This window comes from Dreissena polymorpha, unplaced genomic scaffold (assembly GCF_020536995.1).
Source record: "Dreissena polymorpha isolate Duluth1 unplaced genomic scaffold, UMN_Dpol_1.0 chrUn011, whole genome shotgun sequence".
Classification (NCBI taxonomy): domain Eukaryota; kingdom Metazoa; phylum Mollusca; class Bivalvia; order Myida; family Dreissenidae; genus Dreissena; species Dreissena polymorpha.
This window is the reverse complement of record NW_026273325.1, coordinates 90,193-162,281: the sequence shown is the minus strand read 5'-3', so window position 1 is coordinate 162,281 and position 72,089 is coordinate 90,193. Positions and strand designations below refer to the sequence as shown.

Here is a 72,089-nt window from a genome sequence, read left to right as displayed (position 1 = left end):
TAATAACATAAATAGAGATTTCGTTATTGATCTTAACCACATGCTATACACATCATTGTATGAACGAGCACTATGAGATCGTATAATAAAAAGCGAGGAAGAAAGTAGAAATGTGATTCCGCCTGTAAATACTAACCCCCATTGTTAGATAATGAAATAGATGTTACCTAGTGTTGGAATTTGATCGTTGCCACATTGACCCTGGGGTTAAAATTATTATAGATTTAAAGCGCATATCGAGCGTGAAAAGTGGTGTCGCCCGAAAAATGTTGCATGTACACGAATTATTGTAGGCCGTATGGATGTATTTATAAACAAATAATGGTGACCGATTTATGTTAATTCAAAAGTTAGTGAATGAGCAGCTATTTATTCAATGAGTTTTAATTAAAGTATCTATATCAGGGAACTAGTGATAATACACGTACGATTTGATTATGAAAACCATTCTGGGACATTGATCTGAAATTCGTATATGGGCGATTCAATAAAAAGTCATTTTCATAAAACTGTACATGTAATAAAACGATTCTTTCTAATGGCATACACGTCTTGTAAGACGCGTATTTAATTTAATGTTCCCCGGTTCAGTGTGTATACTTTAGGCGACTTAATATGTAAATACCGTTTAGTTTACGATTATGACTTCGTTAAAACAGGAGTTTTGTTTGTGCGGTTTGATATAAGGTATTTACGTCAAGGCCATGTAACACAGGTTTATAACTATGTTTTGTGAATGCCTATTAATTAATGTCACGGTGCAATATTACCGGTAAATTAATAATGGCAAAGTCATCAAACAGTCATTACTCACATAGAAAAGCGATTACGATTCGAAAGGAACACATTAAGATAAATTCAAGAAGCTCATATAACGGATAAATCGTGCCTAAAAACTGTATTCATACGTTAATACTTGGTTACCAAAAGTGACAGTTCATTAAATCATTAAATAACGACATTATGTATTTATTTACTAATGCCTTAATTTATTAGGAACGGAGGAACATGTGTGTTTTGTTTATTTTTTATAGAACATGTACAATACAATTTTAATCATCGACATATGTGTACATGAATTGAATAGAAACATAATCTGACGCAAGCTATTGCAAATCCGTCGTTGTAAGTAATACGTGTTGACTATGATGTCACTAACAATAGACATACATTTTGCCAATTTTGACCTGGTGCACTTTATAAGCATTTTTTATGAAAACGTATTATTCTTATTTTCCAAAAGTGTTCGTAATTTATTTCGGTTATGTATGTGATTGTCATAAACAAGTTTATTTACGAAATATCGACGACAAATATTTCACATCATTTTTACAATAAGAATAAAATCTTAAAGATAATTATAATAATATTTGTTGAATGCATAAAAAATACAAGGTTATCGTTGAATACAGGGAAGTGTTTATTGCGAGGCTTAAAACACCAGGAGCGCGAGCCTTGGCAAGCGCGTTCGGTGTTCGAGCCGAGAAACATAAACTTCTCGGTATTCAACGCTAATCATAGTATTATATTTATCCCATTTGATTTTTTTTCAGCGTTTGATTTAACATAAATAGATCTTAACAATAATTTTAATTCACTCTTCAAAGCCCTTAAAATCTAACGAATGTAACCTGCGTAGTGATATAGAATGTACTTGTTCTGGTACGCAAAATAGTCTTTAAAAATTTCACACAAAAACTGTAAAACGAGAAAAATATCACCATATGCCTCGATTCAATTTTCCACAGCATGCAAATCGTAACACATTACGACCGCTAAAATAATATTTTACTGTAATATAATTCATTTTATTTTCAAAGAAAATGATCAAAATCTAATATGGCGGCGATTGCTCCTAGCAAACTGATGCCGATGTCAACATACATGTAAATTTACACAAAGAGTCGTTCTAAACATAAATGATTTATAAATCTATACATGCCTTATTTTTTCATGGACGCTGCAGAGTTTGATGGCGTCTAGATATAGCCTTCACATCCTGTAGTTTATGACCCAACACAAGATAATCCGTCATAATTCAAACTTTGAAACACTTGACGTGACTTGTGGCAAACAGGTTATTCTTACTGAATAGACTTTCTTAGATAAAATAACAAAGACAAAGTTTATTCATCAAAGAAAATACCCTTACGTAACCTTAAATCCAAAAGCAAAACAATTCGAGGAGACTACTGAACCAAAATATACACCCATCAATATGTTCTTCACACACAATTTCACATCCAAATAAGCACGCACATTCTGAACATCAATTACACGAAGTAGCTAGATCTACATGTAAATCTAAATCCTTTGTCTCATCGGTTCCATCCGAGGTTAGTAGTTCATAGAATATGCACTTTTTCATCCAGGATAAATTTTCACGAAAAAATGCGCGTCTTCAATGTTTTATTCCCAGACATCGCATACTAGTTTCATGCACATCAAAAGATGACATCACATATTTTTGGAAAATGACGCAATAAGTACATGTCATTTTATTACGCCATCAATCAGCTGATTCATTATACGGATGGCGAAAAAGTATGTCCCTTGACTAGATCAAAAGATCGTATAATTTTAAAGCTAAGGTTTTCTCGACTCTACAGATTTGTTATGAAAAACCATTCAGTGGTAGAATAAAAAGTAGTCCGTGCACGCTACAGGTATATTCAACAAGATGGGATACATGCTAGTTTAGTCCATGAGGTGTTTTACCGTCAATGTCGGTATAAAAGTGGGATAAATATGTTTCGTTATTAAAAAATCAATAACATATGTATTTGTATCAACTACAAAGTTGTTTCCGGATAACTTTTTTGCGGGAGCGGGTATATCAGTTGTTTAAGTAATACGGGCGAATCGAAAAGGCGTGTATCCTAATTGTATTTTTTGACATTCAATATATTTTGTATCTCTATTATGCGTATTATACTAGGGTAAAGAGATGGCGTATGCCTGTATATAAAACATGTTTGTATTTCGGGGGAAAAACTATCAATATGTTCTTTTAAGACTGTCCTAACGTCATCTGTACTTATCTAATTGTTATTGACTCATCTGCTTGTTCACAATGCAGCCGTATAGGTGAACGTGTCAAATAACTGATTTCAAGCAAATGGTATACTGTTGCTATGTAAAAGAGTGTCACTTAAATAATAATAATTCACTACATATTTAAAGAGGAAATGTGCGCCAAAACGGTAAAACATTCATCACGTTTATATAATACTAACATCACTAATCAGCACATGTATTGACGTTATAAATCGTAACTGGAACAAACATCAAACTGTTACTACAATTTTATGTAATAAATACATCCTAAACCCCCTATATTCGCGATGTAAGCCTAAACTTCTTGTTCGTAATAAAAATATATCTTTATGAATGCGTATACCCAATTGTACTTATAGACAGTTTGTAATTTAATGCTACACGATATTGATATTGACAAAGGCATGCATTCATGTATTTTTTATTGGGTAGATTGTTCAAGGTCATTCATTTATCATGTCGTTCTATCGCATCACTTATTGCAATGATATTTGCAACTAGGTAAAACAGAAAATCAACTAAAATTCCAAAATTGACAATTTAACTTACGTAGCCGACAGCGTTGCGTTTATTTCACCAATGCCTAATATTAAGCTAACTTTTTCGCATAACGATGATAAAAGCGAACTGCTACACGGTGATATCGCATTCACGTTCGGAAAACTATTCAAATGTTAACGTTTTAGAGAATTAAATTATGTACACGTCCGTAATTATTAAATTTTAGATGTGTCTCGCATCCCTAGTTATATCATTTGGTGACAAATTTCGTTCGACTTAGTGTTCGATAACCCTTATATTTATGTTAAATATAAATACTATCATACTCTCAAACAACATGTACTGTTACATACAGAACTCGCAGTATTTACCAAATGCGCATCCAAACACTCAAACACGTGAGTAGTAAGCAATTAGCGCGTGTCCGTATGCCTTACAGTCTGCAAATCGTATCCTTTGCGGAATATGCTAATAGCAAAACAGGCATTATTATTGGATTGCTAAAAGATGTTCACAGGTCTAAAATGATCTCACACCTTGAGTTTTCTCCCTGAATAGTAGTTTGCGCTAGAAGGTCAAATGTTTAATTGGTTCCACGTAAGCAGAGGGCAGTCCAGTCGAATACACGTAGGCCAGCACAAATGTTGAATACAAATATATGAATATCATTTCAAAAGTGAACAAAGGAATAACAAGAACAGCTTAAGCGTCCATTTAAAAAATAAATGATATGCATGCAGTTTATCAACATTAGCATTAAGGCGCATGGGCGATGAATTCTGTATACGGCAAACGCACGGCAAAATACAGTTTAATCTAATGGACACGTATCCAAGTAATTAGCGTTGTGTTTATTGGCATGTATTAGACTTCACGCACTGGCGGCCATAGACTTTAACACTCACGGACATTTGGTTATAATATTCAAATTAACTATTATAGAAACACATAACACAATATAAGTGTTCGTTGTATGCAAATGGCATTATTAGCGCAATTGAATTAAATTGGTGAGCATGTTCAGCCATATTAACTCTTTCAAAACATAGTATAATTGAGGGGATTGGTGATCTTTTTTTTTTCGTGTTTCGTAATAAAACTCGTCATCGACACAAATCGGATTAACGGTGTGCATATGTTCATGTAATTATTCATGTTTGGAGTTGAATGCGATACTTTATAGCGAGGTTTCAGTGTTAAATACCAAAACCTTCCCTTTTGAAAATCACAGAGTGACTGTCGACAATTGTTACATTGAGAACGATAGCATTTCTTAGATAGTACATGTTTTAGTAAAGAGTATAGCATAAACGTTAATATCGTTTTAACGAAACATTACTGCTTTTTTATACGACAGTTTAATAAAAATACGAAAAAAGGATATGTACGTGATAGTCGAGTTTTGCGCTTAATTATTAATCACCAGAGATTAGATCCATATATATTTTAGGGGTTATTAATGTTACATGTATGTTTTGTATGTAATAAGATCATGTGCTTTTACCATAAAGGGCAATATACAAATACATACACATGCACTCACCAATGAAAACGTTCCTAAACGTCAAACATTAATCACCTACTTATAAAGCAATGCCATCGAACCGTTCCTCTCAGATGTCACTACCAATATGTTTACGCGATTTGTGATGTTTTTTAAGCGCTAACTACATCAATTGACATAGTTATTATGTAAGCGTTGAAGAATATGTGCCAACACTTACATCTGCGGAAGCAATCGTACTATTAAGTAACATACACCATATTTCCATTGCTGTTTAAAAATATGATTAATTAGTGACCGCAAGTTCATAATCAAGACTCACATGATAGTCTTTACAGTTTTGTTTCTTAATTGCAATAGTTACCAGAGGGGGTAATCACGTGATGATCTAAATGAAGTCAACATGGCAACATCAGTGCCGAAACAGGTGTGTTTCGCCGTTTTATACACTTTATTTTATTGATAATTAAAGTAGCTTTACTACTCAAAATTGACGATAATGTCGTACAATGTTTCGTAAAATACACTTAACCGATTAAAAAACATAGTTTATGGCGATCGCCGAAATTTCAAGGCCAGATGGGAACTGGTAAACTAGATGTTTGAAGAAACAAACGGCTCATTGTTCGACCATTTTAATTTCCCGCAACGATATATATTCATACGAAACATCAACACTAGCATGGTGTTCGTGTGTCGTATGAAAAGATATATTCGCGGGAAATTAAAGTGGAACTATAATTGTGTCACAAATAAATAAAAACAGCATTTTGTATCTACACAAATCTATGTAATTATGCCAAATCTGGCGTTGGAATTGTATCTATTGCTATGATGAACACTGATTGTTTAGGTGTTAACTTTATTTTACGAAATACTTTACGAAATGTTCGTTGATTTTTAGCGTTATTTAGATAATATTTATTGAGTTCTTTAGAATGTCATTTAAAGTTACATAACGAAAATTTCGTACAATATTTCATAAAATAAACTTAACAAATTAAAAATCAGTGTTCCTTACTGCGATTGCCGATATTTCAAGGCAGGATGTTTTCTGGTAAAATAGATGTTTGGAGATACAAAATGCTCATTGTTTGTCCATTATAATTTCCCGCAACGATATCTATTCATACGACACATTAACACTAACATGGTGTTCGTGTGTCGTATGTCATTGAAAAGATATATTCTCGGGAAATTAAAATGGAATTAATTGTCACAACTAAATAAAAGCCAGCATTCTGTATCTAAAAATCTATGTAATCATACCACATTTAGCGTTGTAATTGTGGCTATTGCTATAAGGAACACTGATTGTTTAGGTGTTTAACTTTATTTTACGAAATACTTAACGAAAGTTTCGTTGATTTTGAGCGTTATAGAGACTTTAAATGGTTGTATATATATATTGGTACAACACTGCTATCATGCAGGTCTAATCTACCATGTACACAGCTTCATGAGTTCGCTTTAGGCAATTGCATTTCCCAGAATTGAACGTTATTCTACTGTGGTAAGCACAACTCTTATTGTAGAATCGCATGGTTTAGGTGTGTGAATCAGTCACTATAATAGTTTGTTTTCATTTTCCGTCGTGTTCTGACCCATTTGCACTATGAACAAATTTGTCAAATACGCCTGGTTCTCGCAAATGGCAATTGATCGGTTTACAATTCAATATACTCAATTCAGTTAATGGTTGATTGTGTGTTCGTAAAAACATATTGTATCATGGGAAATCAAGAAAACTGTAAACAAACACTAACTGACAGACATATAAATAGGTTGTGCCGAGCCTGATATATTACAAAACAGGGCAGTACCTGTTCGTCTCTGTATCAATCGTATTTCCTAAAATGACAAGACATTCTGCAATTTCCTCGGAAATTGACATGTTTTGAAATTTTGATTTTTTTTTCAATGTTGCCATCTGTATACTTCAGCTTAATATTTGTAAAGTGGGTGTATTGTTGTGTTTCTTGCTTTTTACGTGTCAAATACATCTTCGTTTAAAAATATAATTGGTTGTATCGGATGTATTTCTACCGTAAGCGATGGCATTATAGTTGATTAATATAACGAAATCCAAACATTGATTGATATGAACGACTCCAGATAAAATATAACAGCGCTCAAACGGTTATCCCGGGTTTGTCTATATTGCAGACATGCTCACGCAATCATATGGGTTTGGGGGTGGTAGACTCTGATACTAAGGGACAATATATTATTAATCGGATTGCCGACCACGTGAAACATGTCATGAACTTGGAGGCATTTTTTTATTTGTTCCAACTTGATTTACACAATGCATGCAAACCGCCCATATGTTCTTTTCAGTTCGATTTAGAAAATGTCGGCATAGGTATCGTTCAAACTGTGTCAAGTTTACCCATAGTTTATTGATTGCTACAGTAACTAAACTTCCTTTTTAGCGCAAATTAATATGCCCAAGCATCTCAACGCAATATTTTACTTTAACGCATGGACGCTAAGCAAGATTAATGTTTTTATCTTATAAATTGTAAACTTTATTTAATAAAAACAACAACATTGTATACGTTATAATGAATAATGGACGCCATTGTTAACATGTCGACCTATATGTAATTGTAAATATGTTTCAGACAATGTGTTCAGTTAATCGTAAGTTGCTTTTTGAACGTATTTATTTTTGATAACATGATGCACTTATAATCTTCATTATCCTGATTTGTTATCAACCATAGTGAGGATTGTGCAACACTTAATTACAATCGTTAAAAATTACGCTCAAAATTTTAAATAATATTAATACATTTATTAAATGTATGTCCACTTACTATTGGCGTGTTTTACATTAACGAGAGCGTAGTTGTCTCATATAACTGAAGTAATATAAAAACACCATCCAACCAGGCGAACTGTAGGCGTTCTTAATGCCATCGCTGATTATAACAATCTAATAATGCTGACATTGACTGACATTTTGCTTGGAAAATATGGTGAAAGCGTTGACCTACATGTCTAAAACGATGGCGTAAATATGAACAACATACGAACATTTAGGGGTCTTTATTTAAAAATCCCATTTAATTGACTAAGATTAAAACAAAAACGTTTGGACTAATAATTAATACGAATATTATTAAGAAATAGTGTGTTCTTCTTGATCGAACTTTCGCTGTGAGAGCCTATTTAAAGCTTTCGCTGTCAGATGAGCTTTACAATTTAGAAACATAATGTTAACATTATTTCAGTCTTATAATTGTAAGACTTGTTTTAATCAAATGTTGAAACTGGGACAATTGAACTTTACCGGTACATAAGAAATCATAAAAAATCGTATACTATTTGCGTTGCTAAGCGTGCGTCTCGCGATTTTAGGCGTGTGAAGAATTTTCACACGAGACGTTTGTCTTTGCGTCCAAGAAAACTTGAGAGAGCAAAAAGGTTGTCAATGGTGTGTCGTAGAAATAAAAGAATATAAATTTGGAAAGAGAAAGTACCACAGAGGAAAGAGTGTTGATGGAGTGTGGATATTTTGTGCAATAGAACGAGAGACACACATCGGCATTTTTAAGCGAGATTATACGATTTTTATATGTGTTGAATTGTAATATATTGATACAGATATGTTATTATAACACACAATATGCAAGAAAAATGATACATTTAAGACGAATTTCATAAAATGCAGCAAATACAAATTAGCGCCCGGAGTCGATTGTGACGAAGATAATTCGTACATATTTTCCTACGATAACCTATGCATTCGTCTTTTTAGTAAGTGTTCGTGTGTCGTTTGAATCGATATCACTGCAGGAATTTTAAATGAACCGTTAAACTAAATTTAGATTCACATCGTACATGCATGATATACATGCTGGCGAATTTGGCTGTACAGCCCTTTTCGATTTCAGAATTAAATATCTGGCTTATTTAGCATTTTTTGACACATGTTTTTCTTAACTTTTATTTTAGTTTATATTGAAATATATGTATAATAAGTTGTTTTACATATTTTATATTAATTAATTAATATTTGACAAGATCGTATATACCCGCTTTAAAACAATGGAAGACAGGTCGGCTCAAACATTTATTCCTTTAATAAAAATACATAAAAGCAGGCACGCAAATTAAAAGTGACTGTTGGCAAGCATACAGCTCCTTAGAAAAGGAGGTTCATGTTTTTTTTAACTGTTAACCAATCAAAAGAATTAAAGACCCTGGAAACCGGCGCCTGTACCAAGTCCGCTGTCAACAAAACTTGTCAAATTCAGGGAACGCAAAAGCAGCTGTACGACGGATATCCAGTGGAATATGTGATCATGAAAAAGTGCCTGCAAGTTCCTTACAAGTTTCACGCGTTTTCACAATTAATAAGCCGTGTTAACGACTGTCGAAGTCGGCAGCCGCTCGAGCCGGTGTCAAGCTTAACAAATCAAGACGCATACACCAGTCTCGATGTTGTTGTTTTTTAAATAAGTACGTTAAATCCGTTTTAAAATCCGTGTATTCGTATATTGTTCCTTAGTATTAGAGGCTACCACCCTAAATCCCCGCTTTTTCGATGGACCCGATAAACACAATGACGGTCGATTTGTCTTTTTCATATTCTAAGCAACGAAACGCGCACCTGCTAAAAGAGTTTCGGGCATGCGCATTAGTGCTTAACAACTGTTTAACGGTAGATGTCAATATCGCATTAAGCGTGCATGATTCTTTTGCCTCGGCTTATCATTTGGCTTATCCATTGTAACTAGGGCTGTCACGATTCACCGGTATACCGGTATATCGCGGTGCATGTCGTGAAAAAAATCGCACCGCGGTACGGCGTTGCCGCACCGGTTTTTTTAATATTATTATATTAGCACAGATATAAATACATTACATAATTATTTTGATATAGATATCGTTTTGAAAACTGTAGAAGCGATTCAAAATGGCTAAATAAATAATCCGTTAATATCCAGGTCAAGCAAGCGCTTCCACTGGTAGATGTTTAACTTTCACGTTTAAAATACGGCGATGTATGGGTCCGTACCTTTTTTGGAATTTGGGACAGATTTCCTTTGCAAATAAATTCATAATTATCCAAAAGATGTTTACTCTATTTTTTATTTTCTTTCTTTAGTATATCGATCGTTCAAAGCATGCCACTTCCGAATCATGTTATCTTAAGATTATGAATAAGTCGAGGAAGAGTGAGAACGCTGCGGATTTTCAATACTGGGCCTGCTGACTCCGCATTTTAAACATGCCCTTGAAGCGTTCGATTTACACAGATTGTAGTCACAGCTATTGTAGACAACATGGCGGACATTTTAGATAAAGACGCGAATAACAATAACAATAACAATGACTACTTCTATCAAGTTTATTACAGTTTCTTTTACAGTTTCTAGTCAAACTATGATACCAGTGTTTTCTGATTATCGAGTTTAATAAAGTTTGTAAAACTTGTTATTCTGCTGTTTTCTTCACAGATACATATTCTGTAAAATATCGCGGTACGTACCGCGATACAGTGTTACCGTACCACGATATACCGCGGTACGCTCATGGCGTATCGTGACAGCCCTAATTGTAACCAACTATTTCTATGTCTCTTATTAAGTCGTCTGACTTTGACAATGACAACAGTGTGGTTCAAACTGTAGCGATATAATACGCAGTACGCAGTTTGCGACGAAGTTACAACGATATGGCTTAATATGGGCATTTAAACATATTCACTTAATATCCTTCTTTCGTGATGACGTATAAGCTATATCTGGAACTACTGATATATACGGCTGTGTGTCTGTTGTTGTTTAATTCTATATGAATTGCTGTCAATATGACTCTTAATAAAGTGTGTGCATGGCATGAATTGCTTTCGAATTATGTTAAAAGTGATCTTAAAAGATAACTGCTTACGTTTACCCTTAATAAGCTAAGCGGGCAAAGCATTCGCGTGTTAATATGTGAACTTATCAGATTTGTAACATAAGTTTGGCGCATATGTGTATGTTTAAACATATTTGAATCACTTTAGTTATTAAAATATTGAAATCCTTGAGATATTACAAGGATCAAACTGTTTATCGGCCTATCGCAATCGAGAAGATCTTAATTTAACGCAATAGGAATACCGCGAATAACGATAAGACTGTGTGTTTCAACATAGTTAACTAGCAAATACGACATGGTCATTTATTGCGCGATTGAAATTACCTTTCATGCGACTTTCGCCATGTTATAAAGACTTTAAGGAATTGATTTCATTTTATTTAATGGTCCTACTTCTTATGGACAAATGCGCACTTAAATGGTTTCTAACTATTTCCTTCCGCGTTTCGTAATTCAGTATGAAAATGAGACATTTTGATCTAAATCTTATCGTACACTGAAACGTGTAGCTAATGCACTTTACTGAACAGAAATAGATAATAAAGAGACTACATAGTAACACGTGGGCACGCAGATTTTTACTAAGCTTTATCGCCACTATAGAATTGACAAAGTAATGGAATGCTTGGCAGTAGTTATTGCGAATACTTTGTTCTTTGATCACCATCATAATAATTCCATAACATAGTTTAATCACATCATTTGCGATTAAATCAATCCGAAACTTTAGGGAATTGAAATGATGTTATTCAAGAACAAGTATTTAATTGACATGCTCACCTGTTCGCGAGGAATTTACTACTGTCCACTATTATTTAGAATGCGTTAGCGAATATACACCATTAGTGTTCGCTCGAAGTAACCTTGTTTGTGTGTGTAGATTTTGATCGTTGACGTCTATTGTGTTAACCGTACAGTTCTATTCACGACACCATATGAAGGTGTTAGTTTCAGCAGGTCATTGATTCCTCTATTGGTGTTTGTCGTTTAGATAATATGTATCTAAGTCACGTTGAATTAATTTTAAAGTATAGTTTAATTTAATGCAACCGTGATATCTTTATTGAGACGTAATTTAACATTTTTTTCGAGATTACATAATTGCATTGTCCCTTTACTTTGTTAAACGTCTGTATCAGGGAATGATGTATCAATCAATTTATGCAACGTCTACTCGATCTGACGTCGACTTGGGCACCGGTGGCAAACGGCGTGTTAACCGCCGTCGGAATTCGCATACGAGCGTCCTGAGGTTATTTTTTGTCTTTGAAAGATACACATGTAGTCTCTTAGGTTAAACATTTCTCCGCTGATTTCCTTTGCATATCGGAGACCGGCAAAACCATCCTTTTTGGATTAAACAAAAAACTCTATCTTTATGATTGATATATGCCCGTATAGCACTGTTTATGATCGATATTGCTTTACTTAAATACACTCAAATACATGCGTCAACTTATAATCAAAAGGCGACGTGAATATTCAGATTACACAATATGCAGATATCCCACAAGCAACATCCTGTCAGTTTTAATAAGCGGTATGCTAGTTTAGAACACCAATTATTTTCTAAAGTATCACTTAATTGTATAAAACGATGCAAATTGGTGGAGCCTATCCTTAGTTGGATGTTGCCGTGTAGGTACATCCGTTGGTGAACCACTTGAAGAACATTATAATGTTGACCAAGTGACAACGTGTATAATGGACAATGTACATAACACTAGAGTATGAAACTATAGTACACGTATACCACCGTATCCTATTTTTTGCAATAGCAATTTGGATTCTAGTAAACAACCTTAATGGTTAGTATGGTGAAAAAATTGTCTCCGTCTCATAGAAGCGTTCTTGAAAAAAATTACCTATGTAACATAATTATATTCTGAGGTTTTAATTTTTGGAAAAATATGACTGTGTTACACATGGTAAAGAAGCAATTTGACTTATATTTTGGAGTGAAAGGATGATACACGCATGGTATATCCTCTGTCAACGATTCGAATGCATGCACATGTTTTTATTTTCATTTTAAGTCTTAGTTTTATAATATTCCTGAATCATGTGTTCAGCAAGAGATGCCTTTTATATATTAAATGTTTGTTGTATAATTAAGAAAGGTGCGTTTTCAAATCCATTAAACACATATAAATAACATATAACTGTTACAAACTCTTACAAACAACTCAAAACCAGATGTTGTACGTATAACGGATGTGTTAAATGTATGTACTTAAATGTTTAAATACCTTTAATCTTAAAAAATGTTATAATTTAAATTTGTATCAAATAGTATCATGTATACAACGTATTGATTGACGAACTGAAATGTCTAGGTAAGTATAAGTATGTTTGGCGCTTTGAAACCGTGTGTGCATGTGTCGTTTAGCCTAATGCATTGTGCTCATTAGTGTTGGATAATTGCGAATTAAAAGGTGATGTTTGTTCGGTTCGGTGCTCCACTCGTGAACATATTATTTTATTTTATCAGCCATTAATTAAAATATTTGTTTCACATAATCCAACATTTGTTTTATGTTATGCTTTTTTTTACCGTTTATTTAAATTGTAAGAAAGTTTAACTGGAGAACTTCGCTGAAATAATGACGTCATTTTTAGCGAAAACTGACGTCATTTCAAGTAATACAGTGAAAATTATCAATAATTTTCACTGTTATGTTCCACTGTTTGAAACAGTGAATGATCAGTTTTAATTCACGTTAATGTCTCTATAAACCACCGATTAGGACAAAATAAAAAAAATATTTAATTATATTGATTGGGTTAAAGATATGCCCGTGTAAAATGCGGTTTACGTATTTGATGAATATTGTTCAATGGTTATTTCATATTCTTACTTGCTTACATACCATATACATATGCATGCGTTTTTATTTAATATGGAATATTTTGTATAGATTTGTTAAATTTCAGACAGAGTAGAATATCTAAACTCTTGGTTTCAAAATGTGCACTGTATTGATATGGTCAGTGACATTTTGATCCATTTACTGGTAATGAGCTCATATATATTGTTCATCATTTATTTAATCCCTAAGGCCGTTGCTCCTCATTAAACACCGGAGAAGCAGTATAAAAGGTCCCCAAACTCACAAAATGTCTACTATTCAGCTGTACACTGGTGTGTTAACAGCAGGAAACAAAAATGATTTTTTCATAATATTGCAGTTTTTATTTAATATTTTCCAATGAAATTTGGCATACATATACTTTGGTATACAAAAAAATATGTATGTGTAATTTGGTGATTGTAAGTTATATAGTTATTGACTTATAGAAAAAAGTTTTTGTTGTCTGCTTGAAATTCAAATTTCCCTGTAAATGCTAAGCACCGCCCACTTGAAAGGTTATGAACTTCTCTCAGCCAATAGCTAGCGAATGACTCAAATCAAGTTTACATGTAAATACAGATTCTATACTATACCAAGTATGCTGTCTGCTCAAACACGTGTTTCTATTTATAAACACTCTAAATGTTAGCAGCAAATCACTGGTAGATAAACCCAGCCCACTAGTTAATGCAGGTTAACATTTTACCACCGCAAAATCAAGCAGTTGAGATCCGGCTTTTAACGTCCCAAACTTCGTTGATCAGCATTACGAATCACGTAAAAACAAGTACAACCTTATCGCTTTCGATTTAATTACCCCAGCTAACATGGTTACATTGTAATAATAACTCTAATTCTCGTTGTTCGTGATTGTAGCATTATAATTTATAGTGATATTAATTGGTTTACGATTATGTGAAGCAGCGGTCTTTGAATAACTTGGAAGGATAAACTGGTCTCGTTCGGTAACATAACATGCGTAATTCGTTTCTTAACATTAGTTTATGCGGGTTTTTATGGCATGAATTGATTTAAATGTACTTTACACCACTTCTTAAGTGTTCACTATACAGTTAAGATATCAAATAAACTATTTAAACACAAACGCAGTGATTTTTTTATTCGGTAATTACGGATTGTCAATTTAATTAATTAAATGTAATTAATTATTGGTAAAGGAAACACCATCTGCGATGAGAAACGAAAGCAGTGTTAATTGGCATGTCTGTGGCACCATATATATTCACATGTGTAGATGCTGTTATTAAGATAAGATACCATGCGTCACCTTCTACTAACATGTCAAATGACAATAAAGGCTTAATTAATGATGGTTTTATGACTCTTAAACAATCAGATGGACCTGATAAAACATTTATTTAAAAAGTAAAAACTGTTATATTATTATTGTATCGATAACAGAAACATCTAAATCTTTAAATATATTTAATAAAATCTTGTCACTTTGTTTTATTGTTCATGGACCTATACAAACATAAAGGTCCCTGCAGTGCTCTTCAGTACCAAGATGGCGGCGCGCAGGGGCGGTAATCCGGGGGTAAACGATGTCTGGGATCGTCTATACTTAAACACATATTCAAATACATGAGCGAATCAATTTTAAATTGTATAGCGACTGGATTAGACTTTCCTATTTCCAGTATGAAATATGTTTACTATATACATATAAAGAACACATAACTAATTTAATAATATTCCTGGAAGAGTCTCTTCCTTGAATCTTAAACGAATATTGTGTAATTACATTATTATAGTAAACCTTTTCATAGATAGAACGTGTGAACGTTTTCGTAAATAAACAAGGATAAACTTTAGTCGCACCGATTTAATTAAGTAATTATAGTAATTACGCGATCAACAATAGTTATTTTATTTATGGCATATTACACATTGGTAAACAATATGGCGTAATTCACAAAGATGCAATAACCTAACACATACACTATAATAAAATTTGAAAATTGTCCACAGCGCAAAAACCCGGTGTGCGTGCTTTTATGTACATGTAGTCTAGAAATAATAAAACAGTAACGGTATGTTACAAATAAAAGTAAGCGATATGTGAACATGCTTCATTCGTATCGAATTACTATGAACGCCATTATCAAAATATGCCAGTTGTCTAGGGTGTTTTCGTATACTTTATTATGCGTATTTTACTTTAATACACCAATTCGAAAATGTATTGTCTTCATCTGACATACTCACGTAGCATATATTGTTTAATCTTTCCTATGCGTTTCTAAACGGATATTGAATGGGTCATGTTACACGCAGATGTTAATAAATCGTCCGTGTCTTATCAAAACGGGTAAGTTAGTGAATAGCCAGTGAATAAAAAAAGTAAAATATGTTTTAAATGAACGCGGGTTCCTAAAATGCAACGCAGAAAATTACATCGAAAGTAAAACATGACAGTTTTACTCTGAATATACGTAAATTCAAAAATAACATCCGTTGACACATTTGTTTTCTCATCCACAACGAGTAAAACATTAAATTAATGCGCTGATGACACTGCAGTTGTTCGCTATTGCATAATATTAGACGAAATTCTTTTTTTTTCAAAATAAGATTACCATTAAAGCTGATTTATTGCAAGTTTGAAATGAACACTGGCCATTTAAATGTATAAAGAATGTGTATTAATGTCGATATGTGTGTGCATTGTTTATCATAATGGTCATGCTATACAGATAACATGTATTTTTTTGACCAGGTATATGTTCTGTGTGTTTTGTATTCAATTCGAGTCCACAAAAGTAATTTCTCGATCGGTTTCAACTCCCATCCTCTCACGTTTTAATGTACTCGTTTATTCGTGTTATCGGTACCTGATTGTTTGTTTCTTGGAGACGTGGTTTAATAAAGTTTCAATCCTATAGGTGCAGCTTAAGGATGAATAGGTTTATTAAATTACTGCATCTCCACGATAAGGACACGTTTTACTAGGTTTTTTCTGATAGCATCTGAACACTTGAGTAAACCATTGCAATGCCATGCATTTTTTGTTTCGGTTTTCTATGTAAATTGAATAGCAATGCTTTAAAGCGTATCTATGTAAGTGAAGTGATACTAAACAACGGTGATCGATACACAGATGCAGCTGAGGGAAAGATTGAACATAGTTCATAAAGAAATAAGATTGTGCACATAACAACCCGCATTATTGATACATTATACTTTATTGTATACGTACTGTTTTTGTCAGACGTTACTCTTGATGTTCTTGTAAAACGCATAGCTGTTCAGTCACATATAATTGTAGCCAACCAAGCGTCTTTGCAATATCACAGCTAAGATATCCATCAACAACCATGTACTGACCTCAACTATGCATGTGCATGTGGTTAATTAGAACTTGCATATTAGAAAGTTTGGTCGTCATGTCGATTACTATATGGCAAAAGCTATCCGGGCAATGTGCTTACCGGTCAAAGTTGAAAGGACAGGGGAATACTAACTCGTTAATTTCTAACTCATCGTTGAGGCCCCAGAAGAAATCTCGTACGATTGGCTCTTGCATTTGGTGATAGTTATTTTTTATTCGCTTGTTAGCAAAATGTTGAGTTTGTATTTCAATATTCGTTTTGTGTTTTTTATTAGTGTGCTGGCCTAAACATGTTTTATCAAAAAATATCGTTTATCCTTACTTTGCAGAGGCCCTTTATAATTCATCCCTTTATATATTCATTGTTTAGTGTTTACTTATGAATTGGGTAAACAATAGTGCACCCCGGAAAACGAAGATCTATTAGTTCGTCTTTGATGAAAAAAAAAATATTATACTGGCAATTAATTTTTAAAAAACGCGATATTACAACGAACCACTTGTTGTGCAATAAAAATATAATTAAGAAACGCACGTTTATACTTGAAAAGCAATACGATAATGTACTAGAGATGCAACTTTCGTACTTAACCGTCTATACTCAATCAGCATGGTTTTCTCAAACGAAGGAATACTATTTGGACGTGTCTAAATGTACCATATGTCTTCAATCTCAGTATAGACAATGTATATTTTATATTTATTATAGCATGACTTGTATGTGTTCTTAATGAGAGTGATTGTGAGCCACTTATAGCCGATGCATTTGTATTTGTAACCGGTTTACCTTCTGACAAGATCAGTTAACTGCTTACATTTTTTGAAACGGTTAACCTGTACATTATTAAAATAATGCTTTGTAATGGGAAAAAGCATACGCGCTTAAATTGCAAAAACATATAGCACACTATTAATATTAATTGCGTTCATTCTTAAACCGGTATGTCAATATGCTTTAATTTGTATTTAACATACATCATGCAAAGAATAATATGTTATCCGCCTTAGTGATTAATTTTAAGTACGATAGTTATTTTTAAAAGAAAACAGGCAGCCATTTTAATATTTATTATTGAACCAGTCAAATAATAATTCTTTCTGATGTATCATGTTTCCGCAGTATTCAATATGTCACACCCACGTCATGAATTGTTGTATTATAAAGCATATACATGTGTTTGTTAATACCGTGTGTGGTCCATGAAATGAATAACACTGACAAGTGATAGTAAAAATGCTCGTAGATTATATTGGCAGTGTAATTGATCAAAGCTATAGAAAACGATCGAAAAAATTATGCTTGCGAATTACTTGACCTAACATATTGCATTTTCAATGTGTCATTGTTTATACATCCCTCAAATTCGTATCATTATATTGTCCAGTACAATAACCGATTTAATGTGCTTACTTTACAAAATTATAACACGATAACAATTCTATAATAACACCTCGCGTCTTCTAGTTATTAAAATACATCGTATGTTTACTATTATATACATGTGTGTACATGTAGTATCAAACATTGACGTTTAATTTCATGTTCATCGGTTGTCTCCGTAACATGCTAAACAACTTTAGACATTGTCCTTGACGAAGTGGAACGCACTTCTGATTAACATGCATGGTTATCTGTTTTATGTTTCCGGTTTATTTTTCTAATGGTTTATGTCAATATTCAAATGTGCATCACACACTTTGTCAAACTAAAATCTTCACAATATAATATGTGTTCTGTCTACAATCATGCATCGAGCATTTTATAAACTTGTTTATTTCAAAACTGCATTTAAACGTTGGAGTTACACCAAATATGTGACTTCAATGTCAATTGTAATTAGAATCGCACACTTACGCGTACTACTAGAAAATAACAAGTGGCATTTATTTTTTCTTGAATTATCTATTACACGTATTTCTCTGTGAATTTAACATTTTAGCAGAGTGCTGTCAATTACATTGGGAAGAGCTTTCAAGCGAATATTACTTATCTTCCATTATTTCAAGACGAAGTTAATAAACAACAACACGCATTTACCTATGTCTATGGGAGCGGTTTTCTAAATACAGATGACATACTATACTCTTACACGTCGAGTGGGGACGTTTTACACCTAAGAGAAAGGAGACACACCAAAATGTAATTATTCCGGAGAGACACTGGTTACATGTTAAAGTAAAAAAAAATCACATTTTGACGCCGGTTTACACTAGCTGCATTACCAAACACTTTATCGTCGTAGTAAAGAAATTGTCAATTCATTCAATTATATCGACGGTTTACGAAGAGAACACCACCATGAGATTTCCAAAGCGATGCTTGCTTATGTTTGTTGCATGCGCGACTATATTCTAAGGTTCGTTAACGCAGTGTGAATAATCCCAGTATTTGCTATATGTTCGGTAAATTATATCACAAGGAATATATATTTCTCAAAGCACTATTTGCTCGTTCCATCTGATCGTCAATAAAATGTTTTAGTGCAGTGTATGTGTGTTATTTTCTCGCATGATATGTTTTGTTTTCAAATATGTATGTTAATTTCCTTTGTTACAGCAGTTATGATTAAATGCATGTTTTGCAATATGTAATATGCAAACAAATTTGTGAAAGAGTATTCTATGTCTAACCGGCGTTCAAGTCAATTACACTCTAGTCAAGTTATTCGTTGTTGTAATTGCAGGTTCCGTATCGTGCATATTTCAATATGTTAACATGTACATACTTTCAGCGACGCAAGTATGACAACAGCTCATTGCGTTGAAGATGTATACGGGTTTGGACATAAACGCAAACAAAGTGATTAAGTCTAAATGTAGTCGTTATTCAAATTATACCCATATTGTAAACGGATTTATAAAAAAAACTATTAATTTAATGCATGATTTCCAATGAAAATAAAACATATCGGCACTCTCGATAGGTGCAATAGGTGCAAGTAAGAAATGTTGCATTGCTATTGATATACTTTAAGGTATGGAGGAACGAGAGGTTACGTCACTGATCGCCATTGATTTGAGTGGGATCCGACAGCCAGAGTGCAACAAAATCCTTTCACGTATCTTTTTAGTTAAGTATAAACAGTGTCTTTATGTTGCCAAAACTTTGCTCATAATATCATTATAATTATTGTCTTAACCCTAGTTATATCAATTTATTACACAATATTTTATTTTTCCTCTGTTTTCATATTGTAGCCTGTATTGTTTTATTGCTTTCATTTTTATTTATATCACACATTTTAAAGATTTTTAATCCTTTAATTAATGCTGCATAATAGTTTCAATCACTCTTTTTTATCAATTGTACGTATATTGATATGTTTTGTACAACGCCATTTAATATAATTATATAAATATGCGTTTCATTACATTAGCAAGTTTCAAGTTTATCATTGTTTTTACAATTTTATCCAATATTAATAGATTGCTTATCATTTCAAGTTGTCCATTTTTAAGGATATGTATTGGGATATTAGGTTATTAAGGTACACCAAGGCGTTTGATAAATGTTGTCTACACAACACGTGAGTATTTGATTTTATGATAAAATACAAATTTCCTATTCTTAATTTTTAAATGAACTGCATCAAGCAGACACTTGTATGACATGTAAACGCAACGGCTATGTTTTGTTCTATTTGTTAGGTGGTTCATTTGACCATTATTCGGGATTAATACAATAATTATGTGTATATATATATATATATATATATATATATATATATATATATATATATATATATATATATATATATGACTTCCGGACACAATGTAAGGAAATCCAGCAGACTTACTGATTTACGATTTGGATCCACATTAAGAACATATTATTGTCAACAATGATTAAATGCGAAGAACAGCTTGTTAATTTTAATCAGAGGCTTTTTGAACATCACTCTGGTTTGTATTGTCTTAGGTAATAAAACATATCTTCCGTTTGAAATGGCTTCGATTGAATAATCTTTGAAACCTAACGATAGTCGCTAAAGTTTATGATGTAACGAATACCATTAAGATCGTTCTTTACAATTACTTACCCGTAATATGCCCGTAACTTAAACGCAGTACAGAAGTTTAAACATGGCTCGTATATCCATTGAAAATTTGTTGATTGCTTCTCGTATTGGCATTAAAAAAGTATTAAACATCGATTTTCAAACGTGAAATTGTATCAGTAAATATATTACAACGAATACAGCTGTGAAGCAAAACTCGATTGAGACTGTAACAACACGTACGCTTCATACATAAACATATACATTAAGCTGTCAAATAAAGAATCAGCCACAACTTTATTCGCATATACTTATCAATTATTACTATGCACATGTGCATATTTTAGTTTGTGTCTATGTACGTTTATACAACAGTTTCACGTGTAATCTGCTGTATGGGTGAAATCATAAATATCGCTCGTAAATGACAACTAATATCACACTAATGAAAGCAAATATACTGCACCATAACGTGTGACTACTTTATCAGATGTTCTTAAGATATGTCCCATAAGCAAATGTACTATATTCAATCTCGAGATACGTTATCAGGAAATAAAATATGGTTATATACAAACGTCTTGTATTTACCTATGTCTAACCACGAGTTAAACATATGTTGTTGTTTTCTGAATTATGGTGGTCTGTAAAATGTGTTAAATGTGGTTTTTTAGGCGATTGTTGTGACGCGATAAGTTGTGATACGGTTACCTTAAAAACACAGCAAACCGGTGGTCTCATGATGGTGTTATTAATGAAATATTCAACACAACATTTCATCACGAACTTACAACTAACATTTTACGTGATTGCAATAGTATGCTGTTGCATGCATCGTCCATCAGGATGAACTTTAATAAGTGTTGTTCCATGAAGTCCTTTAAATGGACTTTGCTTTATAGCACAATGTGATTGTTTATCACCTTTGGTGTTATTGTATCCATATTATATTTATCTGCCCAAGTGTTTAATGTATTAGTATATGTTTATGTTGAATCGTCTGACTTGTTACAGCAGTTACCCACTAGCAAAGATTGTTTTCTGGTCACACGATAATTGGTTTATCAATACATGACATTCTCAAAATTAAGTACGACAGTAAACGCATGTTTCATAATGTCAAACAACTGTTCTGTTTGATGACACAAAACGTTATGATGCTTTTATTGAAAATGCTCTGATAAATTGTTAAGTACAAGGCATGTTTGCAGTCTGTATGCACCTGTATGCACATTTGGACATATTGCTGTATAGTATTTATGGCGAACACATATTACTACCCATGCATGAATTTTACACAGCTGATCGTTTTACACGTTAATAGTAGTGTGTATTCATTTCATCAAAACATTATTATTCAACGATAAACACAAAGAAAAGTTTAACCACAATTTAATCTCTTGAAAGGTTTTGCATTAAAATGTCAAGGCTGGGACGATTTGTAACAAAACACAGATTCCCCCGAGAACGGCGGGAAATGAACGTTCAAAATGACAATCCCTGTGCCAAGCGGGAAATATGTTCACTAAAGGAGTGCACTAAAACAGTGCCGATAAACAGTTATGTGTTCACCAACACCAGAACATCTTATTGCGCAGCATCCCGTTTCTGGACCTGACCGACGGACTGTGGTCCAAACGATGTGAAGTCCCAGCCATGACGATGTATGTTTCCAAGGGGGAGCGCCGAATGCACAAACACTGAAATGTACCAAACTCTGGCAAGCATTGCGTTACAATAATTAATGAGTGGGAGGGAGGGTGAGAAATTTAAAAAAATCATAAACTAGTGACTTACTCGGATGATCGACCAGCACATGAAAGACCGATTCAGGAAAATTATGCGCGTTCACATAGTGGAGAAGTCCAAGTGATGCAATTAACAAGGTAGAAATGGGTTATACCACATTGTATTAACAATGGGGCTTCGGAGTTTCGACGTGGAAATTAGCCTGTGCGTTGAATAAGATAATTATATATTCAACGACAAACACCAACACAAGTTTAACCACGATTTAATCTCTTGAAAGGTTTGGCATTAAAATGTCAAGGCTGTGACGATTTGTAACAAAACACAGATTCCCGAGAGAACGGCGGGACATAAACGTTCAAAATGGCAACCCCTGTGCCAAGCGGGAAGTGTGTTCACTTAAACAGTGCCAAAAGGACCTCGGCCGCCACACCAGCCTTGACAAGCAATAGAACTTATTAACATCGGCCTGGGTAAACATGACTTTGCTCAACCAAAAAGCTATGCATTGCCCCGGACAAAGTGTTAACATGATATCGCATCCCAAAGCAGGCAAATTAGTGTCATCGGCATTGAAAAGGGCAGACAATTCAACAATATCATGGTTTTTTATATAGCAGCCCCCTGTCGCTAAGAATATTGACGCTATTCGGGAATTAAGACTATGCCTATATTTGTTTGCCGATTTGTTACTATTAGTGTAGCGCCAGCTTATGCGCGGGCGGATTGCGGAGAAAACCAGGGTTGTACCAGGTAAAAGCTGTTGTAGGTAGCCTACTTTGCATCGACAATAGTTAGAAATATCTAATATTGAACGTAGTCCGATTACATTACCCCCACAATGTATAATCAGAAATTCAGGGCGTTGATTAAAGAGCAATTGAAAATGAATTGATTCTTCTACGTGTTCCAGACGCATCCCGCCTTTAAAGTCCCAGGTGTTGTTATTCCCTAATGCCTGTAATCCTGGATCAGTGTCATCTGCTCTGCCTACCGCCCTATGATAAGCATCACTTATAATCGATGATCCAACTATCCAGACGTTCATTACGCGACCTAAAAACTTACCGATGAATATAACAGTTAATATCAGGTGCGAAGACGTATTTTTTTAATTCAGAGCAAATGATGTTAAAATATATATGATGTCGGACAATGAACCATAAACCACTGGAAGAACTATTTTATATATTTGTTCGCAGTAAACAACTGCTTGCTGACAAAATACCGGTCCGGCGTCAGCGGATTTCTAACACGAACTTATGTATTTTGTTTATTTATAGCTAAACAAAAAATTGATCACCAAGCATTGGTACCATAAACAACATACATTGTTGATGAGTAGGCACATTGAGTGCAACAAAAAACAACCATACACCAATATAATAAACCACCATTTTGTTCTTCCGGGACAGTAACAGTAGAGACCCGAAAACGGCGTATCTACCAATAACTTAATAGACATTTAATTATAGCCAACATTGATCACCGGGCTTTTTACCATACGATAATAGGGCGATCGTTTCATCACCATAATTTTGAAAATAAATAAGCACATTCAATGAACAAGCACCAACCATAAACCATTATATATAACCACATTTTACCGGGCTTTTCACCATAGGCCATTATTGTGATCGTTTGAACACCATAAATTTGAAAATACAGAAGCACATAAGGTGCACTATCAACCAACTTAAGAATATTAGAACCATTTTTGGAGATTAAATCCCTATAATATATGCAACTTATAAATGAAAGAGTTACCAATGCTACAATATTTACAATGCCTAGACTAGACAGCTATAGTATGCAGAAACACATTACTCGTTGGAATTATCATAAAATGACTTCGATCCTAACTTTTATTCTTGGAGTAAGTCCTTTGCGCGTGTGCCGGAAGAAGGAGTAGCACCCGGTCCCACTGAAATTCTCTGATGGCGTCAGCAATTTCGTTTTTAATGCCGTCGATATGAATTATATTTAATTCAAGAGTTAATAATACACGGTGTCGTATCAAGCACAAAACACTTTTATTTTTTGAGGATTATTTGTTGATGATCTTAACTAGTGCCTTGTTATCCGACCGCAAAATAATATTTTTATTTCTATGTTCGCCACCCCATAAATGCAGGTATAAAATTATGGGTACTAATTCCACAAATGTAACGTTTGTAAACAGCTCACTCCGCAGCCCAATTCTTTATTACCACTCGCGTCTGCGAAGAGTTCCTTGACGTCACTATGAAGCCATTCAGATTCATGAAATAAACTCGTCCATTAAACTCGCGAAGGAATCTTATCCAAACTCGAGCGTCATCCTTTAAACAGTTGGACATACGATTTGTATGGTGTGCTTTTCTTGCATGACAGTGTATCATAAAATCGTCTATTGAATGCACGCCCGGCAGGTATAGCACGGGTTATAAAGTTCTGTAGCCCCACTATCGACTGCAACACCGCTGTTGCAATTTCTAAGAGTTGAAAAGTAATTCTATTGACTGAAGAGACGTTTCAATATTATCCTTTGGGATTCGAATAAACTGATTACGCGCGTAAATTTCTATGCCGAGGTAAGTTAAAACTTGTTGGTGGCCGGCACATTTTTCGGTATGTAATGATCTGTTTAAATCGCGCATTATAGAATTGAATGTTTCCATTATTGAAAAAAACACTCGTGCTTTCTTTTCCCTATCAACAGAAAATCGTCAAAAAGATGGTCAATGTTAATGGTGCATGCTTTAGTTGCCACTAACCAATGCAAAAATGAAGATACTTTTTTCAAATATAAAACAAGGCGACGAAGCACCCATTGAAAGTGATTTATGTATTCAATAAGCCATATCCGTTTTAATACCTAAAAGATCGAAATCCGTTGGATGCATCGGACATAAATCGAACGCCGAAGCAATGTTTGCCTTGGCCATTAATGCACTCTCACCTAAAGTTCTCACTTTATCGATAGCACTGTCAAATTGTGCGTACTGGACACTGCTGAAAGCCGGCTAAATGAAGTCATTTACACTTGCGCCCGATGGAAAGGATAAATTTGCGATTAGTCTCCAGCCGCCCGATCTCATAGTAACAAAACAAACAGGATTTATACGTAAATTTTAAAATAGGAGGAAATTTAAACGGCCCAATTACTAGACCCCTGTGTTTTAAACTAGTTAACTTAGCATGTAGAACAACCCTGTGAACGCGGGCTGATATAAGGTTTGTAGAATAAATAGGTAATCGAGGTCCTTCATAATGTATTGAAAATCCATTCCTGAAGCCGTTTAGAATAAATAATGCATCAGGTTGGTTGGGATATTCAGCCAAGTTTAAGGCCAACTTTTGAATATTAATATGCGTTCGGCCGAGCTCTCATATACTTTCTAGGGTGCCCGGATCGTTGAGCTGGACTAAAGCATCTGAAATTGTGATAAGCATTGGGCCCATGAGGTCTGAAACGTAATGGTTGTTGGATGGATGTTGGTCGGTCGAACCGGACGTTGGGGGCTGTAAGACGCTTGAGAGAAGCAATACACTGATGAATGCCGAGAGCCACAGTTCAAGCATTTGTGGGCGAACGGGCAATTGGTAAAGAGCAGAACCCTTTGTTGTTGTAGGCAAAACATGGCATTGCGTCGATAGTAGCCATACCCGAAATCGAAAGTATAGACAGCATCCACAATTTAGGGTCGATTATGTTCCAACGACAAGTCGGATTTTGAGAAAGTTTTAGCCTGAATTGCCTATCGTAGTACGCGCTACTGGCGAAACGCGACGCTGCCGTGCGTATGTTATGCATATATTGGAATAGTTATAAATGCTTCTTCCCGTGCCGCGCCAAAAATATGACCATGTAAATCAAACAGGCGTCAGACCAAACTTCTAGGCGTTCAAGGTTTTTAATTTCGCCTGAATCTGTAACAATAATCTCCCAATTTCTAATTTGAACTTTTTGCTGTGATGTTTCCCTGAATTTTGGTTAAAGCAATCGCAATTCAACAAATTCCCCGTTCCAACTAGTTTGTCTCGTCTGCAAAGCTACATGGGCGTACATGTTCAACAAACCTTGCTCACAACCTCGGGCGCTCGTACCCGGTTCGGACGCATTCTCGTGTTCTATTTCCGGCACCGGCAGCTCCGGTTCCGCTAGGCCGGTGGTCGCTTCCTGGTCCGCGCCCATAACTTTTTGCGACTGTGCAACTTCAACACGATGTCTTTTGGCCCGTGGTGGCATTATAAATCCATAAGAATAGTCTTGTTAATAAAAAAGAAAAGCGAACAATGTCAAAGACTATAATTGTAAATTACATATTCGATTGAAATTCATAAACTCACGTTAACAATTTAACAGCATGTAAGACAAAAATATTCAGTAAAATACATGTTCGCTAAGTTGCCACAGAATTGTCGCTGTTATTTAAGCTTTGCTTAATAATACAAGTAAACTAAACAAACCATTAACAAGATAAACAGATCACCAGTTATACACGAGCAGCATTCAAAATGTCAGCCGCTTTCAAAATGTCACAAAACTGCACCACATCACAAATAGTTGAAGTAGACTTTAGTTGTGTATTTATAGATTCAAATTTCGATAATCATACATACACGCGGTCGATCTATCTAATATGTATTCTTGTATTTAATCTTATATCTAAAACCCAAAATATAACTATATTTCCCTGAATATATATGTACCAAATGTTAATATAATAAATTAAAGAACGAAATACATTTTTAAATTATACATAAACATCGAAATGCATTTAAAATAATACTACAGACAAATTGTTGAAGACCAAACGCGTGGTCGGCCTTTTTTGAATCTAAGAACTCAAAAATATATATAAATATGTAAACTTATTTTGATACACTAAAATGTACATGCGACAAAAACGATTTAAGAGGTGCTCATTTGAAAAGAGCTAAATACAATTTACACAACCATTTTATATACTAAAAATGTACATGCGACAAAAACAATTATAGAGTTGCTAATTTGAAAAGAGTTAAATAAAAATTTCACAACCACGTGCAAAATTTTAAAAATAAAATCATAAATGAGTGACTTCTTCGGATGATCGACCAGCACATGAAACACCGATTCTGGAAAAACATGCGCTTGCACATAGTGGACGAGTCCAAGTGATGCAATAAACTAGGTAGAAATGGGTTATACCGCATTGCATTAAAAATGGGGTTTCGAAGTTTCGACGTGGAAATTTGCCTTAACGTTGAATACTTATTTACAAGCGTGCTGGGCATATTTCATTCGAAACTAATAAGATTGCTGCAATATCAAACAACGGAACATTTCACAGAATGCAAGGCGTCCAACTCATTTAACTTATAAAAAGATAGATAAAGTGAATACTGTGTTGATTGTAAGCAATTGATATATACGAAATCAATTTCATTGTACGCACGCCAGTAATTGCATTTAACAAATATATCAGCAAGAGTGAAAAACAAAAACAATCCCACGGGATTTATATATATATATATATATATATATATATATATATATATATATATATATATATATATATATATATATATATATATATATAACAAAGTCTCTATTAGCCTTGTTGTATTTAAACAAAAACGCTGTATTTATTTTTTGCGGAAGCTTTCGACCTCACGGTCTTCATCAGCGGCCATTTTTTATTTTCAGATGTTTTATTATGAACGGAAATGACGTCGTGTATTTCCGGCGTCAACGTTGTTTACGCGCCCTTTTATTAACGTTTATTCTTGCACGTTGATGCCATGTGGTCGGTATGTCCTTAGTTTTGACTTCCACAATTGCTCCATGGTTTTGCGGTACTCGTCCGACCCGCTGAGTTTTTCGAGTCCCATTATTTGGAAATCATCCCTGGAATGTCCGTCGGTATAGAAATGTTCAGCTACCGGGTCACTGTGCTGTGTGCGAATACGCGACAGATGTAATAGATGTCGCTGGTACAGAGTTCCGCCGGGCTCTCCCACATACACGAACCTGCGTCACTTCCGTCGTTTGTAAGAGACACTATGGACTTCTTAAACAAGTCCCATAGTAGAGCATCTCTTGGTGTATCGAATTTTGAAGATCTTGGTTTATTGAACATTGAGCAAAGATACAAGCAACTTCGACTGAACCATATCCATAAGATTTTCTACAATAAATGCCCGATCTATATGAAAGACAATTTTGTCAAATGTACAGATGTCCATCAATATGGGAATATATCAAGATTAAATTTTTATGTACCTCAAGATGATGGCTTTACTAGTTCTTCATTTCACTACAATGGTATTAAGGATAGGAATTCATTACCTGCTAATATAAAGTCCATCAAATCGAAATTTACTTTTAAGAAACTTGTTAAGAAACATAAATTAAATGAAATGAAGGACGACGAGAATTCCATGTATTTTTACTTTTAGATTTGTTTTATTTTATGAAATTTCTTATTTTTATGCTAATTTGTATGAGTCTGTGTATTATCATGTCAAAGTTTGAAAGTCTCACTTTTTTAATATGTAAAAGAAATAATTTAAAGATGATGTCGTTTTTATCGTAAAAACTGAAACAAACGATATATTTATAGTCACTTATAAGACCTGTTTAACAAAATCCAGGGACCCCGTTGGAAATAAGCTTATTCATTTTTATATGTCTATGCTTTACGGGTTATCCTGTGTATACATCATGTTGTTATATTAGTTAGATCTGTGATAGGCACCATTTACACTTGAAGTAACAATGTTAGCTATATCGTAGTATTTGTATTTGTACTTATCATGTTACGATATTGTAATGCATTGATTATATTGAACTGTAAAATGCTTGACATATATACACAAATAAAACTAACTAATCTTTATCGAAGATCGTTACAGCCGTTTAATTAAACTTTCATTCGCAACATGGGACGAGTGGCCAGCTTATATTTACGAGCACGATAATAACGAATGTTATAGAAGTACTTTCAAGGTAAATATATAATGTTACTTAAATATTTTAAAAATTTACCTTCGTTTCATAGAATAATGTATCCAAACCAATATTGATTACATGTGTCACTCGTATATCAGTGTCAAAGTATACACATGCCTTTCAGTTTAAAAATCACATAATTAAAACGATGATTGTCATTCAATGTGATAAAGTGTAAACATGTAGGTAGACCAACACAATATTCACAACGTTATAAACCTATACCCCCCCCCAAAAAAAAAATTACAAAAAAAACACGTCTATTAAAAAGACATACAAACTATATATTGTATAATCGGAGGCAATGAGTAGTTGTAATTAAATATGTTATCTCCCCTTCCTCTATATTTAAGTAGACATAGTGAAGCTTCCTTTTCAAGTAACGAACGTAAATCAGAAATACGACTTTTTTATTGTCACAACGGTTGTAACAAACTTTACACCAGGGTGTTTTAGAAATAAGACAAGTATGTTTATCACTATTAACTCACTATCTTCAGTAATCCATACTAGATAAAAACGAATTGCAAACTCGATATGCATTTCAAGAAAAACTTGGTTAGATTTTCGAATTGCTGTTAACAAATACCTGTAACTTGATATCAATCGAAAGTCTTAATTTAATTATGATGAAAATAAAATTATGATGGAAATAAATCAAACAGTATGTATATTAACTTTGAATACATAAACCCTGTATTGTACTGAATATAAACTGTATAAGTAACTTGCATTGCTAATTAATAAATATCTGGCTTCGTTGGTTGCAACAATGTACGTTACGCAATACATAACAACGTCGACTATACTAGACACGCATTACTATGTGTTTACATGTAATTTGTATTGTTTTATTTGTTTTTTACTCGAATTTACATTACTCTTGAAGCTTCGTATCAAAACAAGTATTGAGTCTTTGTCATATCTGCAATGACATTAAATACAATTGAATGTTGTATTTGTTTTGGTAATGTAGAAGTTGAGAGCAACAGTAAATAATTTTACAATAGCCCTTTGAGTGAAAACTTAATCCAGGTAGGCTCATTGTCTAATTGAGCTATTAAACATAGATTAGATAAATGTAGAAATAATTGTTGACGCGAACATAATGTTTCTCATTCCTACTACATTCCAAAGATGAACAGGATACTTATTTCAAAAGTTCAATCAACTTAATTAATAGTGTTTTGTGTTAACTGCTAGGATGAGAACGTATTTAAGATCTGCTGTGCCATCATTTATACATTACTTTCAGAAATAGGTGATACGTTTATAAGATGTCTGCTTCGATATGCGGGTAGTTCGTATTGCTGGATAGATCTCTGAACAAAAAAAAACATGAAGTGCGACCTGTCTTCAAACATCATATAAACGTGAAACCAATGGTATGGATAAATATAAGAATGCACGATTATGTAAATAGATGAAGTGATTGGACCCCAAGAGAAACAACCAAGACGCTAACAATCATCGTTTGAAAGGCAGTTCATCACATCATTAACACATAACATATTGCTTGGAGATATTCATCTCACAAGATAATATTGCTTGCGGAAAGAAATCGTCGTTGAAAACGATACTTCACCGCGGTTGTGTTTGTCTTGCACAGACTTAATTCGTCTTATGCCTCGCGGTTCTAGACATGCATTTGCTTCTATTAAAAAAGGATATTGCTTTTCGGATGTTATTGTATGAATAACGGTGAAGATTATTGTAGTTCTTGAATCAATCAAATTTGTCGACGAAACTACTTCTACTCTTATTTGAGTCCAATGCAACATTGGATATCAATCCACACTGCTAGTTTTAAAACGAAAGGGTAAACGGTGTGGTTTCAATTATTTTGTTTGATATTTAATTTGTGATGGAGTCATTGCTGATTACGAAAGGTGGCGGTTCATCCACAATTTATCGGTCATACGTTCAATTTTTGTTGCTGACCGTTGTTTAGGTGTAAACTCAGGTCTGTGACTATTAATGACAATTAAGATCATACATTTAAAGTATCAGACTATGCTAATAATACATTTCTTAAAAATCATAATAATCAACAAAGTTTAAACAAATGTTTTAACATAATTATTGGTCCATCGGGAACTTATTTAAATATGTGTCGATATAAAACATCATAAAAACATTCATAAGAGAGGATATTTTCATCATCGGTGTTAGTTTATATAAAGCAGTTGAAAAAAACTATGCAATACATGACTCTTCATAAAAGGAAAAAAACGGTACTTCTCTAAATAAAGGTGATGCCACCCAATCAATTGAAGGATTAGATTCATAACATATTTAAAGCATACTTAACCTCCTCACACTCGTATGAGCGAAATAACAAAAACACATGCATAATATTCTAGATACGAATACAGTAATTGTGCATTTATATTTTGAGATGTAGGATGCTGTTAACGAGATCTATACACTTACCAAATATATGGCACAAAATGTATATACGACCTTGTAGTGCATATGTGGATATGTCGAACCTATTTGATTCACTTACACATTGGCAACTTCGGTCGACATATCACACTTATGACATTAAGGCAATGTGTCGATTTGCCTTTGATAAAACTGTAACATCGGCGGATATGTTGTTGTACTTTACCTAAATGATGCCAGTATAAAGAAGGCAATGCCGGTTCAAAACGCAGTAGCTAAGTAGCTTCTAAGAGCAAACAGCTTTTCAATGACAACGTGTTGCAGATACGCCGAATATTAATGGTACACTCCAATATATTAACAGGGTTTGCAAGTACGTGAAAACATGTTTCCTGTATTATCCAGACAGTACAGTAAGGTTAACTCATTAGACAAAGGGCATCTGATGTATTTAATATGTCATTTATGATAGCAGCACTTCATTTAAGTTATCATCAATTTGAATCTTACAAGACATAAAGATGCGCCTCTACATATATTCACATTTGATATATATACCATATGCTGCGTGGTGTTCATGGGACGTCATATATACATATAGGAAAAACTTAAAACTATTTTAATTATATCGTATATAATATACATTTTATAATTATGATAGTACATTTCATGTTATATTAAGCTTATATTTTCATTACATTCATATAAAAACCATTTTCCGTAGAAGAATATTTACTTTTATTTAATGATTTCCAGTGGTTTATAGAGAAATATCAGTAAATAAAAACTGATAATTTCACTGTTTCAAACTCGTGGTCATATTAAATATATATTTTCACTTATGGCTGCGCCCCTCTTGAAAATTCTATTTTTTATGATCACTCTTGAATTAAAATCGATTATCCACCGAATCCAAGAAATATACTCTTTAAGTAGTCCGATTTAAAAAATCAATTATATTCATAATTTCGTTTTTTTAAATAAAAGTTTATATTGATAAATACTTGTGGCTAAATATTCAAACAAACAAACAACTTAAACTGAACAAAAAAAAAATAATCATTATAATTTGTATTATTATTAGTAGTAATAAATGTATTATTATTATTAATATTCGTATTATTATTATTATTATTATTATTATTATTATTATCATTATTATCATTTGTAGTATTATTATTATTATTTTTATTATAATTATTATAAGAACAATAATATAATAATAAAAATAATAATAAAAATAATGATAATAATAATTATAATAATAATAATAATAATAATAATAATAATAATAATAATAATAATAATAATAATAATAATAGTTATAATAATAATAGTAATAATAATGATAATAATGATAATAATAATAAGAAGAAGAAGAAGAAGAAGAAGAAGAAAAAGAAGAAAAATAATAATGAAAATAATAATAATAATAATTATTATTATTATAATAATGAACATAATAATAATAATTATTATAATAATAATAATACTTAATATAATAATAACAATTATTATAATGATTATTATGATAATAATAATAATAATAATAATAATAAAAATAATAATAATTATAATAATAATAATAATAATGAAATAATATAATGATGCAAAAAAACACAACAATCATCGCCTAACAATAGCGTAAAATTTCAATTACTTAACTCAAATCGCAACAGCAACCAATTTCCTGACAACAGACGATGAATGTGGAATTGATTACATGTGGAATGATTACACTATCAAAATAACAGTTAGCAAACACATGTCCTTCAAGAAGTAATCTAGTAATGTATCTTTTTAACTTTCGACACGCGAATTGTTAAATAGGGCTTATTAACCCAATTGAAATAGGTTTTACTAGAACAGAACAAACAGCCTAGTGTAATTATTTGCCTTTATCACTTAAAATTGATTGGAAAAAAAACTTATACCTGACAGCAAAGTCACTTAACGCCAGACCGGCTTTTGAAAAAAACACACTTTTAACGGCATAGTGTATGTGTAGTTTTCATCATCTTAAATGTATAGTAAATATATAAGATATACCATGCATCTCGGTAAGAGTGTTTGCTAAATAATGAGTAAGGTCATATAACGCATTCGCACAAACCGGTAAGGAAATATTATACTGAACTATATTGATATACATAATCCTCCCCTTACTTTATACCGGAAAGGGTAGTTCTGACAATAATATTTGATTGCGCAGGCTGGTAAAGAGCTTCTCTGGCCACACATGGCAAGACCAAATATCGAATATCCCGGGTCAAGTGGTGCGTTGACGATTTCAAACACGTCGTTCGAAATCGATTTTACCCATTTGTTCTTGACAACTTGTATTCAGATTACTTAAACGGGATGTATGCTATTAATATTAATATATAAATATTACATGTCTGACAGGGTGACAGTAAATTTGTCAACTTGAGGAAATACTGTCAACCGAGGCCTGTCACCCTGTCAGACATGTAATATTTATTTTATTATACCAAACAAACTATTGAAACAGGAGCAATTCATATGAACCATGAACAATTTTAATATTCAATAATTGTATTTAATTAATTTCAGCAATGAACAACCAATAACATGTTGAGTACTTTAGATTTTCGGGGCGAGCAAAATGACGCTTTTTTCGGCACCGACATAGTAATCGATTTCGTCAATTATTTCTTTAAAAATATATTAACAAACCAGCTCTCCGAAAATATTTCCGAAAATATTTTAATTATTTTGTTTTCATCACTTGATAACGCGATGTATGACGTACTCGTGTGACGTCATTTCGGTGACGAAACATTTTGGGACAACGATATTGACGTAGTGGTTTTTAAACTGTAAAATATTTGTGTAAACGACACGCTTACCTCAATCTCACTGGAAGTGTATATCGTTGTAACTTTATTGTTATTAGCATAGGATTAAAGTTGCCATTGAGATTGAGGTAAGCGTGTCGTTTATACTTAATTGAATTTTTGTATAACTCCTGTCAAAGCTTAAAAAATGGCATTAATCTTTTCTACAGCACAGTTTCAGCTGCACTCGATAGTTTAATAATCCAAATACAACGGAAATGCAAAACTGCGTACTGCGCATGCGCGAATGGGACTGTATAATTTTTTACCATTCCGCACGTGATTGCTAAGGTAGCGGTCGACAGTATTTTTTGGACAGTAAATTTTTTCCCGCTGGTGGCACGTGATTGCTAAGGTAGCGGGCGACAGTATTTTTGTGGACAGTAAATTTTTTTCCTCTTGGTCTGTCAGTATTTCTATGTCACATTGGCCTATAGCTTGTGAATAAAAGTGAGGTATAATAATCTTAAATGTAAACGGGAAAAACATAACGTTCATATCGTCGCACACATTTTCTTCTCATGGTTATCTACAAAGCAGCTGGATTGTTTAGAATTAAATTAGGAATCTCCAAGGTCTACACGTGTAGGACGAATGAGATGCATTTCGGGATAAAAAAACACCTAACGTTAAATGATAACACATGCAATTTTTCGACAGGCATAGATATATGGGCTCATTTTTAATTTGCTAGAAAGGCCTTTAATTATTGCAGAAACATATGGCAGAGTTCATCTTTTGGTTATAAGTACGATTGAGCGACATGATGTACACTATTGTTTGCGAATATGGGGTATGACCATTGATGTTCGGTTGATTGGTCACAATGAACAATTTGTGTAATTTAACCATATTAAAGCAATTTGAACAAAATGACAGAAAACATCGCACTGGTAAATATGCAATAATGATATGTCCACCTTGTTTGAAAATAATAATTTCCACAACGCAAAATATATGCTTTTGATGATTTGGAAACACCCGAACTTTGTTAAGATAAACACAATCTCAATGAGGTATAATCAAGATCCTAGTTAAAGCCACACAACTGTTTTTGCATAGTAAATTAAAGTATAAATAAGAAACAAATATTATATATGCCAACTAGAATATATTTGGTGGTCACATGGTAGAAATCCGTCCTTTTTGCGCTATAAAACTTAAAAATAATCGCGTTTGTCGAAATGGACGTACACGTCTAAAAATCCTATTTTCGGTTTTAAAAGCGGTACCGTTTGCAAAATAATGAAATTCTTGCTAATAAAGCTTTAGATCTAATGTTATCTATGCCAATTAGTATATAGTCGGTGGTTACAAGGTAGAAATCCGTCTTTTTTTGCGTGTTAAAACTAAAACAAAATCGCGTTTGTAGAAATTGACGTAAACGTATAGAAATCCTACTTTCGGTTTTAAAAGCGGTACCGTTTGAAAAATAATAAATTACTTGCTAACTAGGCTATAGATTGAATGACACTTTTTCACACTTACAAATTGCATCTATATGTATTGATTAACATGTATTTCATTTCAAAATCAGAAGAAACGTGTGTGGCTTAAATACATTACTGATGCAGACACAATTCGGGTGTGTTTTTTTTAAATCTGCTTGCCACTGGGTGAAAAGCAGTTTTTGTTAAGTTTTTAGAGAAAACACATTATTTTCGTCATAACTAACTGTCAAGTGTGCATTACATGCAATTTATTTATTATAAGATCTCCGTATTCAGATATTGTATTGCGGAAAGATGCCGTCCTTAATCAGTTCTGTAAAATTGTTCGCGTACATACATGTACTTTTGTTCATCCGTTTGATTCTGAACGAGCATTTGCTTGGAATTCCCTTCTCGTGTTTTATTAATAAATTGTTATCAAATATATGAATTGTAAGAATTGTCCTATTTATTTGTGTTCAAACTAGGCAATACATATATCCTTATGCATTCAATACGTAGATTTTCTCAATAATGTCCGATAACATTATTACACAACCTTATAACGCACACTATGAACACTTCTATTTCACACAGAGTGTGCATTACAGTTTGTCGTGTATCTAAACCGTTGATTGCCATGAATGTGTTAGCGGTTCAGCTTCAAGTAGTCTCAATTTAGCAGCAGTTTGGTAATCAAATAACGTATGCTCTTTACGTAAATCGTCGATATCATGAAATGAATTGACCAATCCATTTCTACGTCGATTTAGCGCACTGTGACGTCTATCGGAGCACCTCTTGTGCCGACACAAGGCGTGCAGGTCGCTGTCAGAATGTGCGTGTGACTTGCCTGATGAGCTTTCATATGTCTTGTTAATCAGCGTCTCTTTAGTGGAGTATTTGTCTCCGGAGTGGTTATATTTAGATGACTCTTGCTTATCGTTGTTGTAATACGTAACAATCCGAAAATCCTTGTTGTCAGACATGTTTGGAATATCGCTCTCTCGAGAATGGGGTACATTTAAATCGTGATTGATGAACTTGGCCTTTAGCATATAAAAAGATGGAAGATTATTTGCGCCAACAAAACATCTGCAGAGAGTTCGCTTGAAGGCTCTCCTGAACTTTCTTGACATCACATTGTACAGTATTGGATTCACGGTGGAACTGAAGAAGTAAAGAATTCCTGAAACACGACAAATGTGTGGATTAAGATACTCTGCACTCAAGACTGCACACTTATTGTACTATCGTTACTTAACACAATAAGAACTTAAATGTGATAACATCACAGAACTTGTGCAAACCCTATAACAATCACATGGTAGACTTTTATTGCACCCTTATCGACCGTGCTCTGTGAAAAGAGGGTGTATTGCATGTGCGTAACATGTTGTCCCAGATTAGCATTTGCAGTCCGGATAGGCTTATCAGGGATGACACTTAGCGATGTTATGACGTTTTTCGTTTTAAGAAAGTCTATTTTAAGCAAAAATATCAAGTTTAGGCGGAAAGGTTCGTACCTGCGTAGCATCTGCAGACTGCTTATATGGGCCGACATATTACGCAAAGGCATAAATCCCCTTTTCACAGAGCATGGCTCATATAAATAAGAATAGTCATCGTCATGTCTGTGTCTATGTTAACCTCTTTTTGTTCACAATCTATTAATTGTTATGAGATACACAAACGATTGTGAAGTAAACTTAGTTGCTTCATACTTCTATATTAAAACGTTATACAATCATGTGTAACCAATTTGCTAGACGTGGTATTACATACACATCAACTAATTAATATCCATTTATTCTCAAGCAGATATGTACCTGAAAGATAAAACAGATGTCCCTGTATTTCTAACAGCCGTGCATTCCAATTAGTAACGTACAGTGTCATAAGTCTTTGAGCATGGAACGGAGCCCAGCAGATGAAAAACGCAACTACGACAGCAACTGAAATAAAACGATATGAACACATCATTCACACATTTGTCGAAGCAATCGATAAACGTCAACATGAATCCATGACATACATCACCAATACGCATACTTTATAAATATTTGTTGAAAAACCTATATGTAAATACCGCATATTTACCAAATTGTATAATTATAAAAGATGAATGTATTAACACTGAAAAATCAATTGTGTACAACCTAAAGTCAGTCTGTCGGCAATTTACTAAACTGTCATTGAAAGTATTCAAAATAGCACTTAGCGTTATGAGGATAAGTTCAGAATCTTTTTAGCATTCATTTTATTTTTGCCTTATCAATGAAATTAAACGTCATTTTCAACCAAAGGATGTCAATAATAAATTGTTGTTTATATACAAATGATGAACCGATATAAGCACATACATTTCCAAGAACAACATAATTAAGTATGTACATCATGTCTGTTTAAAGAAACTCTTCTATACATCTACCCGTATTAAACACAGCCTAATCTAAGGACTTCGGTGCTAATTGTAGCCTGTTAACAATAATTTAACTGAAGTTATAATACTTCATATCTGTATTGTACAACGTTTCAACACAAACGCAATCAATATGATAAACGACTATAACAAATAATGTAAGTCCGTCAACACAATCCTATTACCTCATTCATGAGTTTAAAATATACAATTTCTATATTGACTATCTAAAGGCACATAGGATAGTATTACATATGTAATTTTCTGTTTTATACCAACTTCACATTCTCGCGCAAATAAGGAAAACAATTTCGTTTCACCGATATTCTCACATTTTTCTAATATATTGTGCCATAAATCAAACATGCTTCAATATTGAAATAACAAAACAAATTGATACCGCATCCGTTCTTTCTGATTTATCTGCAGACAATAACGTATTGAATAACACAAAATAATAGATCACTGATTTAGAGTCAACTTAATACCTCAAAGTAGATAACATCATTTGGCATTCAATTATTCATACCGAGTAAACAAGGCGCCGAAACAATGTCTACATCTATCCGTTTGCCAAGATCAAATTTCTCTCATCGCAAACAATCGCCTTAACGTAGTTATGAATTTTTTTTATCCTATTTAATAAGTATTTTAAATAAAATCAACGATACATTTAATACTTTGTATTAATTGTTTACCTAACATTTTGAGTATTGCTCTGCGTGCTTTTGTCGCCGTCGCCTGTCCGTACTGAGTATCATACTTTGTTCGTAGTTCTGTTCTGTGCAGTTTAATTCCGATAAGAATGTACATTAAACTTAGGATAGCCATGGGTAGCACAAAATAGACAAACGTCGATAGCTGGAACACTATTATCATCCGCCCTGTCCACTTCTGGGGGATGTTGCAGACAAGCGAGTCAGGTATATGCTGGCCACTGTGGGGATCCGACAGGTAGTAAAATGTCCTTGTATGCACCGGATATGGTAAGGCACTTAGTATGGAAACTACACATATAAGGACTATGCATCGTTTAGCTCGGCTTATATGACGGCAGTGTTGCAATTTCATGGGGTGACAAATAGACAGATAGCGTTCTACAGTGAATCCCGTTATGGTCAACACAGACGAATACGATGTCATCTCCATTATAAACGATTTGAGTATACAGAATGATTGCCCAAATCGCCATGGATACGCTTCCCAAATTGAGTACACCTCTGGCGGCAAGGCTACAAAAAAAAACTAGATGGACCATGCTCTGTGAAAATGGATTTAATGCAGCTGCGTACAGTGTCGTTACATATTAGCTTGTTCAGTCCCCACAGGCTAGTCAGAGACCACACTTTCCGCAAAAACTTGATTTTTGCTCGGAAGAGACTTTCTTGAAACGAAAAATAGCATACAAGCGGAAAGTGTCGTCCCTGATTAGCTTATGCGAAATGCACGGGCTAATATGGGACGACACTATACGCACATGTATTAAACACGTTTTTCAAAGATCACGGCTCATATATATATGAGTTAATATAGGTGGCAACACTATTATAAAGAACTACACTTTAGTGACAGAGTATGTGATATACGCCACACGGGCAAAAGGTTAGGCAATATGAAAACATAATCATTGAAACAAATGCAAACGCAGGTTGGACGAGTATCATGATGGTATGGCTCTGAACTAAGAGCGGACATGCCGAATTTAAATCCTGCTCTATGCAACAAATTTATTCTTCTTTGACTCCTTTCTGCACTGGTTTGTATCTTTGATGGAAATAAGTGTAATGACAATGCACTCATAGCTCCGCAATAGTAAGTCTAAAATATCTATTAGATTGTAAATGGTGTATCCATGCAATCAATGCTATTAGTAAGTTTATGATAGTCCCATATTATTATACGACATTAATGTGTACATGAAAATAGGGAATCTAGAATATTTACAAAATGACATAATGTGTATATAGTCTAAATTATACAAACTAGCATATTAAAATATTTAATAAAGCTCAACATAATTTAATTTCAACAGTTATCTACCGAAAACATCCTCATACTTCTTCAGGCATTACACATTTTTTGGATATTTGATCGAAACAACCCATTGTGTCAATTTTAAAAATCAAGATATAAATTGCATATATAAGGCTGCTTTTATTTATCCGAAATTCAATCAACGTTATTACCACGGATGTTTCTTGCTTTCATATTGAATAAAGCTGGTCTTCGAAGCGCTTCTAAAATGTGTAGGAAATGTGTTTTTGTTTTTTTCGAAAGTGTAATAAGGCTTTCTAAATATCGACTCCTTGTTTGTATGTCTGTAATAATTATATATGTTGTATTTCTGGTTTCTGATTTAGTTTTAAAGTGTAAAGTGTGAACTCGTCATAGATCTTAACTAGTCTGTGATATGATGTTTAACACAAAAAAAAAACAACTTATGATGTCGGCTAAAGTTTGGTCTTGGATATTGCTTGTGCTATTTTGACAAAACAAGTGCGATACTTGTACATTACTGTATACTGTCAAAGGGGCCTTTTCAGAGATTTTGGCATGTTTTGAAGTGTGTCATTAAATGCTTTATATTGATAAATGTAAAAATTCGATACAAAATGCTAAAGCAAAAAAAACACAAGAATGAAATTAAAAAAAAATAATAATGTAACGCTTAGCAGGGCTCTAACCACTGACTCCTGGAGTCCTCGAGTAAAACGTCTACCACTTAGATCACTCGGCCATTCTTACGAATACAACCAGACGTTTTTTATACTTTATATAAGCAATCCTCGTAGTTTCACAAAATATAACGACAACAACAGAACTATCCAAATTATGAATTTGCTTCGCGTTGCAACGCTTTATAATTTTCGGCTGTTTAAATCGTCAAAAAGATATAATGGCTATTTAAGAGCATAGTAAATGTTCAGTAATACTGTTTCCTCACATATATCATAACTAAAACGAAAATTTGCGAATCTAAAACAACTTTTTCAATTTTGTCAATTTACCAAAACGTGAAAATTCCCCTTAAACCCATTTATGCCTTGCGTCTAGAAACATGCCTTGGAAAACAGCGTAGACCCTGATGAGACGCCGCATGATGTTAGGTTTGTTGATGATAATATCATTGTTTAAATCCAATAAAAATATTGAAGTTCATAAAACAATAACGAACTACCGTGTTAGCTTTGTAAACACGCACAACACCAATGCTGTTAAAGGTTTTAACATATTCAATGAATGTTTAGTTAAAATGATTTTAAGTTTATTAATCTCGGTTTGTGTTAATTGCAACACTTGTATTCATTAGATAAAATCCACATTTAAAACACTTAAATTGTGGAATGTTATGTAGTTGAAGCAAGGCATGAATCTCTAAATTTGGTAATTGGTATGTTAGCAACCTTAATAGGGCTTCTTGTCGCATTATCCGACGATGGTCAGAATACAATAATTCTCATGTTGGTTCCATGTCATGAATCCTAAGAAAGTTGCATTCCTGATTATCAGTTCCATATATGATGATTGTGTTAAATGGTAATACGCTTGCAATATGTTTTAACTATTGTTCTGTAATTGTTCCTGCTAATGCTATGATCTTAATTTGCATGTAAATGTTAAATAAATAATTCTGGGACAAGTGGGTGGTTCGGAGAGTCTTAAAAGCCGTTTAAAACCATAGTGCTTTTGTATTGAGCATGTTAACCCATTTATGCCTAGCGTCTAGAAAAAAGGCCTTGGCAAGCAGCGTAGACCCAGATGAGACGCCGCATGATGCTGTTTGCTTAAAGGCATTTCTCTAAGAAATATTTTAAATATTGAAAAAAATATACTAGACATCCCTAATTTTGGAAATAAATCGATCCAATTTACAAGGATGGGAGAGTCCACTAGGCATAAATGGGTTAAGGTAATCAAACCAGTTGTGCTCATGTGTGTTTTTTGTACGTGTGCGTCTTTTCTAGCTGATTTGTTGTGTGTTGTTTTGCTAGCGATCGCCTCCTGGCCATATATAGAGGACAGGCTTGAATAATTAGGATTCCCTCCAAGTCTGAAATAGGACTTATTCATTAATTGTAAATAAGTGACAACACCTGTATCACAGGCATATATAGTATGCACATAAATTAATTCGTTCGAAAACACCCGCATTTTTATTACATGATACTATGATTTGTAAAATAGAGCTTATTTATTTGTGACAAATATATAGATATACGATCACAAATAACTACACTCATATATAAATAGTATAATTCGTTTGTTAGACAGTGAATGCCAGCCGACTTCTAAATATGATATCATATTTTAGAAACGTATATATTAAACATGAACATAGTGTAATTATGGACTGTGTTACCAAACGTTGTATTTAATTTTAACATGGTCGTAATTAGTTTCGTTTGCTTTCAATAGCATATAGTTACATAAATAAACATATGTGAAAAGGGTCTTACCTAATAAAAGCGTCATAACGTCTGATATGGCTAAAGTGAAAAGATAATAATTTGTGACTGTATGCATGTATGTGTTTTTCCATATCACAATACACGTACTTAAATTCCCAATCACTCCGGTTAGGAAAATGGTCGCATAAATCATAATCAAAAATACCACTGTGAACATGCTTTTCCGTTTTTCACCAAGATTTGCTATCAGTAATTGTTTTATGTAATCATCTGATCTGTTGAAATACTCAAATGTGTTTCCGCTTCCATTAATGGAAACATATCCAGGTCTATCATCTTTGGCCATGATGAATGCTTCATCGTACCTTACTTAAGTGTACAAGCAACATTGCCATTGATGAAAAATGTATTAAGTTCATAATCAAATTTTATTCCTTGATATACACATCTGTTCTGTTGAGCACGAATGTTAATCCAATATGAAACATTAACTTAAATGTAAATTCGTGTGTTTGTGCAATCAAATCTCACATTGTTCCCACATTAAAAGTTAAGATCGCGTTCACACCATTGCTTTTACAACAATGAACTTCAAAACGACTATAATCCTCCGCTCGTAAAGATTTTCGTTACTTTTTTACACGCACAGCACTACTGTACCATCACCGTCGATGCTTCAACTCCAACTGATACAGCGCATATAAACCCATCACATCACGGACTGTCGGTAGTGAAATATATATTGGCGTCTTGTAATAGCCTCGTTGTTTTTATACAGTCTTAATCACGTTCGAAGGTCGCGTCTTTACAAGTTTTTTGTCATTGTGGCGAGTATTTCATTTGCCATGTATTGTTATGTAACATAATGCAATTAAGACAAAACAAACGATACGAATAATAAAAGTAGCCCGTCTTCTATATTGCTTAAACTAACATGTCCTAGACACAATATATTTGCTAATGAAATGTTGATTAGCTCGGTACGACAGGCAACGAGTAGTTTGCTTCGTGCATGATATTGTTGTTACAAACACGTGAAATTATCAGCTGCTTTACTGGTTATACTCTACAATGCACATATGTAATCAATGCCCATCAGTAATGGTATGTCGACACATCAAATATCCTGTTCATGCTTTGTTTACAACAGTAAATTGAAATTATTTTGCAATTTCATTTGTACCAGTATATAAGCTCAAAGCGATAAAGGCATTATTCTTGTGATATATTTGGCCTGAGAGTCAAGCAATTAACAAATTCAAAAATATAACGCTAACATATTTTGTGGCGATCAATCAATCAAAACAAGTGTTTAACAGTGTCACTTATCTGTGTGCAGTATTAAGTATAATCAGCGCATACAATCCAGAGTTTTTGATTATGGCATTAAGTAAAACGTTGTGAAAAAAAAATGCATAGTTAATTATAATAATTCATAACAAATAGAAACAATATAAATATATATCGTAGTTGCCTTATTTGCACTCATAAAATATGCAAGTTAAATACATAATACTAAGGGGATTTATCAACATATTGGCACGACATGTGGCTTTGTGAAATTGTCATATTCACATCAAAGAGCCCATATAGCATGCATTTGTATGTCACACTGGATAACTGCATATTTTAAAACTTTTCATTCACGTCACTCCACCCTATTGGGGGCTTTAAGTTAAATTATGAAAAATTGTATTGATGTGATAAAATCTATGAGATTGTGTATTCTTTTCCCTAAAAAATCCGCAGTGTGGAAATAAAGACACAAGAAAAAGTTTTTTCATTTTATTATATACCTGCTGTATGTTCCCAAAAAATACAAGTTGTATCAATCGGTAAAATACAACTGCACAGAAATAATGCCAGTGGCTTGAGCTATTTCTCATGTGCCTCTCGTGAGATACGTCATCACACAAGCCACTCGACTGCTTCAAACACATGAAACACTATTCCGTATGTATATCACTTGAAGTCAACGCGTAATGATGTGCATATAAGCATACACAGCACTAGTGTAACCAAATGCAGGAAAACATCACTGACAAAATGAAAAATCTAAACGTTGTTAAATCTTATACATAACTTAACTGTTTGGCATATATTGTTTTCGCGCATAATCAATTGAATGAAGCTATTGACTTGTATATTCACTTTGTTATATGTGGGTATATATTGTGTAGCGGTTTATTTATATTTAGTATAAGATATTTTGTAACACGTTTACGTCACAAAACACCTGCTAAGTATATAAAACGATCAAAACTGAAACTGTCAAACATGTTAATTGTACGTATGTGGATCAGCCTTGTTCATACATATTGTAACACTTTACTGTCTCGTCAGCAGTTGTGATACGTCTTTCGAAGACAGTTTGTGTGAATAATATATAGCGCAAAACATGTTTAAACGTCGGACATTAATGATTTGATCATCTGAGTATTGTAATAAACACAAAAAATATATGATGAATAATCACGTGTTAGCAGGATTAATTGCCATTGTTCTAGATATAAAATGTCGTGTTGTTGTAAAATTATTTCCATCTTAAAAAAGGAACTTCAATTGTCATTATCTAATCGACTCATTCAGAACCATATATTTTGATACACAGCATTTTAATTGAACTTCCATGAGAGTTTACACTTCTGCAAACGGAAGGCAAAATTACATCTAATACAAAGTAATTATTTTACTTGTTGAGCTTTAATTTATATCCGGAATTACCAGTGTATACTATATATTGTATATTGATTATATCTCTGCCACAACCAATATAAATTCTTACTTTAAATATTCGTTGCCTTAGTACCACTCTATTCACGTATGTGTTTATCGATATTTAGCTGTTGATGTATATTAAAACATGAATGGTGTATCATTCAAAAACTGTGTAACATACTCGTGGTATCTAACTCGAACATTACTGCAAATTCCTAAAAAAAACTATATTGCCGCAAATTGCATGCATCAAAATGAGAAAAATAGCCAAAACTATTACATAACACATTTAATTTTATTTATCAGCTTTGTATCAAGAAATAGTATACTGTATATGTTAACAACAAGCATGCACTAACGCATAACCGTGTTTTAAGCATTATTTTGCAATAGCAAAAGCATGGGCAGAGAACCGCTTTGATTCGATAAATCATCATGGGACAAATATAACACCGAAAGTAATAAAACTGGTTTGTTGCATCAATTATCCAGCAATAAGATTGATATAGGTTTTTCATTCAAATTACCACACACAGTGTTTATTTATTGAGGACATCGCTGCATTAATGTCTACAGCATCTTTAAATGCCGTTATTATGCATGATAAAAAACAACAACAATAAAAGCGGATTAATGTTTACATTATAGCCAACCTGAAAAGTTCATAGGTTTAAACATCATGGAATAACCATTTCATTAGCTTTAATACTGAATTATATTATGTTAATGATGGTAATACATCGGCACGTGGTATCTATTGTTGGCAATGGGTGAAGAATATCATTCAACAATATCACGTTCAATTTACTTTATGGTGATGATTTATTTCCCATCTTGATTGTGTTAAATCACTTGAGCGTTCATTAAACTAACTTTGTACGAAAAAGGGATTTTGTTAATAACAAATTCCCTAACGTCATGCTATGTTTGATATGCGTAGCTTGTTAAAACATCTTAATTTTACGATATATTATTGCTTCAACCTTGGTTTCGTTCATGGAGTGAATAACTTGCATTTAATAAACACCATAGTGACGTTGGCTTAATGATATATTTATATAAGGCAAGCACTTCCCTGACGACAATACAAAACACTCATTTGTTAACAATGGTTTCTTTTCTTAAAAAGACAATTTTCCGAAACAGAAGCCAAATGGTTATATGTTTTTTCTTTATGAAGTAATTGTACTGAATATCATTTCAATGCATTAATATGTTTGCGAAAATGTTAATTCTATGCATTTTAAAGAAACATTAGAATTGCGTTCTGAGAAAACTGGGCTTAATGCATGTGCGTAAAATGTCCTCCCATATTAGCCAGTGCAATTCATACAGGCTTATCAGGGACGACACTTTACGCCTAATTTTGATTTTCGGTAAGGAGAGACTTCGTTTAAACTAAAAATACCATAAAAGCGGAAAGTGTCGTCCCTGATTAGCCTGTGCGGACTGCACGGGCTAATCGGGACGACACTTAACGCACATGCATAAAGCCCAGTTTTCTCAATACGCGGCTCAAATTTATTTAATAAATGAAAGTGTACAGTATGAATATACATACTTAACTGAGCATGTCGTAAAAAGCCAAACTTCAGCACAAACATGTTCTTTGATATGTAACTAGTATGACACTGGTAATTCTTCAATTGCATCGAATCTCTAGTATGATACTGCTCAACATCGTACTTAAACGGCTCGTTAGTCAAGTGCATGTATAAACTATTTGAGCAAAACATCTAGGCGGTATTTGAATTCGTAATATTTATATTCTGCGATTTTCTTCCAGTCAATTCATATAAAGGAATCGCAAGTGTTATTATGAAGTCACGCATTGTTATAATAATTTATTGTCGTTGTAAAATGTTCAAGGATAAATGGTACTCAATAATTCATTTTCAGTAACTAAACGATTCATAGATCTAAAGATCTTGCTCTTTATTTTATACCTGTTTAATGCTTTTAACAAAATACAGGTTGTATCAATCGTTGAAATAAAAAATCCCGTATGACGCTACTCGCTGTTTCCAATTCCGTATTACCATACTAGCCGGACTACTTCGACCCATTTAATGACGTCACATTACACGCACCGAAAATAGAAATATTTTATATTACGAAATATATTACGTAGAACATCGAGTGACGTCATTTCTGTGACAAAACACAATATAGTTTTATCTAAACTCTGTAAGGACTTGTCGGACGTGGCGTTTTTTAACAGTAAACTATGTGTTAAAAACGTATTTTGGCGTGTGTGTTTATCATGCATAAATGTATATTTCGATAGGAATACAATCAAATAGTGTGGTTTAAACTAAGTTTCGATAAAGACATGGAAGATAGAAGTGGAAGTGCATATCGTTTAAAAGTTTTTGTTATAAACATCGGTTTAAAGTTGTCAACTTAATTGTTATAAAAATTGGATTAACGATGGCATTAAGGTAAGCGTGTCGGAAACCTGTGTTTTCCCGGTTCGAATGTTTACACGTTAATTTACATAAACTGTATTCATACGCGTCTTAAATAAACTATGGCGTTTCGTTTTAGTCATTGTTTTGTCAGTTTTGTTTAAGTAAAAAATACATTTGTTAACTGTTTTCGTTAGTTGTTGTATATAATAAAAGGAATATTACGCTAGTCAATTGTTTCAAGAGTTTGTATCACTCTCGTGGCTTGTGCTATTCCGCCTCTCGTGTGATACGTCATCACACAAGCCACTCGAGTGATACAAACTCTTGGAACAAATGACTAGCGTAATATTCCGTATGTATTGACCTTTGTCTTTCTGTGATCGTCCATACAATAACATTTGCACAAATCTAACGAAATAGAAATTAAAAGTGCACATGTTTTTTGCTTCGTTTGCTTTTTGTATTCGCTTCACTGTGTACCCATTTATAATTAAATGCGAGCAAACTAAATAATGATGCCCAACAGCTTTTGTCGTAAGTACAGATTGCAAAATGTATATCCATGTACTTTCAGTATTAAGTCTTTCTATTTTCCCGTAAAGTCTGCATCAAATGGAGGAACAAAGCTCCTGATGAAATGTATTCTATATGATAAGGAGTTATCGATAGTGATTTATACCAACAACACATACATTTTTCGTAGGTTAGTGTGCATATCTTGTGTAATCAAATGAAAGGATTAGTATGGTTTTATGAATATACGACCGGAACGAAATTAAGTATCGAACATATTAATCTAGACAGTCGTTAAACATAATGATTATGTATTGAATAACAGAACAGAACAGAATAGTTTTTATCCGACTTTTACAGCGAATTCGGTTGATTAAAGCCCCGTTGATTAAATATTATCTATAATCAACGGCAAAAACTTGACGTCAATATTTCGACGAAAGGACGTAATAAATGCAGCGACATTATCCAGTCAAACTAATTTTGTTTAAACAAAAAGGTTTACAAAATAAAAAGTGGGATAAATAGAATAATATATAAGTGTTGATTATAGATCAGGTTTATCATGCATGATAAACCTGATCTATAATCAACCCTAACCTATTATTCTCTATATTTGACTTAAGCATAAATACAGCTCATCGTCGTTAACATACAGATACAATAACAGCATGCATAACAATTAAATACAAAACATACATCATTTGGAAGGAAGATCGATTCGAAAAAAAACAACAACATACAACATGTTTTAGTGACAATGTCACATGGAATAGGTTGATACTGAGTGACCGCATAATGAAAAAAACATTGTTTAATGATTTCAACAAGTATTACCTTAATATACGCTTATTGGCTTTTTGAAAAATATATCATGTATACTACATATATAAGACATTTTCTCGCATTTCAAAGCCTTTTAAACAAAACGTGGCTAGTTTTCTTCACACTGTTTTCTTTAAACTATTAAGAAGTTCGATAAACTTAAACATATTTGGGCGACATCTGTAAAATTTTGGAATAAATGTTTTCCTACCAACGGCATAGTAAGGACATGTAATAACAAAGTGATATTCATCCTCGATATCATTAAGGTTGCATAAAACACATTTACGTTGACCACTTACAACGTTCTGGTGTCTACCTGTTTCAATAAATAATTTGTGAGATGGCATACGTAATTAAGCTATAATGTTCCTATGTTGTGTTTTTTTATCAACAATATCAAGATAAGCCGATCTTTCGGAAAGTGGTTGTATTTCCTTGTATAAAATCATTGAAGTAGATGATGTGACACTTATATTCCAGTAAGTGATATACTGGTCTCGTAATCTGTTTTTAAGTAACGGGATGAATTGATTAGAGGTCACAGCTTCGGGGAATAGCAATACATTGTTAAAACCGGTTTGGTTAAGAATGTCCCGTACTTTTGATGATCAATTGTTTGTGTTATGTTTGCGTTCAATGTCTAATCTCTGTGATATAACAATTTTTTTTAGAATACAATTCCTCTGCTTTACAGTATATAATTTTAAAAGGTATTTAACGATTCTGACATATCTGTCTAAATACAAGTGGAATTGACCAAATTTGGCGTATAGCTACAATGAGTTTTTTTGACATCTTTACATTTAATATTCTTTTACAAAATTTACGATGGACTGGCTCAATGTTTTCCGCTTTGATACATCCGCATACCTCACACTTATAGTTTAGAATTGATGATACATATGCGTTAAAAAGATTTAACATGACATTTATAGGCACGTCCATGTCTTTTAGTAAGTTGAAAAAAGAATGTATCATGTAAAGCTTTGTCATACAGTGTATTTGTTGCGGGTACAATAGATCCACCGCTTGACATGACAATTCCCAAATAATTAAAATTATTTACACTTTCACGATCTTGATCTGTGTATGTCCATTTCAATGTTTTACTGATCGTATTGAATAACAATGTCTACATTAAGAGAGCAAACAGTGTTTGGCGTTTCAAACAGGTCTGGCGGTCTTGAAATATCAAAAGACACTTAAACGCCGCCAATAGTGTCTTACTAACACAAATATAGGCATGCTTATCGTTTCGACGACACACATTGGTTTTGAAATATAATAAATGTGCTTTAATCAGTGATTCATTTTGCCGTGCGTCCCGCGTGTCAGACGCACGTTTTTTTCTGGGGACGCATCATTCTCAAACATGTGCGTTTTCGGGACGCATTGTTTAAAAACTCTGATTTTCAACATCGTCAAAGTTGTACATGATACCGAGTACGATTCGTGGATATAAGCAAAACACATGTCAACACCGTTTTGAAAAGTAGAACGGAAGTCACATTACTACATTGGGAATGTAGTACGCGTATTTTGATTGGTTGAAATATATCAATTATCCAATCAGTTACGGCGTTTTATTAAAAGTTCGTTGGACGATTTATTTGCTGTCCCGGATGGTAAACAAAGAAAATGCGACCGAAAAAGCTTTTCGAAAATGATCCCGAACAATTTAAACTCGCTGTGTAGATATTTATCGATAACACAGCCTCGATGTAAACTATGTGGTTTAAATATGAAGAATAAACGGCGGAAAACACAGTTTGCGTTCGTCTGTTGTGAGCGCAGACACTTATTATTTATTTTGTAAACCGATGTTATTATACTTTTCTGGATTAATTGAGCAGTGTTGGTGTTTCTTTAGTGACAATTAAAATTTGCAATTTCTGAAATAAAAAGCATCTTTTATTTGTATACGGTACATACATAATAGTGATACAGGTCGTACAGTATTCCGTCCTATGTTACGTAGAATGTAAGTACATATGACAACACAGACATCTGCTATTTATACTGCAGGATGTGAGAGGTCATTTTCTATACAGAATAAGGTCTTGACCAAATTCAGGAACAGGTTAACTGTAAGGAAAGAAGGCAAACTCATGAGTGTGAAGTTGTGCAATTTTGCCCTGAATGAATTTGTGGAAAAAGCTCTCTCTGTTTGGAGAAAAAACCAAGCGAGGAGGCTATACACCTTAAATACAGTATGAGTGTTGTTACACTGAATCTGTATTGAAGTTGTTAACCTTTTGACCAAAGGAGAAATTGTATTTTGTCACACTGTTTGAAAGGGCTAATTTTGGCCAAAAAATTATAAACACTGGTCATCCAATTTATTAAAAGTCTAGTCAGTCCAAAATGTTAAAAGTTCTCTGCTTAAGATGTTGTATGTTTCACTGTTTAATATTAAAAGTAAAACAAATAAAGATTTCACTTGCTATAAACATATTTCTGTTTTTTAGCTGTAAAATTGCATAATTTAAAAGAGCCCCTGGCTAAGATGTATCATGTTAAGTAGATTATTTGTAACGAATTTACAAAGACACAATCTGGGACCATTTGTTTTCAGTTTGGACCCATTGTTTAAAAATATGTGAGTCCCAGAGACTCATTGATGTAGATTTCAAAATGAATCACTGTTTAATAGAACGTGTCTTTAAATAACTTGCGGAAGGTAAACGAGCGTAATAAAAGGTGTATTCAAACCAAAGAACACGCAGGTGTAGAATGCCCCTTATAGTCAGAATCGGACGGGGCTTGCATATAGATGTGCCATTTTCAGTCTATCCACAATACCTTTAACCGTGCATTACTTAAGACGTAATGCTGCTTTAAGTTTTACATTGTATTAACATATTTACACGCACGGGACATTTCGCACTTTGTTGAGATGATTCACGACACAAGGATGATGATATTTGTTTGTAAACCAATCGAATTTGTGTCGTGATGCAATAACCCGTGTGTAAACCAAAACACATATCGCTGCCAGACGGATGAGCCATTCAACATGTTAACGGGAATGGCAACATGCGTCGACATTAGTGACATTAATAATGTCAGTGCAATAAACAAACGCTTTGTACAATATAGTGTTTCAAGTGTGTGACGTACTAAATTGTTGATAACGTTTTTTGATAACTGATGTTGGCAATTGTTAAATTGATAATCCGTGGGTTGTTCACAATATAATTTGACAGCGCAACTGATGTTAGCATACTTAGTCTGCAACGAGCATATATATTTGAAATAACAACATGATGCTTATTTCAATAATATTCTTATTTTATATGTTTTAAAACATCGCAAAACCAACGATCCGGTTTCAAGCAAGTGATAACATCGCATCATGGTAGTGTTTCAGAAGCAATTGATTAATCGAATGATAAATAAAACAACACAAAAATGCATTCATCGTGAAGACCTAAACACACTATAAAAATCAAGTTTCATAGTTTGATAAGTCGTACAAAAATATGTTTTATGAGAAGCATAATACTATTAATACATGCATACAGATTAAAGCATTTATATATACAAAGCTAGTTTGATTTAGCACAGTATTTCTAAAGCATAAATCAAGCTAATACATCGGAACAAACGAAACGTCATAGCATTATAAGGAGAGAAACTATTATTCCCTTATATTTTATTTAAGGCGAATGATCATTTACATTTGGAAGCCAAGCCATTCATTGCGACATTTAACAAGCACACATCATCACCGCCTACGAACGATATGAGAAAAGCATTGGAATTTAAACATAATGAGTAAACAAATATTACATTTTGAAATTAACGTTCTATGTAATTATTTATGTAATTGAAATTCATTTGTTAAGCAGTCACCTAAATAAACAAGTTATGTAATATGGATCTTGTAACCAAATAATGCTGCTTCTTCCTGTATTTGCACGATGATGTTATGCAATATTAACTATATGATCCTTTATTCTGTAATCGTGTTGTAAACAGAAGGGATGTAGTTGACCGTAATTTCATTCCATCGTTCCTCAAAAGGTTGTGATTCTGTTGCTATGGTCTCCTTCTTACCATTAAGCAATAAATGGTAATAAAATTGAATACGTTTTAATTTCCTGTTATTATTATTAAATTTGAGTTAACACTTATATGTATCTTGACCAATGCTGGGCCAAGTGTGAGGTTGAGCGCTTGAAAATCGGTCTAAACCCGCCATGCTTTACATTGACAGTTCCAAGGCGGTGACCCCAGCTTTATTCTTATATGTGTGTATGTTGTTTCGTACTGTGCTGTTTCGTACTGTTTTGGCCATTGGTATCTTGCCTTAAATAAGTAATTGTATGTAATGCAAATGCTACATTGCTCCAGCAGCTGGAGTTCCACTTCTTTATATTGAATGGTAATGAAAAACATTGTTAAGGAACAAGGAAAAAACACGCAAAACAATCTACAAATGACATCACAAGCACACACGTTTCAGTAACATCATTTATCAATACATATGGGGTGTAACGTGCATGTATTATTTTACTTCAAACGCTTAAATAATGTTTTATAAGACACTAACACAGTGCAACAAAAGAAAATAAGACATCTAACACGCCGATAATAAAACTTCCATGAACATTTGACACACATTTACAAATAGGCCGGTGATATTAACCAGAAATTTGTGTCAGTTTGACAATTTAATCCTGATGGGCCATGTCGTATTTTAGTTATGCGCTACATGTTGTACACCGTCATTGAATTCTATATAATATGTTTTGTGTATCAGAAAACTTATTTTTGCTATTCAGCATATAGTAGGTTCATGCTGTTAATCTTCAAAGTTGACGGTTTGGTATTATTTATCATGCAGTAGACGAATGTGTATGATTGTTTGTGTGTTCATGTTGTTGTTTTTGTCTTTTTAAGAGACCATCGTGATCGTGTTTTGAACTTACATGTTCACACGTGTGAACCAGCTTCAAAATGCATGACCTTTGCATCGTAGCTTTACTTTTTTGTAGCACATATATTAGATGGTGTATGCATAGAATAAATTTGCCATCTTGAAAAGTCAACTATTTGCAAGTAGAGTTTCATTGTTAATATTATGCAATGGGTTTTAAAGTATCAAAGTGTGCTGCCTCATGGTATTCTCATTTTAATATTAAAAATGAATTAATTGTTTTCCTTACTGTCATACGACCCTGAATAACCTTGCGTTAAAATATTTAAGTTGCGAGTTCGAGGTATATACAATAATGTTTTTTATTCAAGCCCATAGAGGCAGGATATATGGTTTCCTGAAATAACTCATGCGTTTTCGGGGTCATACATTTAGTTCAGATGATTATGGAAATCAAGCTGACTTTCATATTTGGCACTTGTACCTTCAATATCAACCGTAATACTCATCTTGTAAGGACAAAGCAGTAAGGAAAACACGAAATGCCTGCAACTCTTTTAAGATTTAATAAAGAACAGATCAAATGTTTGGGAATAATTTACCACAATAGGGGCAATTGTGAATACATTTCACATAAAAAAAACATTAATGACTACATGTGTCTCCCATCCATCATTATATCATTAAGTATTACTTTAATTAAATACCCTGCTACACATACATGTTGAACATTTAGAAACCAAACGAAGCTGAAACCAATTTAATAAAAAGTAGAACAAGAAATGTGTTTGTCAGAAACACTATGTCCCCTTCTGCGCCGCTTTGACTTAGTATCTTTGACCTTTGACCTTGAAGGATGACCTTGACCTTTCACCACTCAAAATGTGCAGCTCCGTGAGATACATATGCATGCCAAATATCAAGTTGCTATCTTCAATATTGCAAAAGTTATTGCAAATGCTAAAGTTGGCGCAAACCAACCAACCAACAGACATGGCAAAAACAATATGTCCCCCATTATAGTGGTGGGGGACATAAAAAAGTTGACCAATGTCTAGTAACACGCAGCTTTCTTCTCACTTACATTTCAATTATTAAAAATAAAATTGAATGCCCAGTGTGTTAATCTGTTAATAATTGTGATACAAGACATATTTGTCAAGCCGCTAAATAAATAGTATGATCGCTCTACCTACTATAGAGAATCAAATCAGGTGTTGTATATTTGTCCATTTAAAAAAAGGCGTTAGACGTGCAAGCTGATTAAAAGTTTGCTGTAAATTAAAGCGGTATTAAGTTGCTTAACGAAATGAAAAATCATCAAGCGTTTAAATTGTGGTTTGGCTTGTACATGTTTAAATTATTTGCACCACAGTGTTTTTTTCACATTGCTGATCATGTTTATTAATTAAAAGTCGTTAGCAAATAGTTTGTCAGACTGACTAATATATTTGTACTATAATGTATTGTTACAAGCTATATCAAATGAACATAAACTTAAGTTTTATTTTTCTGAAAATCTTATGGAACGGAACCAATTCCCTGTAATAGTTTAAGCATGTTCAGCCTTCTTTAAAGTATAACAAATATTCCAACTCCAATTTATTTCCCACCTCATTTGAATTTATGTGTTTTAATTAATTTAATTGATGTTACTAAGTGTACATCGATGAAACTTGCTTGTTTAGGTCTAGACCATTATGCAATTGATTTTACATTATAAGTCTTGACTTCTATGGCAAGAAAAATATCGCTTCTTTATGGAAATCCAATATAAACATGGGAAAAGCCCGGGAATCAGATTTCCAGCACATTTATTTAACCTGCTGTAAATCAGGTCCCTGAAGTAGACACATGTCAAATGTGAATTATCTAAGTAATGCTAGAAACTTAATAAGCATTAAGATAGCGCACCCGTTATGCTTTCCCTTTAATTCCCTGAAGATTGAAGAGCCTTTTTATCTGTTTACTTATGGATATCTAATTTAAGCAAATACTAATGTGTTCGAATCCTGGCGACAACGCTTTCGTTTTGCAACGCGTTTTATTTATTTTCTAACGTAATTTGATTTAATATATCAACGTTATGGCTATGTTGGGTGATTTACTGCTGAAAATACGAATCATGCATGTTGCATTTCTAATTTATTTAACAAAGTAAACGGTAATTCTGTCAATTTCTTGGTTTTTGCTGTATATAGTGTATCTTTAAAAATTAAGTTCAAAATATTTCTTGAATGATTCTATTTTGAATTGTATGACACTTTGTTTTTAACAAACCCAATTTCTACTTGGCTGACACCACTTACATTTCATGGCGTTCTGTAATATATAACAAGTTATAAAAAATAAATGTCTGTAAAAGAAAACTAATTTCGTCGTGTTTAAACTTTAACCACATTTACTGCATCTGTACACACCAACTGCATTCCCGTATTTGGAAATCTGGATGAATTATGGAACGTTCATATACTCCAGGTGTGCAAATAAACTGAACAAAAGCCGATCGTGGGGGTGTTTTTGAAAATAAAATCAGTATATTTAATTTTTAAAAAGCATAGACAGCCTACATAACATTTGCATGTAGTTCAGTGAAATGATGCTGAATAAGAAATTAATGAATAAGTTTTTTATTTGGTAAGGACCCCATTACGGATGCGCTACCTTAATTGGATTTGATGATCGATAGGCAGTAGTCATATATAAAAACAAAGGTTTCGATAACAATTAAACAGACACAATTACACAAATAAATATATCAACTCACAATCGATCAACTTAGTATCTTAAATATAAACATGCTATTGATGCACTGGTTACTATACAACAATGGAGTCAAACAGAAAGACAGACACGTATGTGAATAACGTATACATTTTTCAAGTCAATACCGCCCGACACGAAAATACAATTACGGATGTATGAAGCAGAGGATCACGATGACCCAATATCAGAACGATTGATCGAAAATTAAACATCCCATTGTAAAGCAAGTATATTGTCTAATCTGATATACGGATACTAAGTGGTTTGCACTTACAAACACCATTAGTATCATGTTTTTGTTTTACGATAACTTTATCTTGGAATCCTATCAAGTATAAAGACAAAAAGATGCTAATTGTCTTTGTGATATAAAACACGACCCTATTAACAGTACAGATTGGATTTGAAGTTATTTGATGCCGATGAATTGCTATTACATTGATGCATGCGCGAACGCACATTACAAACACCATGAAGCAGCAATGCGGCGAACCATATATTAAAGTAAACGTATATAGATTGAAATTGTTTACACGTATGAAATCAATGTCGATAAATTATTGTATGCAGTATACATGCTCCGATTCGTATATCAAAACGGAATACTTTAGCGTTTATATATACCAATATAATTATTAGCATAACAATACTTATATATTCACGGTGCATGTTTAAGGGGTGTTGCTGCAGCTTTGCTGATTTTTTGCCATCTAATAGATTTTGTCCAAAATTTATATTTAAGATATATATACAAATACTATATGAAAAATGAAATAAAAACATAGGGTCATCGGCCTTGTTTTGTTTTTATTCTCCATTATATTACATGTACTTTTTCAATAAAACTGAATAATCTCTAAATCCGTAAAACTAATTAATAGCCTATACAATTGGCAACATGTAGATAGTATTTAAGCTAAGACACATCATACACCATTGAACTAAACCACATACTACCATGCAAATGGAGTACACAAGTTAATTTTTAAGGCATTTATTTTTTGTAATATTTATGTCACCCAAACAAAAGTCATTCTTTTTTCTATTGTAACCACATAAATGGAAGATTATTTTTTTCTGTGTAATAGAATTCTGCAAAACTGCTCAAATATGTTCATCTACGTTTTGTCATCATAAAACACAAATAAAAAAGGGGGTCACCGCAATTTTAACAGAGATTTTAGTTTTAACTATCCCTACCGTCAACGTCAAATTTCATGAAATACAGCAGTTAGGCAAAACCAAAGTAACGGTACATAGATTGTTAAAAATATGCATAAACATTAGAAATTCTTAACAATGTTAAGCTTTTTAGCATACACACCTTCATTTTAATTTAAATTATTTTCAACACTCGACATCAGTGTAAAACTAGCATCAACAGTCAAATATTCCTTCGGAAATCCGAACTGCGCATCCGAAATACTAGTATTTCATTGAAAAAAAGATTCGATGCGCTTATTTAAAATCGTGGTAAATAATTGTGAAACACAACTTCATAGAGTAATACCTGTACAGTTATTTATATGATTTACAGTACCTTTTTTATGCAAAGGGATTATAATCCCATTATGTCCATATCTTATCTGAAAAGAAGCCCAAAACAAAGATACCGTTAAAAAGTCACACACATGGGTAGATAGACTATCACTACATTCAATAAAAAAACTAATTTGAAATACGATCAATCCCAGAGGATTTAGTCAGTTTTAAATGTGTTATTGCATAGTTAAGTTTTTTAACAGATATAGGTACGTCAAGTACTGGAATGCAAAATTGTCTAGGTTAGAGTCATTAATTTAACATAAATCTTCAGCTTCAGTATTGCAAACATGTGTGTGTGTATTGCTATAACGTATGATAGCAGACACATATTTCATATATTCTAACAGATTTTGCTTCATAATGGAAGATTTAAGATTACATTTTTCACATTTAAGACTTTATATCGTTAACGCATACATTGTACGCATGCCGCGTGTTTTGTTTTCGCATGCATTCCTAATTTTTCTTGTCCCTTTAACACATGATATTACACATACATGTATAACACACTTTAAATAATTACAGCATTTATTAAAAAATAAGGCTTTTCCAAACATTCTAGTCTACACATTACAATTAAGAAAGGTTCATTACATCTGGTAAAGATTATTGTACTTTTTTAATTTATAAAGAAGTAATACATACATTAATCGTACCGAATGCTATTTACCGTGTGTAACAATAGTGTTAATTACTAAATCGATTAATTACCAGCTACATAAATAAGAACATTTTCCCCTTAAACAATACAAGTACACAAAATGTTCGTTCGTTCAATTATTGAATCTAGACTTCAATCTGGGTGATATAACACGATCTTTTCATAGACGGCTACTTCATTGTGAAACATGTTTTATTTCAACTCGTATTTAAGCATTCGATCACACAACGCAATCAACATATACCGTTTACGAGTATGTGTTAGTGCATCTTAAATAATTATTATTGATCAATACATGAAAACAACATTCACCTTTGTATGCGTCCAATTTTGCAACGTGCTGTAACTTTAACCGACATTTAATACTAACATGATAAACTACAAACGTTGTGATGACACATTCCATAAACGTATCGCTAGCTAACTAGTTATCGCATGTTTGCAACGAAATAGGTATGTGCTTTTTGTTCGTTTTAATGACATCCTGAGTCTTGCCGCATTTTGTTAGGGTACACTGTCTGTGAAACTTTGGATTTAATTTCCCAATTATTCTGCAAACATTGTAATTGTAAACCGAACATTATTTGACAGGTCTCTCCTGGACTAACTAAGAACGCAGCAAAAGACAATTTAAACGTAATGAGAAGCATTCTAGAAGCGGTTTATTTAATAAATAAATTACACTTTTTACCTGTTATATGCTTAATAAAAACTACTGTAGCAGCAAATCAATAAACAAGCACTGCAGTAATCGCATTTACTGTTTCTCCGTCCGTCTCTTACACAAGTCTAGTATGTTCCTTAATTTCAGGATTTAAAAAATACATGCTGTTGAAACATACGTATTCTAAGAATATTTATAATGCACTGACAAATGACGCAATATGTTGACAACATGTGTTTCGCGTCAAGAACATATTGCTACCGTTAGTGTTCAGGTAAAAATTTGAGGTCATCTGTCAAAATACAGGACCTTATCGTTAACAACAATATGGCAGGTCTATGCACACATTTACCGTTTATTAAAGATTTTTTATCAAATATCTAGCAAGAGTTTTTGCCTATATCTAACATTGAATCTAACGCAACAATACACAAAATACACTATGAAGCATAATGGTCGAGGTTATAATACAATATGCAATATGTCAAAGCGGTATGTTCATAAGGAATTCTTCATCGAAGATTTGAAGTTTTTTAATGAAACATCAGTTGCAGTTTAACATTAGTAACCAATATAACTTAAGTGCAATATAAATGCTAAAATCGCCCATGTGTTGCTTATCATATTTGAATCATTTTGAACGTAACGTTTTAGAAAGATTTGAGAGAGATAGTGTTATATCCTTCAGTTCCAATTTTGAAAACGCGGAAGTGGAAATACATGGATTTAAACCAATAATTGAGCGACTCTTATTTGCATGCGAAATGTCATACCAGGGTTTATATAAACTCGCATTCACTTGCTTTGAAGATGCTGCATACTTATTTCTGTTCTTATTGACCACCTATGTAATCAATTTTAAAATGTAAGGTTTACGTCACTTAATTGCTCATTAGTTTTCAGATATGTTATGCTTCATACGCTTTAAACAAATATATACCACCATAAGAACGCCTTCAGAATATATATTGAGTTTATACATAGAACGATTATTTTATCTTTCTTTTGTAATTATGCATATCAAAACACTCATTGTCAGTAAGGAAGCAGTGATAATAGTGCTTACGATTGCCTCTTATGAGTATACTCGTCTACAACATAATAATACACAATTACTACATTTCATAACAACTATGATATTTCAGAAGACAGTAATACGTCTGAGAAGCTGTATAACTAACTGTGAACCAATATCTTTTAAATTATGGTAAAATTACATCAGTGAAAATTAAGGAAAATTACTATATGTTCTTTTCCACAAAAGAAATTAAGACACTTTCATATGTTATAAACATTGTGCGAATTGATAAAGTAATTATATAATGAATAGATGTTAAGATATTAATAACTTTAATACAGTTCATATACACAAAACACGCAGATTAATGTCTTACCTTCGATCCGTACTGTATCTGAAAACATGATTATACAATTCAAACATTTAAGCCGTGACATACAAAACAAAACGATTTCAAATGCAAATTATTTCTTAATTGTACATTAAAACCCAAGATGATGCTTCAATCAATAATGATAGCACTGTCTCGTTTGCTTAGGAGAAATAATTGAAAAAAATACTGAATTACTCCCTTCCAGATAATTTTAGATCTGAAAAGTAGGTTACGTATTCTATGGTTGTTTCCAATAATACTAACTCCATAAATAGTTAGTTGTTACGATTACAGTCTAAAGAAATCAAGGCCATACATTCAAATCTAAGTCAGGCAGAGTACTTTACGTTGCATCTCTCCGTCACATATAATGTGAAACTGTACAAACACTTTCTACAAATTCATGTTTTGGGATTACTTTTACTTTTACTGAGCAACCCTACTGAGCGCATTTAATAAACCAGCGCATTGATAGAGTTTAATTGATCGGCAGTGCTTCATATCAAGCGCCCATACATAAATAAAACATTGCTGTAAATGTACTTTTAATCACATAATAAAGCGTATAAACCATGTGACATACGTGTTGCTTCATGGAAAAGGGGCGGATGTTAGGAATGGTTTCAATCTTGACTATCTGATATATTCCTTTTTCCATTGTGTTTATGCTTCATCATTACTATTAACAACGATACGACCAAACGGTGTCATTGACGACTCTATCGCGTCCTAGAATTCCGTTAAACCCTCAGCTCTGTGTGACGACGGTATATATAATGTAGTAGCATACTATATATAGCAACCGCTGATGGCTTATTTCAAATAACATCGTTTTATCGCTCATTATATAATATTTCGTTTATGACAACAATGATTTATTCGAATGTTTTACACATTTTTTTTCCTACAGATACAGATAAGCAAAAACGACCGATTTAATTAACTAGCGTTTTTAAAAAAGCTGCTTTTATACACCTGCTAGTACATGTCCATAGGGGCAACTTTTTGCCTTCCTCTCTTCGTTCACATTGGTTTTAAATATGAAAGTATACATGAATTGAATATTTATTTTTAAATCAACGAAGCGTATATTCATAAATACCCGTTAACTATTAACCCAACTCAGTGTGTCTAGTAGCAAAGTACTCGATTAACGCAATTTTAATTGAGCAATTGACGCTTTAAGAAAGGTGTCATTGTACTATTTTGAATTAAAGGGGTAATTTCTTCAATGAACTAGTCGTTCCTTAGAAAATAATGGCTAAAAACAAAGCGTTGCCCGTTAAAATGATTTGCTTAACAAATGGAAATGTTTATTATAAGGTGTATGCATAATGGCATAAATGCAATCAAAACCTGACGAATGCATATATGGTTGACGAATAAACATGTGGTTATTCCACAACTTTGGTGAGCAGAACAAGAACCAGCATATGTTATAATGTTAATGCCATTAAGTAAAAATAGTTTTAAAAGACGAGTCGTTAATATTCTAAAATTCAAAAAATATTGGCGGCTATATTTGACGAAGAGGTGCATATTTTATAACTTCAAAATTGTTGCCATATTTTTTTTTGTATTTTGAAGTGGCAAAACAAGTTTGAACTTCTGTGCTCGAATTGAGTGTGTAACATGTGGAATACTGTTTATTGTTGATGCATAAAGCTGTACTGTGTCTTCATACTAAGGTCGTGTGTGGATTTCTTAAGGACTAAATCGATTGGAGTGAACGGGAAAGATCACACACATTTTAATATTATTCCGTAAGGTTAGATTCAGTTCATTCAATATATTTTGCTATTATTTTAAGCTTTCACACTCATATTTTAATAACATCATGAACACATTAAATATATAAATATATTACAAAACAAATATGACTATGATAGTGTCATTGTGAACTTCGATTCATCCGACTTGTCTTAGAAAGGCTTACACGGCTCGACAAGCAACGCCACGTAACCATTTCGTCGACTCGTCGGATAATTCAATACACTGTCACACCAACATAGTATTCTGTATATACCTTTTGGTTGCGTTTATCTGGTACATTTCATTATAAGGCAAATGCTATGTTATTATGATGTATAAAAGGTCAACACTATATGCAGGACACACTATTTGATCTAAAGACGTGAGCTCCATGGATGAAATAACATTGCATATATTTTGTTTATCAGCATTAATTTGTTATTGGGAATTTTCATGATTGCTAGTCTGCATCAAATGGGGTATCATTCACTGCACATGCTATCATTAAATTTGTAAAACAGCAAGCTTGATTTAAATGCGTGTTTGTGTTAATGCATGATACATTTTCACAGCCATTGCATATATTAACTATTTCGGGTAATTTTTCAAAATTGTCAGACGTATACTCCTGAAATATACAGCTTCAGTATAATTACAACAAAAATGAAAATTAACTACACCAATAAGAACGTGCGTCCTCTTTTGAGCTCAAGCCAGTGTTTTTCACCTTGAACAGTAATCGCCATAACCATTTTAATGTCTGTAATGCTATCTACGATATACCAAGCAGAACTTTTAATAATTGATTAATGTATTATAACACACTTAACAATACTAATAAAATATTCCAAACTGGTCATGTTGATGTTTGAACGTTTGTAATGGTATCCATTTTAAATGATAATTACTCATATATGAAACTGTATTTACAAAATAAGCCTACGTCATAAGTGCTATTTCGCTATCTGATAAACTGTATTTTTTTTGGCAACGACAGTCTTTCGTGATGTTGTGGGTATAATACCGGTAGAGAGTTTCCAGAAAAAAAACTTCACTGTATTATTTTTACATTTAAACGTTGAGAACATACAGACACAGGAAGCTAAGAAATATGTACATAATACATGTATCGCATAATCTATTTTACACTATGTACGAACATCATGACAAATGATTTACGTGATTATTAATTCACATTGGGTAAGAACGGATTGCACAATTTATTTCATTATAATTCTAAAAAATAATCATAATTTTGTATATAACATTTACACAAGCTACTTCCCTTTGATAACTGAAAACGGTTAAAACAAAAGATAAGTCACTTGCTGTGTATTTCACCATTATTTATGCGGTTGTAATATGTTTCAGTTTGATCTATGGTACATAACTTTAGTTTGCTGGTATAAAGTTACAACGTAAAACCTAAAAGCCGGAATAAACTATCCAAAAATTAATTTTGTAGATGTTAATTTTTTACATACTCCTCGGATTGCCAAGATGGTTCTGTTCAGAAATAGGCCACCAAACCTGATTCGAATGGTCATCGTTGCAAAAGATGATGACTTCACTTAAATAAGTATTCGTGTAATAAAGTAAACATACGTCACTATACCAGCACATGTGCTAATATGGACATTGTATGATTGTGGAGTACTTGCAATCATTAATTTAAGAAATAAACAGTCAAACAGTCAGAACATTTGAATATCAAAGAACAGAATAATGTTTTTCGAGACTGACAGTTATTATAGGCATGGTGCAGTAAATGTATTGCCGATTTGCATGAATACAATCGCCTTGAATGTGTATAGTGAACACCTTAAACTTCGCTTTCGCTAGAAAGTTTCATACAGGCGTGTTTGCTTAAGAATTCTATAAATTGCGATACTCGTTTTTGAAGTTTAATATATGCATACTATAATTAAAGTCATATATCTTGAAGTAAGACACGCCGCTACATTCAAGTACAATAATTATAGCAGATTATTCAAAAATGCAATTTATCTGTTATTCACAAAAGGAGGCCATAATTCTTTACTTTGTTGAAATGCAGTCGGTGTCATTCCGTACATATCAATTTGTTCAATTGAATTCTTGTTAAAATGAAAAGACATGAAATCGCAGTAGTTTTAATTTTGAGTTGCCATTCGTTCTGCAACGGCTAATTGGAAGAAAATGAACAACAGCTGTTGAAGGCATTACGAAGACACAATTAACATCCGTAACTAGGTTTTTAGAGCATTACCAGTACATAAGCAAACCGTGAAGTTGAATACACGCGGGTCTCGCACGTATGCCAAATAAATGCACTTCAATGATATAAACTCAGTACAAGCCAATCACATCAAAATGAAATACATGTTAATCAATATATATCGATGCAATTTGAAAGTGTGCAAAATTGTCATTAGATCTATAGCCTAGTTAGCAAGTAATTTATTTATTATTTTTCAAACGGTACCGCTGTTAAAACCGAAAGAAAAATTTCTATACGTATACGCCTATTTCAACAAACGCGATTATTTTTAAGTTTTAAAGCGCAAACAAAGACTATTTCTACCTTGAAACCATCGGATTTTTCTAATTGGCATAGATAAAATTAAATGTATAGCCTAGTTAACAAGTAATTTATTATTTTTCAAAGTGTATCGATTTTAAAACCGAAAGAAGGATTTCTAAACGTATACGTCCATTTCGACAAACGCGATTATTTTTAAGTTTTTAAGTGCAAAAAGACGGATTTCTACCATGTAACCACCAGATATATTGTAATTGACATATATAAAATATGTTAGTTGTTTATACTTAAATTTGCTAAGCCAAATAAGTTGTGTGACTTTAATGCCGTAATGTTGATTTACAGAGCCGTTACAATACGAACTGAAACTGTACATTTAATGTATGTTGTATGAGTCATTTATGGATACTATGAATATATCATCATTCGATTATAAAATAAAACCTTTCATCTAGATATCAAAACATCCATTTACAAGAATAAGCATACTAGTGTTTATGAAGACTTTATCAACATATTTTTCAATAAATTCATAGTTTTACAGCCATAATATTGCATAATAATATCAAGGCGTCTTTGTGGGTGTTTTAGGGCCTGACCACTGAAACATTGTGCGAATTTTATAATTTCATAAAGAATGAATACGCATTGTGATGTTTGTGGTAAACATACAATAGGTAAACACTTTAAATTCAGCTTGTTTGCTCTCGTTCGGTATTTTTATTGTATCTTTCAGAAAACGTGATAATACACATTTTGACTCGAACGCTGTTACACATGGGTATGCATTAATTGCAAATACGATTCCTCGCATACTTACATGCTCTCACTTTAGACGACGTTTCAATTATAAATTAAAGTAACGTCTCCATGGCTTAGGGAAATAATTATATAATTCACTGAAGTATTTCCTTCCGCATGATGTTAGATCTGACATCTGTCGACCGACCATGCTATTTTCATTGTAATTGTTATGTAATCCATACATCGCAAGATAGTATTACTACTGACTTAATAAACTAGGTCATAAAAGAAAATCACTTTCAAATTGTGTACTTTTCTGATTTACCTACCATTTTATACCAATATTTCATTGTACGAATAAATACAGTTCAAGTGTTAGAAGTGATTACGTGTGTGAGTGAATAATGGTTTGCAATATTAATAAAGGAAAAAAAAAAATTGAAACTCAAGCAGGTGTTTAAAGCAGTAGAAACGATCAGATTAGTAAATTCGACAGAAGACACCCCATTGAACATTAATAAAGACTATTTTATTACAATCAACTGCCTAATGCGTTAAGCTATTTCGGGTGTATAATGCATTGAAATGAAACTTCGGTGTGATTGTTTATATATCTAACCGTATGGTAATACTAAACAGAAGATTTATTGTAAGATTTATTCCTATATGAGCCATGATGGCTTTATTATGCAGTGAAGCGGAATTGTATTGATATCTTCTGTAAAATACCTCCTTGAAACATTTCTTAATGTTTATGAATATATGCTAAGAACTGCAAATATATTTAACTTCAAGCTGCAGTCTAAACGACGGCGTGAATAAAACGTGTCCATACATTATTCTGCATTAATACATGTTAAGAACTGTCTAATAAGATTGTACCATGAATTGAGAATTTAAGCAACCATACTAGTTTAAAAAAAAATTCTATTACACAGACAGGTGTTCTCGAAAACTGTACGGTTTGAACAGAATGTTCAACTCAGTGATCAATGTGTGCAGTTGAATCAGAATATGCTTTGAAATAAGTATACAAAGCGAACCTACGGTGTACATTTAATGAATGTATAACCTTCTTTCTTCCGATAAGCATATGTGGTCTAGAAAGTGTCGTTTGTGTGACTGAATTTCATCGAATTCAATCCAATCAGATAAACCGGAATGAAACGATACCGTATTATAACATGAAACTGCTGTATGTTGTATTCGCTTTGCATTTTATTTAGGAGGCATAATAAGTTGCTTATATATATATATATATATATATATATATATATATATATATATATATATATATATATATATATATATATATATATATATATATATACAATGCTTAGCACTTTTCTTTGCTTACATTGTCTCTACACATTTTATCGAATGCTAGCTGAATGCTGAGCGCCCATAATTTAGAGAATACACCGCTTTCCTAGTATGAAATATTGTAGCACAATCGATGTTATTGTCGTATTAAACATAAACTAATTGCACAAAGGACCAGAGAACACGGTTTAACGTAACCAAACTTTGATGTTTAGTTTTAATACTCAGTTTTTTCTGTCTGGTCAACCATTTCTCATAGATAGAGCATAATTAAAATTCTAAAGATCGCGGGTTTAATGCCGAACGTCGCGTAAGTCAATTGGAATAGGTCGTGATATGTCATAGACAAAGTAACTAAACTGATTTCTTGTCCATTTTGTCGTAGACAACACAATACAAATGTGGCTCTGTGAGCCGACTGCTGTTACATGACTGCAAAACTGTTTACCACTGACCCAATAGGACAAATTAAACATAACAAAGTACCAACGTAACCTACTTAAACGTGTTTAGTCGCATCGTTAATTACCTTAAATTACTAAGTCATATGGTATATTTAAATAATGTGATTGAAAAACATCAACTGTTTTTAATCAGGAAATTTAAATGTAATTAAATTAACCAATAAGTTAACATTTGAATGTGCTAATATTCTATGCGATTTAAGACACGTATAATGTATATTTACTATATACGGACAGAAAACAGTGTGTATATCATTATTTATTTATAACTACAAATATTTTTGTTTTCATTTTTTAATTGCTTGTCTGCTATTATAAAAAATAGAATAAGCCTTTTATTTAAATCGACTGAAGAATAACACAGTAGTTATAGTTAAACAGCCATGTGACACTTTCGGAATTATTTTGGTTAAACTAATCCGGAATCATGTATTGATAGTTTTAATATTTATGCATTTATTTAATACTTTGTAGTAGTCGATGCATTAAACAACACATACGTTTACAATTTTTGTCTATTAACAAAATACAATTTTACCTCGTGTCAAACTGCTATTCAGACAAACAATATACAAAGTCAATAGATATTTCGTGTTAATTATAAAAGTAAACTGATGCTGTAATAATAAATCCCATCACATTAATGAGACATGAAACATATATGTACTTGGCATGAAACATACAATTTCTTGGCTTATGTTCTCCTGAACGGAAACAAGTTGACGCCTGTTTCCACGTGGGGTTTGAGTTATGTTAGTGTTATTGCCTAAAATAGAATTCACTGGATTAATCCTTAGTGACATTAAAATACAACGCACATGCACTGACTCGCCTTCGGGTCTCAATATTTATTCTTTAAATAATTTGATAATGATCTCCTTGTATGATATGTTACAAAGTCTTATTAATTTAAAATCACGATTGAATTGAGGCATGCTTTAGAATAACAGGAAAAACAAGCTTTTTGTCATAATAGTATATTGCAGCTAACCAATTGTTTACTATAAACGTACTTCCTTCGGACTTAACTAAGCGACAGGGTAACAAACTGACCGACCGACCGAATGACGGATTGACCAACAGACAAAATGTGCTGCCGATCAAAATAGTGGATTACCGACCGACAGACTGACCGGCATGTACACCTACCGTCCATAATAATGGACTGGCCTCGACACTAACGGTGGTCCGGGAGCCCGAGGCCCCCAGATTTTGGAGAGGGCCACCAGTTCTTTCAAGCTGGGTGGTCCTCCGGGCACCCTAAATTTATAGAACCACTTTGTATTGATTGACCATTTCAATCCGCGTAATTACCTTTTATTTCTTATAAGTTAATAAGACGAACGTCCGAAAAGGTAAGTAGTGCCAGTTATTAATTTATATGCGCGAAGTATTCCGATTACGCGAAGGCTAACAACTGCGTACCGGTAAAGTGCAAGCTGGCCCGAGAAGGGAAGTAACTCGTGGTCGTTAACTAATCCGTTTTCGCGACACAACAACAAAAAAGAAACTTACTTTGATAATTTCAACAACAAAAAATGTGGAGATTCCTTGATGGTGTAAAAGAGCCGGCGCCCAAAAAGCAAAAAACTGATACGGAGATTTTGGAAACTTGTCGATGTTATGAGAAGGAGAAAAGGAATCGTAATTTTCAAGAAGACTGGAAAAAAATTTGGCCATGGTTATCACATGAGATAGAAAAAAATACAATGGTTTGCACGATTTGTCACAAATACGACACTGAGGGGCCATTCGCAACAGAGGGTAGTGACAACTTTAAAAAAACAGCGGTCAAAAAACACGCGGAGTCCGAGGGGCATAAAAAAATGCTTTGCGTTTCAAGGCAGAAACTGCCCCTACAGATAGTACAGGTAGCAAAACAATTAGAATGCTCAATAAGGCGGTCATCAATAAACTGCGCATACTGTTTAAAAATGCCCATTATGTTGCCAAGTTAGGCAGGCCCTACACAGACTATGTTCAATTGTGCAGGCTTGATAAAAGCAAAGATAATCAAATTGAAGTTGGCAATACGTACGTTACAGACAAATATTGTCAGAAATTTATAAAATACATAGCAGACACACATAGGGTAGACCAGGATGTATTCCTTAAGCAAGCACCATTCATCGCCATCATAAGTGATGGGTCAACTGATGCAGCTTCAAAGGAAGCAGAGATAGTTTTTGTACGGGCGGCTGCCAAGGGAGAGGTAAAACGGGTGCTAGACACATATTGTCTCTATATTCTTTTATATGTAGATAAAATTAAAAGGGATAATATGTTCCCAGCACCTATCCTGTTAATATCATACTTTAGTTTAATCCCATTAGTTTTAAATTTATTTTTCAATATAAATAAACATGTACTATAATTTTTATATAGATGATACAGTCACTGAGTGTCTGAGTCAGACAATATTATACAATGAACATATAATGAGCGGATTGGAAAACAAGTAACAATAACAATTACACATCAAGTTATTTTATCATATAAAGTATAAAATATATATAAAAAACACGCACCATTAAGTAGATATTTTACGCTTATCACAATCTAAGGTCATTATAAAAGTAAATATATTAAACCACTCAAAGTTTAAGCTATGTTGTAACCTGTTTTGAATGCTATTCTAGTGGAATGAAAGTTTCAACTTAAGTCACGCTTAAGTCACGTATCAGATGGTTTTATCATCTTTACTAACAGGTTAAAACATACTTTATGGGTTTGCGAAATGTCCCGAAGGCAGACAGTGAAAATATAACAAATGCCATTGTTTCATTGATGAATGAACGTTGTGGTGAAGATATGTGGAAGCAGAAAATAGTAGCTATGGGAACAGATGGGGCATCTGTGATGTTGGGTAGATCCTCTGGGGTTGTCCAAAAAGTCAGGGTGTGCACTGAAAAACCGTACTTGTTCGCCATCCATTGCTCAGCTCATAGGTATTATATTTTTGAAGAACACTATATTAAAATACTATTCAATGTTTATCATTGAATATATTTAAAAAAACAATGTTCTTCATATTTTGAGAACATAATTTGGTCTTTTATAATTTAAAGTCCATAATGCATTTCATTGTTATGATAAACGTGCTTTGATTACCGCATAATTAAATATGTAACAGAAAAAAGTATAATTGAAAGAATTACACTTTTATATTATTCCAGGTTAGAGCTAGCATATAAAGATGCCATAAAGTGTCTAGATACAAAAACTCATCAGAAATGTGAGGCGCTGCTTCTAAATTGATACTTGTATTACAAGTGAGTAAGTTTGATAGTGCACACATGTAGTTGTAACGTCTGGTTGTTGAGTTCAAATAGTAAACTTTACAAAAACAAAGCAATAATTCAGTTTTAAAATCTTCAGATTTATAAAATATTCAGATTGATAAAAATTTATACTGTTAACATACATCCCCACTTGACATCATAACCATATCTTGTTGAGATAAACTGTAAATTTCAATTGAACTTTGCTTTTTCAATTACTTTAATACTAGGTACAGCCCTTTGAACAGA

General features: G+C 33.1%; 1 protein-coding gene and 1 pseudogene across 1 annotated transcript; one reads left to right on the top strand and one right to left on the bottom strand.

The window, feature by feature from the left end:
- Window positions 1–36,777: 36,777 nt before the first annotated feature.
- Window positions 36,778–43,722, bottom strand: LOC127863498 (pyrokinin-1 receptor-like). The gene is made up of 4 exons (XM_052403044.1): window positions 43,425–43,722; window positions 39,666–40,199; window positions 38,375–38,500; window positions 36,778–37,734 (listed from the first exon to the last, which is right to left on the bottom strand). The coding sequence occupies exons 1-4, from the start codon at window positions 43,720–43,722 to the stop codon at window positions 37,169–37,171; spliced, it is 1,524 nt and encodes a 507-aa protein (XP_052259004.1). The 3' UTR covers window positions 36,778–37,168.
- A 27,506-nt stretch (window positions 43,723–71,228) lies between these two features.
- LOC127863503 (zinc finger protein 862-like) overlaps window positions 71,229–72,089 on the top strand; it is a 3,710-nt pseudogene continuing 2,849 nt past the window's right edge.

Excerpts from the sequence above, each read along its gene's own strand:
- LOC127863498 (XM_052403044.1), bottom strand. The coding sequence starts at position 43,722 with ATGGCCAAAGATGATAGACCTGGATATGTTTCCATTAATGGAAGCGGA. Across the intron at positions 40,200-43,424 it reads CGTTATGACGCTTTTATTAG|CCTTGCCGCCAGAGGTGTAC; the intron begins GTAAGACCCTTT and ends TTTTTTTTGTAG. Across the intron at positions 37,735-38,374 it reads ACATCTGTTTTATCTTTCAG|GAATTCTTTACTTCTTCAGT; the intron begins GTACATATCTGC and ends GTCGTGTTTCAG.